We start from the raw sequence: 72,089 nt of genomic DNA, 5'->3' as shown, positions 1-72,089 counted from the left end.
CAGACACCACAGGTGGCATCACGAACTTACTATAAATCCCCTATATATATCCCCCTTTTAATGACCGCCCTGGGTCACGGACCGGGTCACCGCCACTGTGACATCACCCCCAGCATCTACCGGCCCGGCACCGGGTACCCCATGGCCCAGGGGGCGCGTCACTTGAATTCCAAGGAAACAAAGCAGATGCTAACTTCTATCATCATCATCATGCTCCTCACCTTGGCACTCTCAACTCCCCTGATGGAGAAGCCAGGTCCCACCGGAGGAGTCTGGTTCTCTGGTGGGCTCGTCCAATGCTGCCCTAAAGCAGGCCGGGCTAAGAAAAGTGTGTGGGGGGATGTGGACACCCGGCCGCGGGGCGGCTGGGGACCGAGTATGAACACCCGGCCACCCCCTGGCGGCTGGGGACCGAGCGTGGACACCCGGCCACCGGGCGGCTGGGGACTGAGTATGGATACCTCACTGCCGAAGCAGCCATGAGGTGGTGGCCAGCTTCGGCCTCCTCCTAACTAAAAGGCCCCATTTCAAGTTCAAGCAAGCTAGCAGTATGGTATTGCAGCCTGGGGGTGGGTGGGTGGGTGGCAGGCTGCATACTTGCGCTTGCATTGCAAGGAATGGGGAAGGTACATTTGAACACTGCCCTGGGACAAGGACTTGCACGGGGATAGTTGCAAGTCTGCATCTTCTGATGCGGCAAGGATCACTTCTGATGGGAACACTTTTAGGCAGTGACCTGGGTGTCAGAGATGCATCCAGGGGTATTCCACATGCTGTTCCCATGTCTTTTCAGCACTGTATGTATGTGTCACACAGCACATGGCCAGATAAGATTGTAAAATGTTAAAATAACATTTCCCGGTGAATGCATTTGTCACGGTTGAAAGCAATACAAAAGTGCAAAAACGCATAAAAAATGCTACTTGTGAACATAGCCCAAGGTGTGGAGGAGTATTTTTGTTTGTAATTATTTATTTTACCTTATACACAAGTCTTTACCCTGGAAAGGAAGTTCCTTAACATATTTCACAGGAAAACCGTTTCAGTTTCGTTTTTGAACGTTTTATTATGAGCCCGTTAAAGTGGCTTAATACCTCTGACCACGTTGTTGACAGCAGTGACCTGGGGGTCAGAAATGCTTCCTGGGGCGATGCCCATGCTGTCCCCATGTCTTCAGAGTAGTGTTGAGCGATACCTTCCGATATCGGGAAATATCGGATCGGATTGGATCGGACCGATACCCAAAAATGATTGGATATCGCCGATTCCGATACCAGAAACCAATGCAAGTCAATGGGACACAAATATCGGAATGAAAATAAACCCTTTCTTTCCTTGTACAGTGCCTACAAGTAGTATTCAACCCCCTGCAGATTTAGCTGGTTTGATAAGATGCAAATAAGTTAGAGCCTTCAAACTGCAAACGAGAGTAGGTTTTATGAACAGAAGCATAAATCTTACAAACCAAAAAGTTATGTTGCTCAGTTGAATTTTATTAAATTTTAAACATAAAAGTGTGGGTCAATGATTATTCAACCCCTATGTTTAATATTTTGTGGAATAACCCTTGTTTGCAATTACAGCTAATAATCGTCTTTTATAAGACCTGATCAGGCCGGCACAGGTCTGTGGAGTTATCTTGGCCCACTCCTCCATGCAGATCTTCTCCAAGTTATCTAGGTTCTTTGGGTGTCTCATGTGGACTTTATTCTTGAGCTCCTTCCACAAGTTTTCAATTGGGTTAAGGTCAGGAGACTGACTAGGCCACTCCAACACCTTGACTTTTTCCCTCTTGAACCAGGCCTTGGTTTTCTTGGCTGTGTGCTTTGGGTCATTGTCTTGTTGGAAGATGAAATTACGACCCATCTTAAGATCCTTGATGGAGGAGCGGAGGTTCTTGGCCAAAATCTCCAGGTAGGCCGTGCTATCCATCTTCCCATGGATGCGGACCAGATGGCCAGGCCCCTTGGCTGAGAAACAGCCCCACAGCATGATGCTGCCACCACCATGCTTGACTGTAGGGATGGTATTCTTGGGGTCGTATGCAGTGCCATCCAGTCTCCAAACGTCACGTGTGTGGTTGGCACCAAAGATCTCGATCTTGGTCTCATCAGACCATAGAACCTTGAACCAGTCTGTCTCAGAGTCCTCCAAGTGATCATGAGCAAACTGTAGACGAGCCTTGACATGACGCTTTGAAAGTAAAGGTACCTTACGGGCTCGTCTGGAACGGAGACCATTGCGGTGGAGTACGTTACTTATGGTATTGACTGAAACCAATGTCCCCACTGCCATGAGATCTTCCCGGAGCTCCTTCCTTGTTGTCCTTGGGTTAGCCTTGACTCTTCGGAGCCTGGCCTCGGCACGGGAGGACACTTTCAAAGGCTGTCCAGGCCGTGGAAGGCTAACAGTAGTTCCATAAGCCTTCCACTTACGGATGATGCTCCTAACAGTGGAGACAGGTAGGCCCAACTCCTTGGAAAGGGTTTTGTACCCCTTGCCGGCCTTGTGACCCTCCACGATCTTGTCTCTGATGGCCTTGGAATGCTCCTTTGTCTTTCCCATGTTGACCATGTCTGAGTGCTGTTCACAAGTTTGGGGAGGGTCTTAAATAGTCAGAAAAGGCTGGCAAAAGAGATCTTTAATCCACACATGTGAAGCTCATTATTCTTGGTGCCTGAACTACTTCTTAATACTTTAGGGGGACCAAACAGAATTCTTGTAGTTTGAGGGGTTGAATAATAAATGACACTCTGAATTAACTTTTAACGTTTTTAAAAAAAAAACAAACAAAAAAAAAAAAAAAGTTGCTGCAGTGCATTTCCCACTTCCAGGCTGATCTACAGTACAAATGTCACAATGCCAAGTTAATTCCGCATGTGTCAACCAGCAAAATCTGCAGGGGGTTGAATACTACTTGTAGGCACTGTAGGTTAATTCTACATGAAGGAAAACAACTAAGAATAATGTAGAATGTATTACATGAAAATCCGGCAATTCAGCAGCGGCATACATCAGTACTCGACAATTTGGAACAGAAAGAATAGAGCATCACACATAGATTAGATAGATAGAAACATGTCAGTCACATATATAAGAAGTACAGTGACAGTGTTGCTTACTGTACTTGTCATTTAGTGTTAAAGGATTTATTAAAAAAAATAATAGTGTTTTCATGCACAGTCTCTTTAAAAAAGCCAGCCGGCAATTCAGCATCGGTACCGGACAATTTAGAACAGAAAGAATAGAGCATCACACATAGATTAGATACATAGAAACATGTCAGTCACATATATAAGAAGTACAGTGATAGTGTTGATTACTGTACTTGTCATTTAGTGTTAAAATAAAGGATTTATTAAAAAAAAATTGGTGTGGGGTTCCCCGTAATTTTAGTCTCTAGCGAGGTTAAGCAGACGGCTGGGGCAGATATTTGAAGCCTGGGAAGGGGGTAATACCCACGGATCTTCCCAGGCTACTAATATCAGCCCCCAGCTGAATACCTAGCCTTTACTAGCTATTAAAATGGGGGACCCCAAAAAAAATGATGTGGGGTCCCCCCTATTTTAATAGCTAGCAAAGGCTAGGCAGACAGCTGGAGGCTGATATTAATAGCCCAGGAAGGGTGCCATGAATATTGGCCCCCTCCCAGGCTAGAAACACTAGCCGTCAGCCGCCCCAGAAATGGCGCATCCATAGGATGCGCCAATTCTGGCAATTAGCCTCGCTCTTCCCACTGCCCTGTAGCGGTGGCAGTGGGGTAATAGGGCTGGGGTTGATGTCAGCTTATAATAAACCAACATCATCCTTACCTTTCCATGGTTCCCAGGACGGCTCCAGCTCTGCTACATTCACATAACAGGCTGGATCGCAGCCGAAAGCTGCCATCCAGCTTGCCATGCCGCAGACACTGAGAAGCGCAGGCATGCTTGCGCTCCTCAGTGTCTGGCTGTGACGGCATAAAGATGAGCGGAGGTCATGTCCAATGGACTCAGCTCACCTCATGCACGTCACTGACAGCGTGGGAAAATTCTCCTGCGCTTGCCGTGAGCGCAGGAGAATTCTCTCACGCTGGGATGGCATTCTGATGACAGGCTGGATCGCACCTGAGCGCTGCCATCCAGCTTGTCATCCTTCAGAGACACTGCAGAGCGCAGGCATTATGGGAACTTCTGATTCCGGTATTCGATTTTCTAAAAGTATCGGAACTCAGTATCAGAACTCCGATACCGCGAATATCGGTCGATACCCGATATTTCAGTATCGGAATGCTCAACACTACTTCTGAGCACTGTCACTATCATTTTGGGCACTTTTAGGCTTTCTACAGACTGCCGGGGGTGCCGCCGCAAAAATGCTCGGGTCTCCCATAGACTAACATTGGGCTCGTTGCTTGGGTCAAGCACCCGAGTCTCACGACAAGCTCGGCTCGAGCTTCAAGCACCCTAGCATTTTAGTGCTCGCTCAACACTAGTAATTATTATTTCTTTACTACTCAATGGTATAAAATTCTGTGACACAACTGTGGTGTCAATATCCACACTGCATCTCTAGATTTATTCACTGAGGGGTGCAGTTTGTAAAATTGGGTCACTTATAGAGAGCTCTGCTGTTCCGGCACCTCGAGGGCTCTTCCAATGTGACATGGAACCTACAAACCATTCCAGGAAAATCTGCATTTCAATATGGCGCTCTTTCCCTTCTGAGCTTTGCACTGTGCCTGAATAATCGTTTCCGACAACATATTGAGGACCGGCATACTTAGTTGAATCTGTGAATCAAATTATGAGGTCTATTTTTTAATATTTCCCTTTACGAAAATTAAAAACTTGGGACTAAAACAACATTTTTCTGGTAAAAATGTAATTATTTTTTCTTCACCGCCCAATAGTATAAAATTTTGTGACATACTTGTAGTGTCAATATGCCTACTGCACACCTAAGTGAATTAATTAAATTGAGTAGTTTGTAAAATGGGGTCTCTTATGGGGAGTTTCTGCTGTTCTGACACCTCAGGGGCTCTGCCAATGTGACATGACACCCGGAAATTGTTGCAGCTAAATTTGTACTCCGATACGACACTACTGCCCTTTTGAGTTCAGCATTGTCCCTGAAGTAAAATAAACAGCACAGCCAAAGCAATATAAACAGCACAGCCAAACAGTAAAATAAACAGCACAGCCAAAGCAATAAAATGAACTTTAAAGATTCCCAAAATAATTCAATTAGAAACATAGCAAAAAGGCAATGGTATTTACCAGCCAAGGTCTCAAGGAAAATGCACAAACAGGATGCAGCAGACCCTTTGCAACCCACGTCAAGGGTCTTCACTGTCTTGCAATTCCCTACGCTACAGTAAAATAAACATCACAGCCAAAGCATTAAAAGGAACTTGAAAAATTCCCAAATAATTTCATTAATAACATAGCAAAAAGGCAATGGTATTTACCAGCCAATGTTTCAAGGAAAATTCACAATCGAATAGTAGGGTAATAGGCTGCTGGCTAGGCACTCTGCTACATGTGTGTGACTTGCGCCCTATTGCAAGATTCATCTGTGTGCAGTTCTAATGCTAGGAAATCACCCCCTCCATGGATTGAGAGGTTGAGAGTGGTTGTTCATCAGAATTCTGCACCTGTGTTTCCTCCTTTTAATAAGGGGGTCTGCTGCATTCTTTCTGCTTGTGCATTTTCCTTGAGACCTTGGCTGGTAAATACCATTGCCTTTTTGCTATGTTTCTAGTTTATGACCACATATAGGATATTGGCTTACTCAGGACAAATTGTGTAATAAATTATGTGGTCCATTTTCTCCTAATAGCATTTTTGAAAATTAAAAACTTGGAGCTGAAACAACATTTTAGTGAAAAAAGAAATAAATGTTACATTTCCATGTTACACAATTCTGTGAATCATCTGTGGGTTTAAAATGCTCACTACACCCCTAGATTAATTCCTTGAGAGGTGTAGTTTCCAAACTGGGGTAATGTGTGTGGGGTTTCTGCTGTTTTGGCACCATAGCAGCTTTTCAAATCTGACATGGTGCCAGCAATCTATTCCTGTCAAATCTGCACTCGAAAAGTCAAATAGTGAACCTTCCCTTCTGAGCCTTGCCATGTGCCCAAACAGTTGTTTTCCCCCTCATATTGGGCATCAGGATACTCAGCAGAAATTGCACAACAAATTGGGTTGGTTACTCTCTCCGCACCATTTTTGAGGAAAAAACTTTTCATTTCTATGTTTTAAAGTTCTGTGAAATCCCTGTCAGTTCTAAATGTTCACCAAACATCTAGATAAATTCCTTGATGGGTGTAGTTTCCAAAATGTAGTGAATTGTGGGAAGCTTCTTCTGCTTTGGTACCTTGAGGGCTTTTCAAAAGTGACATGGCATATGCAGTTAATTCCGCCCAAATCTTCACCTGAGAAGTCAAATAGCACTCCTTCTCTGCTGAGCACTGCAGTGTGCCCAAACTGTAGTTCTGACCACATATTGGGAATCACTGTGTTCAGGAGAAACTGGACAACAAATTGTGCAGTCCATTTTTTCCTGTTGCCCCTTTGAAAATGAATCATTTGGGGCTAAAATAATATTTTTGTGGAAAATACTTAATTTTTAAGTTGTACAGTCCACTAAAATTCTGGAAAGATCTTGTGGGTTCAATATGGTCACCACATACCTAGATTAATTCCTTAAGGGATGTTGTTTCCAAAATGGGGTCAATTGTGGAGTTTTCTGCTGTTTTGGCACCATAGCAGCTCTTTAAGTGACACATGGCATCCACAGTCTTTTACAGCCATATCTGCGCTCGAAAAGTCAAATAGTGCTCCTTCCCTCCTGAGCCCTGCCGTGTCCACAAACAGTAGTTTTCCCCCACATATGTGACATCAGCATCCTCACGAGAAAATGCACCACACAACTTGTTGTGCAATTTCTCCTATTCACATCGTAAAACTTAAAAATATGGGCACTAAATTAATATTTTTGTGGAAAAAACAACATTTTTCATTTTTACAGTCCAATGTTTTAAAATTCTGGGAAGCCTCTCTGAGTTCAAGATAGTCAACACACACCTAGATAAATTACTTGAGGGCTGTAGTTTCCAAAATGGGGAACAGTCTATTCCACCCTCTGCGCTCGAAAAGTCAAAGCATTCCTTCCCTTCCAAGCCCACCCGTGTGCCCAAACTGTAGTTTTCCACCACATATTGAGTATCAGGCTGCATGCCCACTATGCGTTTTTCAAGCGTTTTAGCCGCAGAATTTCCGCAGTGAAAACGCTTAAAAAACGCTTGGAAATATGTGCCCCATGGTCCCCAATGATAATCCGCATGTGCTGTGCACATGCTGCGGAAATTTCCGCTGCGGATTATCATTGCGGAAAAATACACAGCATGTCCATTAATTTTGCAGACACGCAGCGTAATTGCCGCCATTAACTTGCATTGAATCGCTTAATATCCGCATCACTACATGTGCACATGCGGATATTAAGCGATTCAATGTGCGGATGGTACCCGGGTCTGGAGAAGAGGAGACTCTCCTCTAGACCAGGTACCATAGAACCTGTTAAAAAAATAATTTAAAATAAAAAATAAACATATACTCACCTTCCGATGTCCCCCGGTCTTTTCTCCGCTGCGTCCGGTCTCTTGTACGGCTCGCGGTGGTGTGAAAGGACCTTTCATGATGTCATTTAGTCATGTGACAGGTCACGCAACCGCTGACGTCGGGGGTGGCGTGACCTGTCACATGTCTAAATGATGACATGAAAGGTCCTTTCACACCACCGTGAGCCGTACAAGAGACCAGACGCAGCGGAGAAAAGACCGGGGGCCATCGGAAAGTGAGTATAATGGTTTTTTTTTATTTTTTTCCATTTTTATTCTTTTTTTCAACTATTAACTTGGTGACGCTATATAAATCCATGCCGGTTGCATAGATTTATATAGTGTGACCAAGTTGTCAAGCACTTTTCCAAGTGATGCTAAAATCGCTTGGAAAAGCGCTTGATAACCCGCATGCAGAAATGCATGCAAAAACGCTTGACAAACGCTTCTCCCTGGCAGGAAAAACACATGTAAAATCTGCATGCGTTTTTCCTGCCAGGGAGATGCGGAAAAAATATGCAGCATTTCTGCATCGTGGGCACATAGCCTCAATGGACTCAGGACAAATTTCACAACAAATTGGATGGTCAATATTCTCCTGTTACCCTTGTGAAAATGAAAATTTTGAAGCTAAAGCAACATTTTAGGGAAAACCCATAATTTTTCATTATTTTCTTCCACTATGTTATTATCCCTGTTAAAAACCTGAAGGGTTAACAACCTTCCTTAATGTTTTTTTAAATACAGTTAGGGGTGCAATTTTTTTTACAATGTGTTCTTCTTTAGGAGTTTTCAGACATTAAAGTCACTTCAAAAGTGAAATGGTTCCTAAAAAAATAGGATTTGGAAATTTCATTGGAATAATGAGAAACTACTTCTAATTTTTAACCCTTCTTACTTCCTAACAAAAAAAAAAGTTTAAAAAATGATGCTGAGATAAAGTAGACATGTGGTAAATGGCATTTATGATTTTGTGCGGTATGACTATTTGTTTTTAAGACATAAAAAAGTTCAAAAATTGTGCATTTTTCAACATTATTTTTCAAGTGTTCGATATTTTCATAAAAAATGCAACATCATATCGACTAAAATGTACTGCTATCATGAAGTACAATGTGTTACGAAAAAACAATCTTAGAATCACAAGGATATATAGAAGCATTCCAGAGTTATTACCTCCTAAAGTGACACTGGTCAGAATTAAAAAATTTGGCCTGGTCAGGAAGGTGAAAACAAGCTGTGGCGTGAAGGGGTTAATGTATCAATGTGTTTTAAACGATAAAATTCCGCAATTAAAAAAAAATGTGCATTAGAGATTTATTAAACCAAATAATTGTGTATGCAGCTTTGCGCAGGGGTGACCATCTCAACAGGGACTGCACAGTATACAGTTATATGGAAAGGTTTGGGCACCCCTATTAATCTTAAGCTTAATGTTTTATAAAAATTGGTGTTTTTGCAACAGCTATTTCAGTTTGATATATGTAATAACTGTTGGACACAGTAATGTTTCTGCCTTGAAATGAGGTTTATTGTACTAACAGAAAATGTGCAATCTGCATTCAAACAAAATTTGACAGGTGCATAAGTATGGGCACCCTTATTATTTTCTTGTTTTAAATACTCCTACCTACTTTTTACTGACTTACTAAAGCACTTTTTTTGGTTTTCATTGAGCTTTGAACTTCATAGCCAGGTGTATGCAATCATGAGAAAAGCTACTTAAAGTGGCCACTTGCAAGTTGTTCTCCTCTTTGAATCTCCTCTGAAGAGTGGCATCATGGGCTCCTCAAAACAACTGTCAAATGATCTGAAAACAAAGATTATTCAACATAGTTGTTCCGGGGAAGGATACAAAAAGCTGTCGCAGCGATTTAACCTGTCAGTTTCCACTGTGAGGAACATAGTAAGGAAATGGAAGAACACAGGGACAGTTCTTGTTAAGGTCAGAAGTGGCAGGCCAAGAAAAACATCAGAAAGGCAGAGAAGAAGAATGGTGAGATCAGTCAAGGACAATCCTCAGATCACCTCCAGAGAGCTGCAGCATCAACTTGCTGCAGATGGTGTCACTGTGCATCGGTCAACTATACAACACACTTTGCACAAGGAGAAGCTGTATGGGAGAGTGATGCGAAAGAAGCCGTTTCTGCAAGCACGTCACAAACAGAGTCGGCTGACGTACGCAAAAGCATATTTGGAGAAGCCAATTTCTTTTTGGAAGAAGGTCCTGTGGACTGATGAAACCAAGATTGAGTTGTTTGGTCATACAAAAAGGCGTTATGCATGGCGGCAAAAAATAACAGCATTCCAAGAAAAACACTTGCTACCCACAGTAAAATTTGGTGGAGGTTCCATCATGCTTTGGGGCTGTGTGGCCAATGCCGGCACCGGGAATCTTGTTAAAGTTGAGGGACGCATGGATTCCACTCAGTATCAGCAGATTCTTGACAATAATGTTCAAGAATCAGTGACAAAGTTGAAGTTACGCAGGGGATGGATCTTTCAGCAAGACAATGATCCAAAACACCGCTCCAAATCAGAGGAACAATTACAATGTTCTGGAATGGCCATCCCAGTCCCCAGACCTGAATATCATTGAACATCTGTGGGATCATTTGAAGAGGGCTGTCCATGCTCGGCGACCATCAAACTTAACTGAACTGGAATTGTTTTGTAAAGAGGAATGGTCAAAAACACCTTCATCCGGGATCCAGGAAATCATTAAAAGCTACAGGAAGCGACTAAAGACTGTTATTTTTGCATAAGGAGGATCTACTAAATATTAATGTCATTTTTCTGGTGAGGTGCCCATACTTATGCACCTGTCAAATTTTGTTTGAATACAGATTGCACATTTTCTGTTAGTACAATAAACCTCATTTCAAGGCAGAAACATTACTGTGTCCAACAGTTATTACATATATCACACTGAAATAGCTGTTGCAAAAACACCAATTTTTATAAAACATTAAGCTTAAGATTAATAGGGGTGCCCAAACTTTTTCATATAACTGTATTTATACCTTTCTCACTTCACTTTTCATTTGGGGGGAGGGTGGTGTATCATTTTGTTCTGTTCTCCGACATGGACATATTAAATCTCCACTAGCTATATTCAGTAAGTAACACAGTGTATACCGTAATTTATTCAGTAATGTAGAAAAAATATTTCAGCTCACCTGGGTCAGCCTGCTCGGTCCACTTTCTCATGAGGCACGGTGCTCGGATTGTAAAGATCCCCGTCTGGGAGACATTAGGCAGTGATGAAAGGGTAGTTATCCGGCAACTCGTGAAACTGACTTAAAAAATAGCCTTTATTTTGAAAAAATTCAAAACATGAGACCATAGTGCAAATAAAAGCGTACAGAGGCTTACGCGTTTTGGATACGTAGATCCTTACTCATAGCATGTAATTGAGTATTTAGAGGTTACAGATAATGGGATGAATTATAGAATCACATTCAACAATGAAAAATTGTTGAATCTGGGCAAAATAACAAAAATCCAATATTTGAATACATTTATAATCTCCAATACAATTTTGTAGAGATTGATGATGTATTGTTTGGCAGGAAACTTTGTAATTAGAAATGACAGCAGTGTAGTGTATTGGGCACTACTGTTTCTCTATATCCCTCTAGGTTCTTACAGTACACATAGAGGAAATTTTTGCCAAAAGCTAAATATAGAAAAAAATAATACCAAGACCTATTGAATGCTGTATGACAAAGATGCAAAGATTTCAACCAACAACTCTTGGGATCAGAACAAAATGCAAATACTTTTATGAAGGGCATGGTTTGCATAAAAGACTCCCAACTTAATTTAGACCCCAGACCAGAATTTTTCTTATCCTACAAGCTCCCACCTCATCCATTTAACCCATAGGCATCTATCTCATTGTGATAGACGTAATGTGACTTTATAACTCTCATCTATTAGAGTGCGGTACAAGGAAATGGGAGTCATACCGTTAGGCCACGTTCACACATTCAGTATTTGGTCAGTATTTTACATTAGTATTTGTAAGCCAAAACCAGGAGTGGGTGATAAATATAGAAGTGGTGACGTGTTTCTATTATACTTTTCCTGATTGTTCCACTCCTGACTTTGGCTTATAAATACTACGGTAAAATACTGACCAAATACTGAATGTGTGAACGTGGCCTTAATGTGGGTCTGTAATTTGCTACCAGGCCTCTCAGACAGAAAACTACAAACCTGTTCTGTGGCTATGAAGGTTCCTCCCTGCACTGTCATTATTATATTTACTATTTTTAACGGGGGTCCTGCAGCCCTTTCCTGAAAACAGAGTGGTAGCACTAGCAACATCCCATAGAATAACCGGATGAGAAAACTGAAAAAAGGGTGAGTCTTTGTAAAATCATGTACAGAAAAAAGGGTTTTGCTTCTATCGCTGTGTTTGATAACTTCCAGGCTGCAAACTCAAGATCACCTTTGCCTAAGTGCAGACTAGTGAAACCAGTAAAAATTCAATGTAAAAAGTTAGAGATGCGCTAAGAAGTGAATCCAAAACCAAAATGTAGAAATAATATCAGTATGTCATATGAATATAAACCATTTGGATATCTAGGTAAAGGTTCCAGAAAACAGTGTTTCCTACCTTTTGATATGATGATCCTTTTGTTCGCTCCAAATGAACTGTCCAGCAGAGCATTGCACTTTGCTCAATAGAGATCCTGGCAACGCTCTGCAGGACATTTGCCAAGATCTCTATTGAGCATAGTGCAATGCTCTGCAGGACATTTGCCAGGATCTCTATTGAGCATAGTGCAATGCTCTGCAGGACATTTGCCAGGATCTCCATTGAGCAAAGTGCAACGCTCTGCAGGACAGTTCATTTGGAGCGAACAAAAGGATCATCATATCAAAAGGTAGGAAACACCGTTTTACTGGAACCTTTACCTAGATATCCAAATGGTTTATATTCATATGACATACTGATATTATTTCTACATTTTAGTTTTGGATTTACTTCTTAGCCCATCTTTAACTTTTTACATTGGATTCTTTGTAAAATCAGGTGACTTGAGATGTCTGAAGGTGTATCCTTGGGGCATTTTTTCTAAAAACACCTTTAAGAGTGCTTTTTGGGTCGTAATATGTGTGCTTGAGAGTTGATGCCCTCCTTATTCTGGGTGCCCCCTAAACATTCTAGAAAATATGGATACAGAAAACAAAGTGACACAAAAAAAAAATGCAGTGCAATTCCACATATAGAAAAAAAATTACTTTATTATGTTACAAATCATAAAGAAAACATCTAAAAGACAGATAATCGTTTTTGGGGAAGATATAATGATCCAATGTAAACTCAGCAACAACTTGTGTCCATATTAAAGAAAGAAAGAAAAAGAGCAAGTATAAATAAATGCAGTCATGTATGATGATGAAATACGTAATATCAGACGGTCAGACATAAGAATGTAGAGAAAAGGATATTTAAAGCATCCAATCAATCCCTGCACATAGACAAAGAATCCTGTCATGTAGAATAAGAAATCCAAGTGTGATATACTCAGTGTAAAGAATGTAGAAAAAATCCAGAATGCTTCCTTATTCAGACATTAAATCTGACATCCAATTGTAGGATACTTAGTGCCACGGAGCGGGGAGTAATAGAAATCAGTACGGTTGTTGCTGTTTTTCTCTGTATTGTTGTTTTTTCTTGTATTTGTGAAGTAATAATGTGTTTAGAAACGTTTTCTCTATGTGGTTGTGCACTACATTTTTTGCGTAGCTTTTTTCTCTATCATTAACATGTCTGCTTCCTACACATTAGTGCACTCTTCTCATCTTGCTGTGCCCACTTATTGTCCCAGACATTCCCCTAGAGTCTCACAGAGGAAGAGAAATAACACAAACTTGATAAATACAGAAGGATCCACAGACAAGAGAAGTTATTAGCCTTAAAGAGGTTGTCCACTACTTTTACATTGATGGACTATCCTTAGGATAGGTCATCAATGTCTGATCAGCCGGGGTCCGACACCCGGCACCCCTGCTGATCAGTTGTTGCCAGTGTTGATTTGAATAGGAGATGGATGTGCAGTTCCAAGCGCGGGCCACTACAAGTAGCCAGAGCAGCTCAGTAAGTGTTTACTTCCGGCCAGCGGCTGCCGACACCGATAACAGCTGATCGGCGGGGGTGCTGGGTGACGGACCCCAGCCAATCAGACATTGATGTCCTATCCTAAGGACAGGTCATCAATATAAAAGTAGTGGACAACCTCTTTAAGGCCGGCTACAGAGGACCATATAAAAATTGGACTGCATTCATCCATCGGATTTTCATACATGTGCTATCCTTTTGACATCCATACATGTGTCTGTTTTTAGCATCTGTGTGTCATCCATCTGACGGTCATGTTTGATCCATTTTCATACTTCTACATTAAAAAATGTAGATGATCACATACCGTTTATTAGTTTTAGAATAGAAAGGTATCCATAAAAATTGGATGCCACTTGGATGTTCTGCATGGGATACAAATTTTTCACACAGCCATAGACTTGAATGGGTGAGTCTCATCCAAGAGTAGTATTTTTTTTCTCATGCACGGTCAGAACGAGAGAAAATTTGTTCAGCCCTATTAAAGCACATGGGTCAGTGATCAATAAACAGACAACACACTGCAGATTTATATGCTTGTCTGCATGAGCATGAGCCCTTAGGCTGGGTGTACATTGCATTTGCGCCTACTGTCGGGTGTATACGCTCATGATATATAGGCCGATAGTGACCACCGTTTTGTGAATGTCTACGCCAGTGTACACATTGAACATACTGCATGAAAGCAATGTGTGCTTAATCTGTGTGATAAAGAGACTGTACTACATTAGCTGACATTTCCTCCAGGAGTGAGACCCTTGCTCAGCATCCAGGAGAGCCACCCTCTGTTTGTGTATTGACCTGATGTGGTAAGTAAATGCAGTGATGTCTATCCTTATGATTTTTCATTATTTTACGGAGAAATCTTTTTTATTTTTCTTAAGTACGTGTAATTGGGTTTAAAAACAATATTTGCTGTTACGGGTCCAGGTGGTGGAACCTCTGTGCTTCGGTGCAAGGAGGGACCAGAGGGGCGTGACTAAGTGCCTACTCGGCCTAACCCAGGTCACACGGCGGCTTAGTCGACTCCATGAACCAGGGAGGGACCGGGCAGGTGAACCAGGTGCCACTCTGGGACCGACCTTATGTGAGAGCAGGTGACTCCCACGTGTCAGATGACAGGAACTGACCGGTACAGCGGATGAGTGTAGCACCCTGAGGATTCGGCTGCTACAGGGGTATTGCACCTCAATCCAGAGGTGTGATATTCCACTCCCGGGTAAGGATGGAGTGTGGAACTGAGCTCAGTTAGCTGCATGCACTACACACATCCCATTTCCGAGGAACAGACCGATGGTACTCCCACTAGAGAAATGTGCAGGTACGACAGTGTCTGTTCCTGGCTGGAGTGGGAGGGGGGTGGAAGATCCCAGTAGTGTAGGGGCAGATAGGGGGAGCAGCCTGGGTAAAGCTAGGAGCTCATTGGGTGCTGGTCACCTGAGCTCACACATAGAGGGAGTATATAAGGTGGGAACCATCTTAGATCAGGGTCAGTCTGTGAGAAGTCAGTCTGTGAGAAGTCAGTCAGTCAGTAAGTCTTTGCAGAGGAGTGGAAGAGAGCAGAGGAGAAGAGCAGCTCCAAGGCCCAGAGTGAGAGAGGAGAAAGAAAGACCCAGAGGGGGAGAAAGAAGGAACTCTGAGAGCCCAAATTAAATCAAAGGGTGAAGAGTTGGCAACAGGGTACCGGATCCCAAGCTGGCAGAGGCTACAGCACACCTTAGCCAGGAACCGGAGGCCGTGGGCAGAATCTGCCACGGCCACCCACTATATCCACCCAGAAGGCAGACCACGCATAGGGTCAGGGAACCCAGAGGCAAGGGTTCGCCAACAAGAGGCCCGAGGGAGCCGGACATAGGTGGATCCCTGGTGGGGAAGGCCAGAGACGAGGACAGGACAGAAAGGGAGCTCAGAACCACGCTCCAGAACTACTTGGGGGTTGGCCGAGTCCAGGACCTGGTGGACGCAGCACGGCTCGGGTGGTCACTCAAGGCCGGAGTGACCGGTACAAGAACAGCAGTAAGTAAAGAACCCTGAACTGCACAACCCGACTCTGACTCTCATTACCATCTTCCCTGCACTTCCACAACCACCATCCTCTGCACCTGACCCCCTGAGGCTATACCCCTCCCGTTGGGGGTTATACTACCTAAGCTGCACAAACACCATCAGCCTCAGCGGACCCTGCTGCAGCGGCGGCCGTAGTGACCGCAATTCAACGGGTGGCGTAGTCGACATAAAGAACTTTAGTAACATCAGTAAGGACTGCCACACACTGAGCTTGACACCCTGGGCACGGACCGGGTCACAGCCACTCGGAGACTACAACCCCCATCTGATCCGGCTCCGGGTATCCCCAACAACACTGGCCCAGGGGGCGCGTCAACTTTGGCGTAGTCGGCAGGATCACGTGCCCGCAACAACCGGGTACTGCGTGCCTGAAGAGAAGTACACCGTTACCTCAAAAAGAAGTCTCCTGCCGGTTCCGGAGGGTCCCCGCCATCGGGCCCCATCACAGGTCGTTTCCCGCCGGTTGTCCGCCATTTGCAGCTTTTTCCCGCCATCCATGGAGTTTCCCGCCACTGGGAGACGATTCCCGCCATTTCCAAAGCTTTCCCGCCTTGGAAGAGCGGACGCCATTATGGGCGTGCCAGAGGGTGGCAAGAGGTCACCTCCCATCGTGGGCCGGGTCGAAGAATGGCGCCAAAAGCGGAAACCGCCCCCACCAACAGAGACTGTGATGCTGGAAGTGTCCATCAGCGTGAGGGAACTGCCCCTGGAACTGACAATCACTAAGTTGCCCCGGGACCACCCTCAATGTGGGCGGAGACAGAAGAAGAGAACAAAGATGGGTGTCGCCTGGAGCAGTTTGGAGAGAGCGCACCCGGAGACAAGACGTCTGGAAGAGAGTCCAGAGAGAGCCTACCCGGAGATGGAGGGAGAGCCAGGCAGCACCGACCCAGTGGTCAGGAGCCTGATGCGGGCCGCCACTCCAGAAGGCAGCACCGACCCAGTGGTCAGGAGCCTGTTGCAGGTCGCCACTCCAGAAGGCCTGCTGGAGATCCTAACACAGCTCCCCCGAGACCGGGAGTGTGCACGGACCGCGTTGGAGGGCCTCGCACGGAGGATGGCCCGGGTGCAGCGAGAGACGTTGGCGGAGTGGAGCCGAGAGATGGCCCAGCAGACCGAGACTCGTCAGCGGAGCACGCCACCCGAGACGAGGAGACAGACCGCCTCTGAGGATGGCGCAGGAGGACTGAAGGCCGGAGACGGCGCCGAGAAGGGAGCCGAACGAATGGAGGCAGGTAAAGGGGACGTCACTACCCCGAGCCGGGAAACCGCGCGCCTGCCCCAGCTCCCCGTCGCAGAGCCCGAAGTACCCCCTGCCGTGCCCGTCGCTGCAACGTCACCGCCGCAGACTAGGCCTCAAACGGAAGCCGCGACCCCTGTGACGTCACACGCCTCGACCCCGAGCGTGGCCAAGCAGGAAGTACCATCGGCCTGGTCGCAAGGCCTAGTACCCCCGGGCGACGCAATACCAACAGCGCCCCCTACCTCCGCGGAGCCCCCGGCCTGGTCGCAGGGCCAAGTAACACAGGGCGCCGCCGTTCTTACGGTGCCCTTTACTTTCAAGGTGCCCCAGGCCTGGTCGCAAGGCCTGGTTAACCCGGGCGCCGCTACCACCACTGCGCCCATAACACCTAAAGTGCCGCACCTGGGTGAAGATCTATTCGCCCAGCATACGTGCCCGGATGGGCAGCCCTTCATATGGCCCCAGGAGTACATTCAGCTGGAACTCCAGAGAGCAAGGCCCATGAGCGAGCCCCTGATTCCGGCTCCGAAGCCCGTAAAGAGGACCTCGCCCCCGCTGGAGGAGGCACAGTTCGAGTGGGACCCCACTGGAGAAGACCTCATGGGGTTCACTCAGGAGACTCGGGCGGCCGCAGCAGAGCGTGCAGAGTGCTGCCGGCAGCAGCTCGAGGTCTTCGAGAGGGAGCGGAGAGAGAGGCGGGTCCGGGAACAGCAAGCGCAGATAAGGAGCGCGGAGCAGAAGAGCCGGACCAGGAGGAATCCCCGTGCAGCACATGGTCCCCCTTCCACCGGGACTGTGATAAAATTCAACATGCAGCACGGATGGGGCTTCATTAGAGACCATCATACCCCCGGCGACGTCTTTGTGACCCGCAGAGACGTAGAGAGCCATCTGCCGGAGGGACACAGAGGTCGTGACCTGTATGTAGGGGACGAGGTCACCTTCACCCAGCACAAGTGTGCCAAAGGACCCTACGCCCTCCATGTGCATCGCCTGACGGAGGAGGAGCTGCGGTGTGAGGAGGAGCAAGAGGACCCGGACGGGTCTGAAACTGAAACTGTCCACAAAGAAAGAGCAGGAGGACGCCGTCGTTGAAGTACGGTAGTGAAGAGACTGTATAAAGTTACCCGTCAGGGTATAAGAACTGTTACTGCTGCTAGTTAAAATATAGTCCCCGTTGGGACCAGCAAGAGTGAACTGTTCCAGTGTGTCCCATTTCCCCACTGACCGAGGACTGAGAGCGGTCATCCCTTTCCTAATACCTGGCCGAGGACTGAGAGCGGCCATAATTTCCTTGTATATAGTTGCGCTTCCTAAAGCGCCCCCTACTGGTTTTATAGGAAAACCGTGTTTCTTCAAGAGACTGTCGCACTTTACCCGGTCACAAGTTGCACCGTGACCGGAGGTACCAGAAGACAAGAATGTTTTTATGAAAAGTTTATATGAAAAGTTTATGCTGCTGATAATGTTTATATGTTTTATATGTTTATGTTTATGAAAAAAAAAATTGTATGTTTTGGATGTTGTTTATATCTTACAGCCCGAGGACGTGCTGTGGTTTACCAGGGGGGAATGTAGCACCCTGAGGATTCGGCTGCTACAGGGGTATTGCACCTCAATCCAGAGGTGTGATATTCCACTCCCGGGTAAGGATGGAGTGTGGAACTGAGCTCAGTTAGCTGCATGCACTACACACATCCCATTTCCGAGGAACAGACCGATGGTACTCCCACTAGAGAAATGTGCAGGTACGACAGTGTCTGTTCCTGGCTGGAGTGGGAGGGGGGTGGAAGATCCCAGTAGTGTAGGAGCAGATAGGGGGAGCAGCCTGGGTAAAGCTAGGAGCTCATTGGGTGCTGGTCACCTGAGCTCACACATAGAGGGAGTATATAAGGTGGGAACCATCTTAGATCAGGGTCAGTCTGTGAGAAGTCAGTCTGTGAGAAGTCAGTCAGTCAGTAAGTCTTTGCAGAGGAGTGGAAGAGAGCAGAGGAGAAGAGCAGCTCCAAGGCCCAGAGTGAGAGAGGAGAAAGAAAGACCCAGATGGGGAGAAAGAAGGAACTCTGAGAGCCCAAATTAAATCAAAGGGTGAAGAGTTGGCAACAGGGTACCGGATCCCAAGCTGGCAGAGGCTACAGCACACCTTAGCCAGGAACCGGAGGCCGTGGGCAGAATCTGCCACGGCCACCCACTATATCCACCCGGAAGGCAGACCACGCATAGGGTCAGGGAACCCAGAGGCAAGGGTTCGCCAACAAGAGGCCCGAGGGAGCCGGACATAGGTGGATCCCTGGTGGGGAAGGCCAGAGACGAGGACAGGACAGAAAGGGAGCTCAGAACCACGCTCCAGAACTACTTGGGGGTTGGCCGAGTCCAGGACCTGGTGGACGCAGCACGGCTCGGGTGGTCACTCAAGGCCGGAGTGACCGGTACAAGAACAGCAGTAAGTAAAGAACCCTGAACTGCACAACCCGACTCTGACTCTCATTACCATCTTCCCTGCACTTCCACAACCACCATCCTCTGCACCTGACCCCCTGAGGCTATACCCCTCCCGTTGGGGGTTATACTACTTAAGCTGCACAAACACCATCAGCCTCAGCGGACCCTGCTGCAGCGGCGGCCGTAGTGACCGCAATTCAACGGGTGGCGTAGTCGACATAAAGAACTTTAGTAACATCAGTAAGGACTGCCACACACTGAGCTTGACACCCTGGGCACGGACCGGGTCACAGCCACTCGGAGACTACAACCCCCATCTGATCCGGCTCCGGGTATCCCCAACAACACTGGCCCAGGGGGCGCGTCATGAGCACGGCAGGAAGGCAGATGGGTGGTCCGGGTAGATCAGCAGGCAGGTGCCGCAGATAGCCAGACAGGTGCTCCGGGTAGGCAAGCTGGTGGGCACGACAGGTAACTGGTAAGTGCTCCAGGTAGACAGGCTGGCGGGCACGGCAGGTAACTGGCAGGTGCTCCAGGTAGACAGGCTGACGGGCACGGCAGGTAACTGGCAGGTGCTCCAGGTAGACAGGGTAGACAGTGTCCGGGAAGCTGCGCGCAGTGCGCCACAGCAGCAGGAGAGCAGGAAGATGCTGGACCAGGGCCGCGGCGGTTAGGGGAATGGCATCTCTGCCCGGCAGGAAGCAGAGACGCCGATGCTACATTTGCAATTGCATTTCATTGAAATTTTTGAACCGTTGACAACCCCCTACAAGCTGCGTATACACAAATTTATTTTTGGTCTGCATGCTGTCCTTGTGGAGAATGTACTAGACACAGACCCAATGTTAGCCATTGGTCTATTGCACATAAGTTATATTCAGTTCTGGTCTGATTTAAGGATCAGAGTATAGTGATAGGCGAGCACTAAAATGCTAGGGTGCTCGATGCTCGGGTCGAACGCATTGGAATACTCGGGTACTCGACCCGAGCCACGAGCCCAATGTAAGTCTATGGGAAACTCGAGCATTTTTCAGTCGGCTCCCCCCGGCAGTCTGCAGAGGGCCTAAAAATTGCCCAAGTCATTGGGAACAGTGCTCAAATGACATGGGAACAGCATGGGGAAGACCCCTGGAAGCATTTTTGACTCCCAGGTCATTTCTGTCAACAATGTTGTCAGAGGTATTACGCCACTTTTACAGACTCACAAAAAAACATACAAAAACGGATCCAAAATGGATTTTCCTGGGAAATATGTTAAGGAACATCCTTTCCTGGGTAATGACTTGTATATAAAGCAAAATAAATAACCAAAAACAAAAATGCTCCTCCACATCTTGGGCTATGTTCACACGTAGCATTTTTGATGCGTTTTTGCACTTTTGCATTGCTTTCAACCGTGACAAATGCATTCACTGGGAAATGTAATTTTAACATTTTACAACCTTACCTGGCCATGTGGTGTGTGACACATCATCAGACACACCCTGCTTCATTTATGATGGAGGGACTCTGAAAGTCACAAAGCCTATTTTTATAGGGCCATTAGGTGACCTTTACTATTCTTAAAGGGCAAGCAGTCGGCCCTCACTATTCTTAGAGAGCTATCAGCCGGCTATCTTCCCAAACTTTGCACTCCTTGTGAGAGTACCCCGCGCCTCAGGGCTTGTGCAATGGGAGGGGCTGATAAAATTCTCCCAGAACTTTTACAGTGTTCCCCTGCCTCTGCTGGATTGAAGTTGTGTCTCTCTCTTCTGTACTCCTTGGTTGTCCAACGAACTGTGACCTCTGCTGCCAGCATTTTCAGATGAGAATTTTTTTAACAGTTCCGCAACAAGGGCCTTCTAGTACTGCCCCATTTTTGTAGACCTGTCCACCTCAGGAATGAGAGATATAAAGTTCTCCTTGTAGCGTGGGTCTAGAAGTGTCACAAACCAGTAATGACTGTCACCCAAAATTTTGAGAACGCGAGGGTCATGGGAAAGGCAAAGTAACATAAACTCAGCCATGCGTGCCAGACTGCTAACAGGCAAGACTTCCATGTCCTCACCAAGAGGATGACAGAGCATGCTCTCCTCCTCCTCTCTGTCCTCTGGCCATTCACGCTGAACAGACGGTATGACAGTTGTGCAGGTATTACCATCTATAGCGCATGAAACTAGCTCCTGTTTTTTATCCTCCTCCTCCTCTTCCTCATTGTTACCCAATCCACGTTGGGATGAGATGAGGATGGGCTGTGTGTAATCACCCTATATGGTTCCTTACTCCATCTCATCATGCTCCGCCTGCTATTCATCCTCTTTGATTGTGAGCAGAGAGCGTTTCGAAGACAGATGGGAAGTGGGATGGTGACGCTAATTATGGCGTCATCGCCGCTCACCATCTTGGTGGAGTCCTCAAAGTTTTGGAGGATGGTACATATGCTTGACATCCATGTCCACTCCTGAGGTTTTATGTGTGGAGTCTGAACTGAATACCGATGGCCTTGTTGATGCTGGTACTCAACAACTGCCCTCTTCTGCTCACAAATCCTTCCCAACATCTGCAGTGTAGAGTTCCAATGCCTGGGGACATCACACACCAGTCAGTGAGCCGGAAGCTGCAAACACTGCTGAAACACGGCAAGGGCGGCGGAAGCTGTAGGTGACTTTCTAAAATGCGCACACGGGCGACGTACTTTAACAAGCAGATCCGGCAGCTCCGGGTAGGATTTGAGAAACCGCTGAACCACGAGGTTAAGCACATGGGCCAGGCATGGTACATGTGTGAGCTCACCTCACCTCAGAGCCACCACCAGGTTCTGGCTATTGTCACACACGACCATGCCTGGCTATAGGTTAAGCGGTGTGAGCCACAGATCTGCCTGCTCTTTCACAGCTGTCCACAACTCTTCAGCATTGTGCAGTTTGTCACCTAAGCATATTACCTTCAGCACAGCCTGTTGTCGCTTGGCCAAGCAGTGCTGCAGTGCTTTCAGCTTGTGACTGATGTGGTCATTTCGGAGATGGAGGCTGAAGAGGAGAAGGAGGCTGAGGAGGATGAGGTGCCGGAGCTGTAGATTGTGGGGGCAACCCTGATTGACCTAGGGCCCGCAATCCTTGGTGTCGGTAGGATGTGTTCCGTCCCAAGGTCCGACTGTGTCCCGGCTTCCACTATATTAACCCAGTGTGCCGTCAGCGAGATGTACCGTCCCTGCCCACAAGCACTTGTCCACGTGTCCCTGTTTAGGTGGACTTTCCCGATAACTGCGTTGTTGAGGGCACGGCTAATGTTTTGGGACACGTGCTTGTGTAATACAGGGACGGCACACCGGGAGACATAGTGGCGGCTGGAGACCGAGTACCAGGGGACGGCCGCCGCCATCAGGTTGCGGAATGTTTGCATCTCCATGAGCCTAAAAGGCAACATTTCGAGCGCAAGCAGTCATGAAATGTGGGAATTTAGTAGTGTGGCCTGTGGGGCGTTGGCTGCATATTTGTGCTTGCATTCCAAGGACTGGGGTATGGACAACTGAATGCTGCGCTGGGACAAGGACGTGGACGTGCTTCCTGATGCTGCTACTTGAGAGTGTGCAATGACAGGTGCAGGGCAGGAGGCATCTTCGCATGCACCATGGACAGGGGATTGGCTTGCATGCACAACAGTGGAAGAAGCAATGGTGCCACCCGCAGACACTGTTCCTGGACCCTGGGGTTTGACCCACATAGTCGAGTGCATTGCTGCCAGTGCCTGATCATGTTGGTGGTTGTCAGGCTGCTAGTTTTGCCACCCCTGCTGATGCTGGCCTGGCAGGTGGTGCAAATGGCCTTTTTGGTGTTATCGGCAGAGTCTTTAAAAAACAACCAGACTCGGGAAGACCTAATAGTTGTACTGGCAACTTCCTTCAAGTTGGTGTTACGGGGAACGGTTGCCTGCCTTCTGTCTGTGGCTACCACACTGCTTCTTCCTGCCTGTTGGGGTGCTCTGCCTCCCTTCCCCCGTGTGCTGCTGTCCCTGCTCTGCATGTCCTCCTGCCAGGTTGGGTCAGTTACTATATCATCCACCACCTCGTCTTCCACTTCCGCACCCTGGTCCTCCTCCTGACTTTCTGGCAATTGTGTCTCATCATCGTCCACCTCTTGTGACACTTTCCCACCGTCGCCTTCGTGTGACCATTGCTGCTTAAATATTTGGGCATCGCTACATGCGATCTCCTCTTGCCCCACTTCAAGTGGACCGGGCAAGAGGCCCGAATCTATAAATGGAAAAGTGAATAGATCTTCAGAGTGTCCAAGTATGGGATCATTTGTCTCCGGGCACTCGGCATGGTGGGAGGAAGGAGGATCAGGGTGAAGAATATGCAGTCCAGACTCACGGCTACTGAGACTTGACCGTGTGGAAGACAGGGTGGTGGTGGTGGCAAAGTTACTGGAAGCATTATCCGCTATCAAACCAACAACCTTTTGACACTGCTCTGGGTTCAATAGTGGTGTGCTGCGGTCCCCTAAGAATTGGGACAGGAAGGTCGAGCGAGTAGATGTGGATGTTGTTGTGGTACGATTTCAGCTTGCCCATGGCCTCTGCATGCACCATCACCATCACGTCCAGTTCCCCATGCCTTGCCACGCGCCTTGTCCATTTTAAATGGAGGACAATATCTTCCACGCTCACTACAAATGGCTGAATTTAGAGCAAAGTTATATGTAATCAGTATGATGGAGAAACCACAGTTTTAAATAGCTGGCCTGTAGGTAACTATTTTGAATAGCAAACTGGTGCCAAAACTTTGCTGACACACTGAAAAAAAATTAGAATGGAGGCCAGACATGGCAGAATTTTCAGAAAACATATATGTGATCCGTATGATGGACAAACCACAGTTTGAAATAACTGGCCTGTAGGTAACTATTTTGAACAGCAAATCGGTGTCAAAAACTTTGCTGACACACTGAAAAAAAATTGATTGGAGGCCAAAAATGTCAGTATTTTCAGCGCAATTATATGTGATCCATGTGACGGACAAACCACAGTTTTAAATAGCTGGATTTTTAGCGTTGTAATATGGAAAGGACCTGGCTGTATTCTGCAGTGCCAACAAGCAAATGGTGCAGAAAAACGGTGTTCTCTTGATTGCTTTTTAAGCAAATAATAAGGATTAAGATGCAAAAAAAATTATTCCTGGCCCCTGAGACCTGGGCCTTTGTCTAGAAATATCTAAAAGCAGCAGAAGGCAGAACTGGAATGAAGCCTCTTGTGCTATATGCACTGCAGTCTGCTATATACACTGCCTGCCTGCCTATATACACTGCCTGCCTGATATCTCTGCAGATGGATTAGTCTTCAGAAGGACTGTTTGTTGAGATGGATATGTGTAATGTACTTCTTTTCTCCCTACACTACCTAATACACAACCAAATCCTTCCCTAGCTCAGCAGCACCTCTCCCTACACTGCCTGATTGCAGAGTAGACTGACAAGCACAGCCGCGCCAGGTCTGAAATAGACCTCATGACGCTGTGCGGCCAGCCAATCACTGTAATGCCACAACCAACATGGCTGCGGCATTACAGTGAGTGGCAGGCAATCCCTGCATGTTGATTGGCACTCTAAAGAGCGCCAAACATGCAGGGAGGGGACCCCAGCATCCGCCCGAGCATCTCGAAAGTACTCAGCGAGCTCTGAGCATCTCGAGTACTGAGATGCTCGGGCGAGTACTGAGTACTAGCGAGTATGCTCGCTCATTACTATCACAGTAGTGTATATAAGTGTAGACAGCTCCTGCACCTATCCTATATAATGCCGAGCGCTCAGACCTGCACACAGAGGCAGTTAAATTTGTATAAGAGAATCGTCTGATAAATTCAGCAGTCAGTGTGAACATACAGTGGCATGTAAAAGTTTGGGCACCCCTGGTCAAAATTACGGTTATTGTGAACAGTTAAGCAAGTTGAGGATGAAATGATCTCTAAAAAGCCTAAAGTTAAAGATGACAAATTTCCTTTGTATTTTATGCAAAATATCTATATATATATTGTCATTTTTTTATTTTAAAATTTACAAAAAGGCAAATTGTCCAATGCAAAACTTTGGGCACTCTTGTAGATTTGTGTGCTCAGTTAACTTTGACCAAGGCTTCAGACCTCAATTAGCTTGCTAGGGTTATGGCTTGTTCACTATCATCGTTAGGATAGGTGAAGCAAATTTCCCAGCTTTATAAAAACCCAGCCTCCTTTAACCCTGTGCCAAAAAACAGCAGCCATGGGTTCTTCTAAGCAGCTGCCTAGTACTCTGAAAATGAAAATTGTGGAGGCTCACAAAGCAGGAGAAGGCTATAAGAAAATAGAAAAGTGTTTTCAAGTTGCCCGTTCCTCAGTTCAAAATGTAATTAAGAAATGGCAGTTAACAACAGATAACAGGAACAGTGGAGGTCAAGATAAGGTCTGGAAGACCAAGCAAAATTTCAGTGAGAGCTGCTTGCAGGATTGCTACAGACGCAAATCAGAACTCCCACTTGACTGTAAAAGACCTTCAGAAAGATTTGGCAGACTCTGGAGTTGTGGTACATTGTTGTACTGTTTAGAGTAGTGTTGAGCGAATTTGTTCAGCATTTCAAATTTGTGTTCGTGTTCGGGGTTCCGACTTCGGGGTTCAGATGACATCTGCGTGACAGCGTGGTCAATCAGGGATGTTCATGAGCAGAGCCGATTTTTGGGCGAGAACAAGTCAAAACCTCAAACACGAACACGAATTTGAAATGCCGAACAAATTCGCTCAACACTAGCTAAGACACCTGCACAAATATGGCCTTCATGGAACAGTCATCAGAAGAAAACCTCTCCTGCATCCTCACCATAAAATTCAGTGTCAGAAGTATGCAAAAGAACATCTAATCAAGCCTGATGCATTTTGGAAACAAGTCCTGTAGATCGATGAGGTTACAATAGAACACTTTGGCCACAATGCTCAAAGGTATGTGCGGAGAAAAAAGGGCTCAGAATTACAGGAAAAGAACATCTTGCCTACCATTATGCATGGTGGTGGATCAATCATGCTTTGGGGTTGTGTTGCAGTCAATGGCAGGGGAACAGGGGTTGAGGGTAGAATGGATTCAATGAAATTTCAACAAATTCTTGATCCAAACAAAAAAAGCTGAAGTCGAAAAGAGGATGGCTTCTACAAATGGATTATGATCCTAAACACAAAATCCACAATAGATGACCTCAAAAGGTGAAAGTTAAAGGTTTCACAATGGCCCTCACAGTCCCCTGATCTGAACATCTGAAAATCTGTGGCTAGACCTCAAAATAGCAGTGCATGCAAGACGACCCAGGAATTTCACAGAACTAGAAGAATTTTCAAAGGAAGAATGGATGAAAATCCCTCATACAAGAATTGATAGACTCTTGTCTGGCTACAAAAAGCATTTACAAGCTGTGATAGTTTCAAAAGGGGGTGCTACTAGGTACTAACTATGCAGGGTACCCAAACTTTCGCATGGGCCCATTTTCCTTATTGTAAATTTTAAAATTTACAAGATGAAAATTTTTTTTTTGCCTAAAATACAAAAGAAATGTGTCATCTTTAACTTTAGGCCTTTTAGAGATCATCTTATATTCAACTTCAGCTTAACTGTTCAGAATAACAGTCATTTTGACCAGAGGTGCCCAAACTTTTACATGCCACTGTAGCCTTAGCCATAGCCATAGAATTCAGTGACCGAATTTTGCGTCATACTTTAATGGGCGATAGGTAATAATACGTTGTATGCCGGTGTATAATATCAATTATTATCATTATTACTATTATTATTATTTTTATTTATTTATTTATTTATTTTTAATTATTGATTATTTTCTTCCATTTATTACACAGACTACAGAGAAGAAACCTCTTGCAATGTAAAGTCAGAATTGATGAACAGTACACTTCTTAGGACATAAGATTTGCCCACTTACCCTTTTCATTTTTTGATTATATGTTAATCGACAACTTATATCATTTCTAGATGTAATTTCATCATCATCATATAACATTATTTAGCTCAGATTCTTTGATGGGACACTGATATTAAACTATAATTCTAATAATTTTAGTACAAATAGCATTTCCATATGCTTTAAATTAGGAGCAACATTTTACTTGACTTGTCTACACTTTTTTACAAGCCTCTTCTGTTCTTCTGTCTGTATCTGTCTGCAGCAGATCTACTTGTCTGTTAGTGGATAAGAAGTTATCTAATTATTCCATATTGTGGTGAGTAACAATCTCCAGTTTTCTAAAATGAATAATTCTAGAAATTCAAGGTGTCATCTATAATAATAAATATATAATAATAATAATTTTAATTTTGATAGCGCTAACATATTCTGCAGCACTTTACAATTTTAGGGGGGTATTGTACAGACAAAAAGATGTTACAGAATAAGCATAACTCAGATATTAAAAGGAGTGAGGGCTCTACTCGCAAGCTTACAGTCTATGAGGAAATAGGGGAAATGCAAAGGTAAAATGTACTTATAATGTATAATGCAGCCAAAATATACTATAGATTACAGCTACAGAGATTCCATCATATAATTCTGATATACCTGATAATATGCATTTTGCAAATAAGGCTGAAAACATACATTATTAAAATGAAATTCTGAACAGAAATGCCAAAAGTTCATGGACAGAGTATTAGTAGAGAGACATCAAGGTGGTTTTAAATCTATATAACAAGATGGATCCATATGCCACATGGGTGGCAACTACTATAGATGCTGTATTCACTACCATAAGTAATTGTCACCCATCTTCTGCTGTTATGGAAGTAATCAGATGTCTCTCTCTTCTGTACAGAGTAAGCTCTTATGGTCAGCGGTGTTCTCCGTGGCATACATAGAAATCATGGGGCCCCATAGCAAAAGTCCAAATTGGGGCCCCCCATAAAAAAAGAAAAAATTCTGCAGCGTAAGTGGGATCGCAATATATAGGCGCTTTCACAAAAGGGCATATCTCTCAACTTTTGAAGACAGGGAAACGGACATGTCTTTTTGCATGTACATAGTGAATGTGCCCATACTGAAGGCCTTTAGTGTTATCACCCCTTTTTATCACCCTATAGATTTAAATACCCCAAAACATGCATCCAACACACTGTATTATACCCCCACTACAGTAAATTCCCCTGCTGTAACCCCCACACACACAGTATGATGACCCCATAGTTCCCCCAGCAAAGTATGATGCCCTCACAAACACCCCCACAGTATGATGGCCTCCCAGCAATGCCCCTCCCTCACACAGTATTATGGTTCCCAAAATCTATGATGATCCCCACAGACCCACATTGTAAGATGGCCCTCACAGCCGCCTACACTGTATGATGACCCCACAGGTCCTCTCCTGTATCATGGTCTCCACAGGTCCTCCATACAATATGATGAAGGTACCCACAGTATAATGGCCTGCACGGATCCCCCCCACAGTAGTCCTCACCACAATTAGATGGTCGCCACAAGCCCCCCACACAAATCCCCTCCTCAGTATAAGGCCCCACAGCCCCCTACAAGTCCTGACTGATAAAAGATGTATAAAAATGAATCACCTAGCCCTGTTTCCCCAATGATCTGCTCTATGCACCTTGTGAACGGAAGTGATGCACAGCAGACGTGATATAGTGACAGCTAGCTTGGTGAGCTGAGACACAGACTCATGGCTGAATGGTACAGCAGGGAGCCTTTAAGCATCTGGTCTCCTAAAGAGCTCAAAAGTGGCCACATGATCTATTATCTATTAGTGGTATGCCACTGGTACTATAGTAAGAGCAATTTTACACAGTGAAATTTTTATGTACATACATACAGGTGTTTCTCACAAAATTAGAATATCACCAAAAAGCCATAATCATCAACATTAACAAAAATAAACACTTGAAATAGATCACTCTGTTTGTAATGACTCTATAGAATATAGGAGTTTCACTTTTTGTATTGAAGAACTGAAATAAATTAATAAATTTGATGATGTTCTAATTTTGTGAGATGCACCTGTATATAGTGAAGTCCATATTACGTATAGAGTTTCACTCATAAAGACAATCTTTGTCCATTTGGCCAAATATCAACATTGTGGATGAAATCCCCTGATCAGAAACTGGGCTAGCTTTAGGCTATGTTCACACGTGTTTTTGCAACGTTTTTTATGCAAAATTTTCAGCTGCGTTTTACAGTACCAGCAAAATCTATGAGATTTTCAGAACTCTCATCCTCAGACATTGTTTTTTTCCTAACTGTTTTGCAAAGAGCTGTGTTTTTGCAAACTGCAACATGTCACAAATTGGAACCATGTTGCGTTTGGAGAGCCCCTGTGTGTCTAAACATTGGAGCTCCCCCACAAGTGACCCCATTTTGGAAACTAGAACCCCCAAGACATCTATCTAGATGCATAGTGAGCCCTTGGAACCCCCAGGTGCTTCACAAACTGATTTTTAAAAATGAAAAAGTATTTTTTTTCCACTTTTTCATTTTTACGAATCAATTTGTGAAGCACGTGGGGGTTCCAAGTGCTCACTATGCATCTAGATAGGTGCCTTGGGGGGTCTAGTTTCCAAAATGGGGTCACTTGTGGGGGAGCTCCAATGTTTAGGCACACAGGGGCTCTCCAAACGCAACATGGTGTCCGCTAACAATTTGAGCCGATTTTCCATTCAATTTGTTAGCGGACACCATTTCGCGTTTGGAGAGCCCCTGTGTGCCTGAACAGTGAAAACCCCCCACAAGTGACCCCATTTTGGAAACTAGACCCCTCAAGGATTTTATCAAGGGGTATAGTGAACATTTTGAACCCAGAGGTATGACACAGAATTTGATAACATTAGGTCATCGTATTGAATAAGTTGTCATTAGTCTTGAGCGCAAGTGCTTGCTACTTGAGATTGCATCGGGTACTCAGGTATGCACCATGTACTGCGTGTGCTCGAGTGACATGATCGAGTCCGTGCCCCGCATGTTTCACGGTTATTAGACACCCAAAAAAAAAGTTTTTTTGGCCGCGAAGCATATGGGGCGGAGACTCGAGCATGTCACTCAAATACCCTTAATACTCAATGCATGCCAGAGCACCCGATGCAAACTCAAGTAGCGAGCACTTGCGCTCAACACTAGTCGCCATATCATCATCTTTTTTTCTTACTTTTGAAAAAAATCCCAACCCCATCACAACTCTAACCCCAACCCTAACCCCAACCCCAGCCCTAACCCTAGCCCAACCCTAACCCTAGCACAACCCTAACCCTAGCACAACCCTAACCCGAGAGTTTATTTTTTACGCCGTTCCTCGTGCGGTATAAGTGATTAGACGACTTTATTCTTCGGGTCGGTGCGATTACAGCGATACCAGAATCATATGGGGTTTTTATGATTGACAGCTGTCACACACTAAAAGACGCATTTTTTGTAAAATCTAGTTTTTGCATTGCCATATTTTGAGAGCTATAATTTTTCCAGATTTTGGCAGACAGAGTCATGTCATGGCTTATTTTTTGCGGGACAAGTTGACATTTTTATTGGTGCCATTTTCAGGCACGTGACATTTTTTGATCGCTTTCTATTCCGATTTTTGGGAGGCAGAATAAACAAAAAACACCAATTCAGGAATTGTTTTTTTGTTTTTTTTTTTTATTCTGCTCCGCATGTGGTAAAATTGATAAGGTAGCTTTATTCTTTGGGTCAGTACGTTTACAGCGGTACCACATTTATATCGTTTTTCTATGTTTTGCCGCTTTTACACAATAAAAGATATTTTATAGAAAAAATTATTTTTTGCATCGCTTTATTCTGAAAGCTATAACTTTTTGATTTTTCGGATGATGGAGCTGTATTGCGGCTTGTTTTTTGCGGGACAAGATGACGTTTTCAGCGGTAGCATTTTTATTTAGATTTGTCTTTTTGATTGCGTGTTATTCCATTTTTTGTTTGGCAGACAATGTTCCTGCTGCCTGGTGACCCGGAAAGCCGCGGCAGACAGCGCTGGAGGCCGGAAGAGGAGGTGAGTATTGCGATCACCTCCCCTTGCCTCCGCAATGCTGCGATCGACTTCGATCGCAGCATTGCGGGGGTTAATGTGCCGGGAGCGGTGCGGGACCACTCCCTGCACATAGTACCGGGTGTCAGCTGTGACAATCAGCTGACACCCGGCGGCGATCGCGCCCGCACAGCCTGTGTGCGCGCGCAATCTCCATGACGTACTAATACGGGTCAGGCTCTTAAGTCCAAGGGCACAGACGCGTATTAATACATCATGGGCTGTAAAGGGGTTAAAGTCTGAGCAGAATATTTTTCTTGCATGTGGAAAAATCAGAAGTGTGAATGAGGCCCAAGACTGTTTTTTATTAGTAGTGGATCCTACCTGCAATTTAAATTTGGATAGGTCCTATGAAAGAATGGTACATCTTGTCGTTGTTGTTGGGCTCCCATGAATTGGCCAATTTATGCACCAAGTACCTTCATTTTGCATATCTCTGCGCTTACAGAGGCGGCTTTAATCTTTTGTTTGTTTATTATGCAGTAACAGCAGCAGCGCCTGCTCACACTTATTTCATTCTGTCTGGGGGTGATATACAAACATACATACAGAGGAGATGAAAGTCTGCAATCGCTCTATATGACTGCGGTCATCTGAATCCTCACATCATACGCTGTCAGGATTCTCCAAAGCCAGTGGCAAGAGCAGCTGGTCACGTACAAGTATGTGTTTTGCATATATGTGGTCACGTGCCGATTAGATGTGCACGGCCTTACTTAGTCCCCTTGTATTGATCGAGGACGAGCACGTCTACAACCCCTGGCAAAAATTATGGAATCACTGGGCTCGGAGGATGTTCATTCAGTTGTTTAATGTTGTTGAAAAAAGCAGATGACAGACATGGCACATAACTAAAGTCATTTCAAATGGCAACTTTAGGGCTTTATGAAACACTAAAAGAAATCAAGAAAAAAATGTGGTACTCAGTAAGGGTAATTTTTTTTCAGACCAAGCAGAGGGAAAAAATTATGGAATCACTCAATTCTGAGGAAAAAAATATGGAATCATTAAAAACAAACACACAAAAGAACACTCCAATACATCACTAGTATTTTGTTGCACCACCTCTGGCTTTAATAACAGCTTGCAGTCTCTGAGGCATGGACTTAATGAGTGACAAACAGTACTCTTCATCAATCTGGCTCCAACTTTCTCTGATTGCTGTTGCCAGATCAGCTTTGCAGGTTGGAGCCTTGTCATGGACCATTTTCTTCAACTTCCACCAAAGATTTTCAATTGGATTGAGCTCCGGACTATTTGCAGGCCATGACATTGACCTTATGTGTCTTCTTTCAAGGAATGTTTTCACAGTTTTTGCTCTATGGCAGGATACATTATCATCTTGAAAAATGATGTCATCATCCCCAAACATCCCTTCAATTGATGGGATAAGAAAACTGTCCAAAATATCAATGTAAACTTGGGCATTTATTGAAGATGTAATGACAGCCATCTCCCCAGTGCCTTTACCTGACATGCCGCCCCATATAATCAATGACTGTGGAAATTTGCATGTTATCTTCATGCAGTCATCTTTATAAATCTCATTGGAATGTCACCAAACAAAAGTTCCAGCATCATCACCTTGCCCAATACAGATTCGCGATTCATCACTGAATATGACTTTCATCCAGTCATCCACAGTCCACGATTGCTTTTCGTTAGCCCATTGTAACCTTGTTTTTTTCTGTTTAGATGTTGATTGCTTATGTTTAGCTTTTCTGTGTAACATACCTGGTGGCGGGCTTGCATGGTGCATCTTCTCTCACTATGCAAGATCGCAAACTTGATCTTCAGTCCAGTCTGCTAGCCTGGCTTCTATTCATGCTGTCTGCTTGTCTCTGTTCTGACTGCTTAGGGCGGTGGCCCGGTTACTTCCTGTTTCTTGTAGCTGCTGTGGGCACACCCCTAATGCATCCTCAGCCTATTGCTGTCTGTCACTGGATATTTAAACCAGCTCCACCTTGACGCTGGTGCCTGAGCAATTTTACCCTCAGAGGGCTTCTTGCCTCTGAAGTGCCAGGTCCTGTTCTGTTTTTCCTGCCTTTCTGCCTTCCTGGAGGCTGTATTCCCAGGCCTGTCTGAACACGCTCCTAGCCTGTTCGTCCCGCCTTCTTGGGGCCGCATACCCAGACCTGTTATCTGTGTCTTCTAGCCTGTTTGTCCGCCATTCTGGGGGCCGCATACCCAGACCCGCTCCTTTATCTCGCTGCAGTGTCAGTTCCTGTCTAAACACTCAGTTCCTGTCTGAACACTCTCCTAGCCTGTTACCTGTTTTTCTCTATGTCTGTACCTTCCCTTTTTCTGCAGAGTCTGAACCTTCACCTAACTCCTACTCATTGTGGCTGTACTTCCGTTTGTGAGTTTAGAGTCCACTCGCTATTTCATTGCAGTCTGTTCCGTGTGAACAGAGCGCTGTTCCCTCTGCTCTGCCTTTGCTCACCGCTCCGGCGGTTTATCTCTGCTCTGCCTTACTCACCACTCCGGCGGTTCCTGCCCGCTCTGCCTTGTTCACCGCTCCGGTGGTTTCTGCCCGCTCTGCCTTGCTCACCGCTCCGGCGGTTTCTCTCTGCTCTGCCTTGCTCACTGCTCCGTTGGTTCCCACCTGCTTTGCCTTTCCCACCGCTCCAGCGGTTCCCGCCTGCTCTGCTTGTCTGCCGCATCTGCGGTTCTGTTCCTGAATCCCAGTCTGTACTTGACTCTATCCAGCCTGTGCTCCAACCTGCTAGTACCTCCCCGTCTTCTGTCTGCATACCAGCCGTGCCTGTCAGTATCCTCCTGTCTGCACTCCAGCCGTGCCTGCCAGTGCCCACCTGTCTGCATGCCAGCCATGCCTGCCAATACTCACCTGTCTGTGTGCCAGCCTAACCTGCCTGTTCCTGTATTCCCCGGTGTGGGTCAACAGCTGTGTCCGGGGTCTGGCCTGGAGTAGCACCTGGTCCCTCTGCTTGGTTCCTCCCTGGTGCACGGCGTCGTAGCCATCGTGCGACCTTGGTCAGATCGGGTGGATGCTTAGTTACGCCCCTCCAGGCACTCTCCGGTTCATGGCACAGTGGAATCACTAAATCACGCACACGCCAGTCAGCCCGGGCGTGTGCATAACATTCTGTATGTAAATCGCATTTCCTTTAGGCGGTTTCTTACAGTTCGGTCACAGACATTGACTCCAGTTTGCTCCCATTCGTTCATCATTTGTTTTGTTGTGCATTTCCTGTTTTGGAGACATATTGCGTTAAGTTTCCGGTCTTGACGCTTTGATGTCTTGCTTGGTATACCAGTATGTTTGCCTTTAACAACCTTCCCATGTTGTTGGTCCAGATTTTAGACACAGCTGACTGAACAACCAACATTTTTTGCAACATTGCCTGATGATTTACCTTCTTTTAAGAGGTTTATAATCCTCTCCTTTGTTTCAATTGACATCTCTCGTGTTGGAGCCATTATTCATGTCAGTCCACTTGGTGCAACAGCTCTCCAAGGTGTGATCACTCCTTTTTAGATGCAGACTAACGAGCAGATCTAATTTGATGCAGGTGTTAGTTTTGGAAATGAAAATTTACAGGGTGATTCCATAATTTTTTCTTCAGAATTGAGTGATTCCATAATTTTTTCCCTCTGCTTGGTCTGAAAAAAAAAATTACCCTGACCCCCTGCTCTCCTGGCAGCTGGCATCTGAGAATCCTGACAGTGTACGATGCATGTGCAGTGAGGATTCAGAAGGCTTCTGCCATATAGAGTGATTGCAGACTTTCATCTCAAGCCTGGACAACCCTCTAGAGTACGTCCCCACTTTCAGGACGCTGCAGAATTTTTGCATTTATTATGTAAATCATTTTACGTTTTTTACACATGCAGATTTTCCTCATCTAAGCAAGTCTATGAGGAAAGTCAACATGTGGACCCGCAAGAGAAATTGATTTGCTCCGGGTCTGACAGACGCGCCGCATGTCAGTTTCTGCAGGTGATCCATAGGTGCACGAAGTCGCATAGTGAACATGGGATTTCAAGAAATCCATCCACTATGCTGTAACATCTGGACACTGCAGGTTTGCTGCTGCATAAACACGCAGCGTCAAAATCGCAGCAAATCCTGAACGGGGGAACGTACCCTAAGCGTGTTTATGGAGCGTCAAACCCGCAGCGGCCAGATGTTACAGCATAGTGGATGGATTTCTAGAAATCCCATGTTCACTATACATCTTCGTGCACCTGCGGATCACCTGCGGAAATTGACATACGGCACGTCTTTTCAGACCACAGCATGTCAATTTCTCTTGCGGGTCCTCATGCTGGCTTTCCCCATAGCCCTAACCTCTATGAGGAAAGTCTGCATGTGAAAAAAAAAATGGCGCCTCTTATTTTCAAATTGAGCGGAAGCCGCTAGCAGCTATTCCGCAGCGTCTAGACCGCAGGCTGGTATGCATCGTGGACACATACAGTGCGGCTAGCTGCTGCAAATATGATAGTGGTTTGTGATGGTCTGGAGTCAGATCAGAGGTGTATCTGGGCCTTCTGGCACCCGGGGCAAGAATTCAGTTTGGCGCCCCCCCAAACACATATGCGACTTGCACACTTAGTCATGTGCCGACGAGCTGCTCTCCCTAATTCTCTCAATGTTCAGTGGAAAACAGAGAGAAGCAGGAAGAGAAGCTCGTTGTCAGGTGACCGTCAGTATGAAAATCGCATATGAGTGAAGTGGTCGTGTGATGACTGATAAATAGCAAGCAGAGCTAAAGCTTGACAGTGAGTATATTACCTCCTGTTAGGATTGGCTACAGAGCTTCATTTCACAACTTAAGTGCTCGTCCAGGTTTGAGATGAAAGTCTGCAGTCACTGTATGTGACTTCTGAATTCTCACAGTGCATGCACTGCACACTTTTAGGATTCTGCCTTGCACAAGTATGAAATTTGTATACTTCTAGCCACATTACAACTAGACGTGTCCGGCCTCGCACAATTCATTTTAATTGAGGCCACACATCTAGTCGGCACGTGACTGTGTGACTCTCAGAGCCCTCCCTGGGAAATGGGGTTACTCGGAGCCGGGTCAGTGTAGGTGTCTCGGGGTTGCAGTCGTGGCCCGGACCCGGTCCGTGCCCAGGGCGGTCACATAAAAGATTTAATGGGCTTTCAGGGTTGAGTGGTATTTTCCGATTACGCCACCTACGGTTTCCGGTGATAGACACCAGCGCTGCTTCAGTCCACTGAGGCCGGTGTTAAAGGCAGCTTAGATGGGACGGCTCCCCGCAGGCGGAGCAGGCCTCAGGGCAGTGTGATGAGGAATGGTGGGTGCAGTGCCGCGCAGGAAATAACAGGCTGAAGCAGAGTGTGAAGTCCTCCAGGGTTTTTACTCACATTCAGATGAACTTTAGCCGCAAAGCTTCCCTCTGCTTCTCGCGGCGTAGTGCGGCCACCGGGAAGGGGGTCCAGCACTTTCCAGGTAGATCAGGAGCACCTGTCGAGACCCCTCTGGTGTGTGTTCCTCTCCTTGGTGAGTTCTCCCACTAAGTCTTCTCCTGACTGTATGTGTGGTTAGAACTAGGTGTAAGGCCGGGTCCCACTGGATAAACGCAGGTAGAGAGTTACAGGTGGCGTATGCCGCTCCGTCCGTATCCCTCCTGGGATCCACTAAGCCTCCGGACTTTTCTGACTGAGACGTGAAGTAACAGAGTCAGATATCGGGGGCCGTCAGCCCTCTTGCAGCAGGAGTCCCTCTGACTAGGCCAGACTAAGAAATACAGGTGGCATATGCCGCTCTGTCCGTATCCCCCTGGGATCCTTTTGTCTGTGGAGCTTGTCTCCTCTGCTCCCCTCCAGGCCTTCTTAGGTAGGGACCTTGACCGGGTAGAGACAGCGGTTAACTCTGACCTGCTCCTCGCCTCAAGGCCAGAGAACGAGGATCGTGTATCTTCAGTCGGATGAGGCTTATTACTGATTTCTGGTGGGTGACCACAATCAGAGAAGGAGACCACAATCACTGATGAAGATCACAATCAAAGACCTTGAACCTAAGATGGCCGTAGATTAAATATGAATTAGTAAGTGTACCCTAAAAGTGTGTCCTTCACCCTCACCCACTACATTGCTCCCCCTATCTTTCGTTCCCCCATCTCCTATATCCCGGGCCGGGGCAGCACGCTGGTGCATTTAGGCCCCCTACAGGACAGGAGTGGTGTAGTGTTGAGTGGTGAAGTAGGGTCCCGAGAAGTGCTCCATCCTTACCTGGAAGAGGAGATACCACACCTCAAGCTGAGGTGCAGTACCCCTGTGGCAACTGAACCCTCAGGGGCGCCACAACTGCATGTATGCAAATCGCCATCATGAGAGAATCCTGACAGCGTGCAGTGCGCACTGTGAGAATTCAGAAGTCTGCAGTCACATAGAATGACTGCAGACTCAGCACAAACCTGGACGACCCCTTTAACGCTCCTAACAGAAATAAAAACATGAGAATTAGTCAATATCACATATAACATTTACATCGAGGTACCTGACAGATGACGTTGTCTCAGGAGACGTTCTCTTACTTTTCTTCCTCTTGTCCAGACTCCATGATTATTATTTATTTTTTATATAGCGCCATTGATTCCATGGTGCTGTACATGAGAAGGGGTTACATACAAAATAAACATATAACTTACACTAACAAATAAACAATGATAGATTGGTGCAGTGGGAACAGGACCCTGCCCTTGCGGGCTTACATTCTACAGGATGATTGGGGAAGGAGACAATAGGTGGGGGATTAGTAGCATCTCCAGTGTTGGTGAGGCGCAGGTCCGCTGTTGGTAAGGCAGTGGCTCCAGTGGTGTTGTGCAGACAGCCGGGTCATGGCAGGCTGTAGGCTTTCTTGAAGAGATGGGTTTTCATGTTCCATCTGAAGGATCCGACTGTGGTAGATAGTCGGACGTGTTGGGGCTCAGAATTACAGAGGATGGGGGATATTTAGGAGAAGTCTTGGAGGCGATTGGGTGAGGAACGAATAAGTGTGGAGGAGACAAGGAGGTATTGGGAGGACCGGAGATTACGTATGGGAATATATCAGGAGATTAGTTCAGAGATGTATGGAGGAGAGAGGTTATGGATGGCTATGTAGGTCAGTATTAGTAGTTTGAACTGGATATGCTGGGCAATTGGGAGCCAGTGAAGTGATTTACAAAGGGGGGTAGCAGAGGAGTAGCGAGGCGAGAGATGAACTAGTCACGCAGCAGAGTTAAGGATGGACTGGAAGAGTGTGAGAGTGTTAGCAGGTAGGTCACAGAGGAGGATGTTGCAGTAGTCGAGGCGGGAGATGATGAGGAAATGCACAAGCAGTTTAGTAGATTGAAGGTTGAGGAAAGAACAGATTCTGGAAATATTTTTGAGCTGGAGGTGACAGGAGGTGGCGAGAGCTTGGATGTGGGGTTTGAAGGACAGGGCAGAGTCAAGGGTTACTGCAAGACAGCGGATTGCTGGTACAGGGGAAAGTGTGATGTAATTTATTGTGATAGAAAGATCAGGTGGGGAAGATATGCAAGATGGACGAAAGATGATGATTTCAGTTTTTTCCACGTTGAGCTTGAGGAAGCGAGAGGAGAAGAAGGAGGATATGGCTGATAGACACTCTGGGACTCTGGACAGCAGAGAGGTGACGTCTGGGCCAGAGGGGTAGATCTGAGTGTCATCAGCGTATAGGTGGTACTGGAAGCCATGGGAATTTATGAGTTGTCCCTGGCTAAGTGTATAGATGGAGAAGAGTAGGGGTCCTAGGACAGAGCCTCGAGGGACTTCAACAGAGAGAGTTAACAAACAAAGTAGCACTCTGTAACGAAAAGTATGTAAATATGAAGTATGAAATATGAATAGCATTACTGCTGTAGAAAATAGAAATAAATGAGAAATCTTAGCACATAAATTGGCCAATTCATGTGTACCTGACAGCTGGGGTAAGGCGTTTCTCGATGTCAGGACCCTACCAATGCGAATACCTCTCTAAGGGACATCCGTCTGCTTATGTGTGGGAAAGTAAGATCCTACTGCAATTAAAACCACCTGCGGCATGGGGGTAAAGTGCTCAGTCAAAGCTTAAACATAGAAACGGAAAAAAACTGACTGCACTTCCAATACAAGAAATATGTATGAGCAGGTGCTTACTAGGAGAAGTTACCTCCATATACAATTAACAAGCAAAGCAGCACTCTGTAACACTAAGTATGTAAATATGAAGTATGAAATATGAATAGCATTATTACTGTAGAAAAAAGAAATAAATGAGAAATCTTAGCGCATAAATTGGCCAATTCATGTGTACCTGGTAGCCACGGTAAGGCGTTTCTCGATGTCAGGACACATGAATTGGCCAATTATAATGCTCCTGAATACAAATATTTGCCCTACACTGAGCCTCTGAATAAATAATTGCCCCTCACTATAATCCCTGCACAAAATATGACCCCTGCACTGTCCCTCTTATGGTACATGCTCTCCACACTGCCCTCTCCTTTCCACACTGGGTCCCTTCTTCACACTATGCTCTCACACTGTGTCCCCCCTATAGGACCCAGTTTCTATCTATGCTGTGCCTCCTTATCACATTCCCCCCTCCTTGGCATACTGTCACCTCCTGGCTGTGCCCTCACACTGCCCCCCCATTACACCCCCCACACTACTTAGTTGCTATTCTGTGCCCACTCACATTTTTCTCCCCATACTGTCTCCTTGCTATTCCCCTCAATAGTCTCCTCACAAGTTTCCTTTTCCCTCCTCATACATTTACCCTCTCACTTTCCATACTGCCTCCTCACACATCCCTGCACCTCCCCATTCTGTGTCCGCACCCATCCCCCCACTCACCATACTGTGTCCGCACCCATCCCTCCACTCACCATACTGTGTCCGCACCTACCACTCACCAACCTGTGTCCTCAAATTGTCCCCTCTTTACACTAAATCTCCCCCACACAGTAAATCCCCACCCAGACCCGTTACACTAAATCCCCCCACAGTAAATCTCCCCAGATTCTTTATACTAAATCTCCCACACACAGTAAATCCCCCCCGACCTGTTACACTAAATCCCCCCGAGCCTCAAACAGTAAATACCCCCACACACACAGAGTATATACCTCCCAAACAGTATAAACACCCCCACACAAACAATATATACCCCCCACAGTAAATCTCCCCGAGCCCCGTTACACTAAATTCCCCCAGCCTCTCACAGTAAATACCCCCCATACACAAACAGCGTATATACACCCCCACAGTAAATACCCCCCCACAGAGTATAGACCCCCACAGTAAATTCTCCCCTACACACACAGCATACACACCACCACAGTATATACCCCCCCCCACAGAGTATATACCTCCCACGGTAAATATCTCCCTACACACACACAGTATATACACCACCACAGTATATACCCCACCCACAGACACACACACACAGAGTATATATACCCCCACGGTAAATCCACACACACACAGTATATACCTCCCACACACAGTGTATATATATATTCTGTATGTGGGGGTATATATACTCTATGTGTGTGTGGAGGGGTATATACTGTGTATGCGTGTATTTACTGTGGGGGTGTATATATATACCCCCACAGTAAATACTCACACACAGTATATACCCCACACACACACAGAGTATAAATACCCCCACAGTAAATATATATACACACAGTATATACCCCCACAGTAAATATATACACACACAGTAAATATCTCTCCCCCCGCCCATCCATGTAATCTTCGGTGTCTTCAGCACCTGGGGGACACCTCGGACCGCCGCATTAGGCGGCCCAACTGCGCCCCCCTGCTGGCTGCTATTTCTCTTTCCTCATGTGCAGGCATTGCAGGACCTTAGGTATCCATGGTTATGTCCACTGATAAAGTCACAATTAGTTAGCTGTTAGCGGTCGTAACCATGGATACCTAAGGTCCTGCGATGGCTGCATATGAGGAAAGAGAGATAGCGAATCAAAAATACTATACTACATTTCTAGTTGGAGGCATTTGCTAATATTATTATTATTACACCTACTACATATTGGGATAGGATCTTGGAGATGAGAATACCTCTTTAAGCATATTATCTTCAGCACAGCCTTTTGCCGCTTGGCTGAGGCAGTGCTGCAGTGCTTTTAGCTAGTGACTGATGTGGTCATTTCGGAGATGGAGGCCAAAGAGGAGGAGGAGGGGGTGCAGGAACTGTACAATGCGATTGATCCTGCTGTGTTTTTATATATATTTTTTTTGTTTTTTTATGTCTCTTCAAATGCGTATTGGAGTACGTCCTAATTTTTGCCAGCCCTTCTAATTGCTGCATATATGGAATAACAGTGTAGGAGACCCACTCTTTAATAATGGGAAGGACAATTCAAATAGATTCTATATTCTAGAATATTACCTGTCTTATCTGAAATTAGTTTACGGTTGAGATATCGCAGTATGGGTAGCGTATTACACCGATCCAGCCAAGTATTATTGCCTTATACTGCGTGTTGCTGGGGTTGCTGAAAAAAAATAATAATCTATTCTATTCCCTATTGATAACACTGTTAGATGCATTTACAATAGTGACAGGTACTAGGTGGTATTATCAGCTCAAGATGAGTGTTCATTCTGGTCGCATAAATCTCTTCCACAGTCCAAACCTTTTTGATTATTATTTCTTTGGCCTTATATACAAGTCATTAGACTGGAAAGAATGTTTATTAACATTTTTTCCAGGAAAATCCATTTTAGCTTGGTTTTTGTATGTTTTATTGTCAGTCCGTAAAACTGACGTAATACTCTGACAACATTGTTCACAGATATGCTATTTGTCAGCGACCAACTGTGAATAGGTTTGAACACACAACTGCCATGCTTTAAATGCAGGGTAATATCTGACACATTCCCAAAAAATTCTGTATTATTACGGCAGTAATATGGGATCACGTCTGATGGCCACGGTTTCATTCAGTCGCCTAATAGTATGGTATTTGTCAGAAACCAACTGTAAACAGGTTTGAAAAAAACACCTGGCAGACTTTAAATGTAGTGTAATATCTGACACGTTCCCAAAAATTTCTGTATTATTACTGCAGTAATATGGAATCACGTCTGATGGCCACGGTTTCAAGCAGTCATCTAATAGTATGATATTTCTCAAAGACCAAGTGTCAATAGCTTGGAACAACATGCACCTGGCAGACTTTAAATGCAGTGATGACGTCTGATGGCCACGGTTTCAGGCAGCCGCCTAATAGTATAGTACAGAGCGGAAAAAAAGTATTTAGTCAGCCACCAATTGTGCAAGTTCTCACACTTAAAAAGATGAGAGAGGCCTGTAATTGACATCATAGGTAGACCTCAACTATGAGAGACAAAATGAGAAAACAAATCCTGAAAATCACATTGCCTGATTTGGAAAGAGATTTTTTTTACATTTTGGTGGAAAATAAGTGTTTGGTCAATTACAAAAGTTCATCTCAATACTTTGTTTTATACATATTCTTTGTTGGCAATGACAGAGGTGGTGGCTGACTAAATACTTTTTTTCCTCACTGTATTTGTCAGCAGCCAAGTGTCAATAGTTTGGAGCAACATACACCTGGCAGACTTTAAATGCAGTGTAATACCTGACATGTTCCCAAAAATTTCTGTATTATTTCGGCAGTAATATGGGATCACATCTGATGGCCACGGTTTCAGGCAGTCGTCTAATAGTGTGGTATTTGTCAGCGACCTACTGTGAATAGGTTTGAACACACAATTGCCATACTTTAAATGGAGTGTATTATTTGGCAGGCTCCACCCACAAAATGTCTGTATTATTACGGCAGTAATATGGCATCACGCCTGATCATGTAAAAGATTCCATGTTTCTGCTTCCATAATACAGTAATGTGAATATAATAAAAAAAAATCTGGCTGTATTCTGCTAACAAGCAAATGGAGCAGTAAAATGGTGTACTCTGAATTGCTTTTTAAGCAAATAATCAGGAAAAAGAGCAAAAAAAAAATTAGCCCAGATATGGATATCTGTAACAGCAGCAGCAGACAGAATGTGCAATGGACCCAATTGTGCTGTATATAGTAAAAGGAGGTGAAGCAGCTCCCCAGCCAGTAGTATAAATCTGTCCCATTAGATACTCACTCGCACGGACACCGTCCTGTGACCAGTAATCAACATAGAAGAAAAAGTTTTCCAGCGGAGTGGTATCCAATTTCCAAAATATATTATGCAGAAAATAAAATCTTCAATCTAGACAGGGAGTTGCACAGTGCCTTAAGTGTGGCTTAAGCACTGTGTAACTCCCTGTCTGGATTAAAGATTTTATTTTCTGCATAATAAATTTTGGAAATTGGATACCACTCCGCTGGAAAACTTTTTCTTCTATATTGTGCTGTATACACTGCCTCAAACCCTGCCAGCCTAACTCCTGCTATCAGGATTAATGTATGCAGCTGGATTAGTCCTCAGAAGGACTGTTAGTTCAGATGGATATATATCTTGCTGTGGAATACCTATGCCTAAGTATTACACCACCAAATCTCTCCCTAGCTTGCAGCATCTCTCCCTACTCTGCCTGTTTCCGGGTTAGACTGTGACGAGCATAGGGCCACCAGCTCTTATATAGACCCGATGATGCTATAATACAAGTATAAATATTTGACAAAACAAAATGTCTTATTTTATTTTTATTTTGTAAGCAAAATTAAAATGCTAAACATAATTTTTGTTTCCACAAATTTGATCTTACAGGACCATATGGAAAGACCAAACTATAAATCAGTGACGGAATTTATCTTTCTCTCATTTACAAAATCCACCAGATTCCCGGTCCTACTTGCCATCATTTTCCTGATCATCTATTTACTCATTATTTGTGTGAATATTTTAATGATTTTGATTATAAAATTTGACTCTCGGCTCCACACACCAATGTACTTTTTTGTTTTTACCTTGTCTTGTCTGGATATATGTCAAATTACAACCATAATTCCGCAAACTCTGTGCAATTTGTTAGGGAGAAGACCCATTATTACATTTTTTAATTGTGCCACTTAAATGTCCTGTACCATTATTTTTGGAGCAATGCAAATCCTAATAATTACAGCTATGGCTTATGACCGTTATGTGGCTATAAGTAACCCTCTACGTTATAAAATAGTAATGAGCTGGACTATACGTGCCCTGCTCCTCATCATGGCTTTCATAATTAGTATCATTTTAGCTAGTATAGTGGTTTATTCTGTCTTCAAGCTTCCTTTTTGCAGAAAACCAGAAATTGATTATTTTTACTGTGATGTAGGTCAGGTTTTGCTTCTAACTTGTATCAATGTACAAGGTCACAGGGCAGCAGAAGTCACCACATATCTATTTGGGCTAGGATTGCTTACCATCCCATTTTTATTCTTGATCACATCATATATGTACATCATTTCAGCTATTATGAAAATCCAAACCACGGAAGGTCGAACGAAGGCCTTCTCCACCTGTTCTTCCCACATTACTGTGGTTGTAGCGGAATACAGATGCCTTGGATTTATTTATTTCCGACCTAATACAGACTACTCATTGGATAAAGACAAGATATTTGTAATGACCTTTACTTATCTTTCTCCTATACTAAATCCAATAATCTACAGCATTAGAAACAAAGCAGTAAAAGAAGGATTCAAGAAATTAAAGTCCACAAACATAATATAAAAATTCAGTGATTTATAATGTTGAATTGTGCTATTATGTATCATTCACATAATAGGGAATAATTACTTGATTCATTTTTCCTTCTTCATTCAAAACAAATATAAATGATAATATAAAATTATGGACATATATTTTCTTATGTTAGAAAGAGACACGGGGGGGGGGGGATTATCATTGATTTAAGACATCTTTACCGTGGAAAGAATATTTTATATGTATTAGTGACTACCTTTAGTTAACAATCCAGTCTGAAATACCTTCATTCATTCATTCATTTATTAATTTATTCATTCCCCAGATATGCAGTTGGCAGACTGTTTCATGTTTCAGTTTTTTCACTAGTGAGAGTTTCTCTCCCAGTAATATACAGGTGCTTCTCACAAAATTAGAATATCATCAAAAAGTTAATTTATTTCAGTTCTTCAATACAAAAAGTGAAACTCATATATTATATAGCGTCATTATAAGTAGAGTGATCTATTTCAAGTGTTAATGTTGATGATTATGGCTTACAGCCAATGAAAACACAAAAGTCATTAACTCAGTAAATTAGAATAATTAAGAAAAAAAAACTGCAAAGGCTTCCTATGAGTTTAAAAAGGTCCCTTAGTCTGTTTCAGTAGGCTCCACAATCATGGGGAAGACTGCTGACTTGACAGATGTCCAGAAGGCAGTCATTGTGTAGGGGATCGGCCCTCACCAGACATTGAATACACTGTGACTATAAGGCATCATGCTCCACTCTGAGTCTTGCTGTTGGACTAGTCTTCTCCTTCTGCTGTTATTGGTATGTGCTGAGAAAGAGAGAAGAACCAGGAAGCAGAGACCTCGTGTGGAGGTGTGGGTGTCTGAAAACTTTTGTGTTTTCATTTTGTGTTTTCATTCAATAAACACTTGAAATAGATCACTCTGTGTGTAATGACTCTATATAATATATGAGTTTCACTTTCTGTATTGAACAACTGAAATAAATTAACCTTTTGATGATATTCTAATTTTGTGAGAACCACCTGTATTCTAAATGCGAGATTTGTGTTTATCAAGGGTTCTGCTGTCTTCATTAGGTCATATATCACTATAGCTATAAAACACAGTAGACAGACAAGTTCTATCCTGAAGTTATTTGCACTTCATTTGCTTTCCTCTATTTATAGCCTGTTTTCTCTGCTCTCCCTAAGACTGTAGATGCTCTTTCTCGGTTATTACTTTCTTACCCTCCCTTCTGTTATTTCCATCACTGAGAGAAGGGAGGAGGGAGACCCATCAGTATGATATGTGTTAGTTGAAAAGGCAGGCAGCAAGATAAAGGATGTATTGTGTTCACAAATCCCATCTGCATACCTTCTATAGGGACACAGATTGTTATCATTGTATCTAATACAAACTACTACTATAGGGAGCACATAAGGTCTTCAGGTTGGTTTTAATTTTATCACCCTCTGTTTTCTAATCATTGAGGCTATCATGAAGATAATTTCCTCTTCATACAATTATGTATATTCCCTATATGAATAGGGTTTATATAATTACATAAGCACAAATAGCAAGCTCAAACAATGCATCTATCTAATCAGTGACGTAACTAGAGTCTGATGGTCCCTGGTGCAAAATTTGGACCTGTCCCCTCCCCCGCATGTTGGTCAGATGCATGGGCCCATGTAGCATTCTAAATCCTATAAGAACATACGAGTTGCCTGATCTCCCCCATTATGTAGTGACGTTCCCCATCCTGGGCTCCTTACTGGTATGTATGTCCCACATCTTGGTATATATGTTCCCCATCCTGGCTCCATCCTGGTATATATGTTCCCCATCCTGGTTCCATCCTGGTATATACACTGCTCAAAAAAATAAAGGGAACACTTAAACAACAGAATATAACTCCAAGTATATCAAACTTCTGTGAAATCAAACTGTCCACTTAGGAAGCAACACTGATTGACAATCCAGGAGACGTGGAAGGGGCCGTAGGAGGCAACAACCCAGCAGCAGGACCGTTACCTCCGCCTTTGTGCAAGGAGGAACAGGATGAGCACTGCCAGAGCCCTGCAAAATGACCTCCAGCAGGCCACAAATGTGCATGTGTCTGCACAAACGGTTAGAAACCGACTGCATGAGGGTGGTATGAGGGCCCGACATCCACAGATGGGGGTTGTGCTCACAGCCCAACACCGTGTAGGACGCTTGGCATTTGCCACAGAACACCAGGATTAGCAAAGTTGCCACTGGCGCCCTGTGCTCTTCACAGATGAAAGCAGGTTCACACTGAGCACATGTGACAGACGTGACAGAGTCTGGAGACGTCGTGGAGAGTGATCTGCTGCCTGCAACATCCTTCAGCATGACCGGTTTGGCAGTGGGTCAGTAATGGTGTGGGGTGGCATTTCTTTGGAGGGCCGCACAGCCCTCCATGTGCTCGCCAGAGGTAGCCTGACTGCCATTAGGTACCGAGATGAGATTCTCAGACCCCTCGTGAGACCATATGCTGGTGCGGTTGGCCCTGGATTCCTCTTAATGCAGGACAATGCCAGACCTCATGTGGCTGGAGTGTGTCAGCAGTTCCTGCAACATGAAGGCATTGAAGCTATTCACTGGCCCGCCCGCTCCCCAGACCTGAATCCGATTGAGCACATCTGGGACCACAGACTGTCCAGGAATTGGCGGATGCTTTAGTCCAGGTCTGGGAGGAGATCCCACAGGAGACCATCCGCAACCTCATCAGGAGCATGTCCTGGCGTTGTAGGGAGGTCATACAGACACGTGGAGGCCACACACAATACTGAGCCTCATTTTGACTTGTTTTAAGGACATTACATCAAAGTTGGATCAGCCTGTAGTGTGTTTTTCCACTTTAATTTTGGGGGTAACTCCAAATCCAGGCCTCCATTGGTTAATAAATTTGATTTCCATGTGTGATTTTGCTGTCAGCACATTCAACTTTGTACAGAACAAAGTATTCAATGAGAATATTTTATTCATTCAGATATAGGATGTGTTATTTGAGTGTTCCCTTTATTTTTTTTTAGCAGTGTATGTTCCTCATTCTGTTATATTTGTTCCTTATCATGGCATATACAGTCAAGGCCGAAAGTGTTGGCACTAATGATGAGCGAACGTGCTCAGATAAGGGGTTGTCAGGCAATCTCTGTGTGTGTTGCAGCTGCGAAATAGCCGCGAATCATGTAGCTGCGGTGACATGAACATGTTTTCCGAGCACGCCGAAGATACTCGGTTAGGACTCAAGCGTGCTCGGATAACCCCTTATCCTAGCACTTTCGCGCACCCTTGAAATTGTTCCAGAAAATGAAGTATTTTCTCCCAAAAAATATTGCAATTACACATGTTTTGTTATACACATGTTTATTGTCTTTGTTTGTATTGGAACAACACAAGAAAACTGAAAGAAAGGCAAATTGAATATAATTTCACACAAAAACCCAAAAATGAGCTGGACAAAATTCCTGTCACCTTTCCAAAATTGTGGGTAAACAACTTTGGTTCAAGCATGTGATGCTCGTTTAAACTCACCGGTGGCAAGTAACCGGTATGGGCAATATGAAAATCACACCTGAAAGCAGATAAAAAGGGGAGAAGTTGACTCAATATTTGCATTGTGTGTCACACTAAGCATGGAGAACAGAAAGAGGAGAAGAGGACTTGAGATCCAAAATTGTTGAAAAAATAGCAACAATCTCAAGGTTACAAGTCCATATCTTGATGTTTCTTCGTCCACGGTGCGCAACATAATCAATAGGTTTACAACCCATTGCACTGTAGCTAATCTCCCTGGACATAGACGGCAGAGAAAAATTGATGTATGGATGCAGTGCAGGATATTCCGGATGGTGGATAAGCAGCCCCAATCAAGTTCCAAAGAAATTCAAGCTCTCCTGTAGAACTATCTGTTGAAATTTTAATTAAATGGAACGCTCTGGCAGGAGACCCAGGAGGACCCCACTGCTGACACAGAGACATAAAAAAGCTAGACTGCAGCTGGCCAAAGTGTATGTGAGTAAGCCAACATCCTTCTGGGAAAGCGTCTTGTGGACAGATGAGACCAAGATAGAGCTTTTTGGTAAAGCATATCATTCTTCTGTTTACCGAAAATGGAATGAGGCCTACAAAGAAAAGAACACAGTACCTACAGTCAAATATTGTGCAGGTTCAAAGATTTTTTGGGGTTGTTTTGCTGCCTCTGGCACTGGGTGCCTTGACTGTGTGCAAGGCAACCTGAAATCTGTAGATTACCAAAGAATTTTGGGTCGCAATGTAGTGCCAAGTGTCAAAAAGCTGGGTTTGCGTCCTAGGTCATGCATTTCCAGCAGGACAATGAACCCAAACATACCCAAGCAACCAGAAATGGGTGGAAACAATGTGCTGGAGAGTTCTGAAGTGGCCAGCAATGAGTCCAGATCTAAATCCCATTGAACACCTGTGGAGAGATCTTAAAATTGCTGTGGGGAGACGACACTGTTCCAACATGAGACTTGGAACAGTTTGCGAAAGAAAAGTGGTCCAAATTTTCTTTTGAGAGGTGTAAAAAGCTTGTTGATGATTATAGGAAGCGATTGATTGCAGTTGTTTATTCCAAAGGGAGTGCAACCAAATATTAAGTTGAGGGTGCCAACAATTTTGTCCGGGCCATTTTTGGGGTTTTGTGTGAAATCATGTCCAATTTGCCTTTTTTTCTCTGATTGTGTTGTTCTAATACACACAAAAAAAATAAACGTGTATAAGAAAAGTGTATTTGCAATAATTCTGTGGAAGAAATATTTAATTTTCTGGAACAATTTCAAGGGTGCCAACACTTTCGAACATGACTGTATGTTCCATTTCCTGGGACCATCCTGGTATATACAGTACAGACCAAAAGTTTGGACACACCTTCTCATTTAAAGATTTTTCTGTATTTTCATGACTATGAAAATTGTACATTCACACTGAAGGCATCAAAACTATGAATTAACACATGTGGAATTATATACTTAACAAAAAAGTGTGAAACTCCTTCAAGATTGTTGTAAGACCATTTCCGGTGACTACCTCCAAGAGTGTGCAAAGCAGTCATCAAAGCAAAAGGCGGCTACTTTGAAGAACCTAGAATATAAGACATATTTTCAGTTGTTTCACACTTTTTTGTTAAGTATATAATTCCACGTGTTAATTCATAGTTTTGATGCCTTCAGTGTGAATGTACAATTTTCAAAGTCATGAAAATACAGAAAAATCTTTAAATGAGAAGGTGTGTCCAAACTTTTGGTCTGTACTGTATATGTCCCACATCCTGGTATATATGTTCCCCATCCTGGTATATATGTCCCTTATCCTGGGCCCCATCCTGGTATATATATCCCCATCCTGGTATACACTGACGAGCAAAAGGGTAACAATGTTTTAATCATATGCAAAATAGTTACAATTCAAATTTATATATGAGATAGCCAAGATGATTGTCTATAAAATAATGGTAGTCTCACGTTCGAATGAGTAGTAGATGGTGAGATATGGAGCCTGAAAGTCAAAAGTTCAGAACATTGTTACCCTTTTCTTCATCAGAAGGGATGAGTGAACCCGTGGAAGTTTGGGTTCGACTGAGCTTTAGTCCAAAATTTGGTTAAGGTACCCGAACTTGACCCCAAACCCCTATATAAGTTAATGGGGACCCAAACTTTGGTGCTGTAAAATGGTGTTAGTAACGAGTAGAGATGAGCGAACCTTTCAATGTTCGGTTCGTTCCAGTTCAGAAAACTTCTCGATGTTCACCAAATAATTCGCCAAATGATTTGCCGAATGTACTGAACACCATTGGATTCAATGGGAGGCAACACCAAATGCATACACAACACCTTCAAACGGGCCCAAAAGCTGACAAAAAATCTCAAAATTGGGGGCAGACACTAGGAAAGTGGTATCAATTGACACACAATACAAATTTTATAATCGCACAGCAGCAATCAGCCATGGGCCATGCATGAGATATCAGGGCCTCGGCCAGCATTTACAGCTTTGAATTGAAGTTCAAATTAAGACGAGGTGGGTGAGGGATCAGTGTAGGTCTGCTGTGCTGGGAGCCCTGATACCACATGCAACAGCTCAACCTGGTTTAATGCTCAGCCACACTCAGATGGCAGAAAAATCAGTTTCATAGATTAGTATTGGTACAAAAATGTGAGGATAGTGTGGCGCCCCTGAGGGTTCAGTCGCCACAGGGGTACTGCACCTCAGATTGAGGTGTGGTATCTCCTCTTCCAGGTAAGGAAGGTAAGGATGGAGCATCACTCAGGACCCCACTTCACACTCAACACTACACCACTCCTGTCCTGCAGGGGGCCTAAATGCACCAGGGTGCTGCCCCAGCCTGGGATAGAGGAGTTGGGGGGGAACCAAAGATAGGGGGAACCATGCAGTGGGTGAGGGTGGAGGAAACACTTACAGGAAGCACTTATAGATTCATATATAATCTGCGGCCATCTTGAGTTCAAGGTCTTTGATTGAGGGTCTTTTGTCGGGGTCCAGCAAGAGGCTGTAGCTGGCGGAAGGTTCACAGTCCTCGTACTCTGGCCTTGAGACGAGGAGCGGATCAGAGTTAACCACTGTCTCTACCCGGTCAAGGTCCTGACCTAAGAAGGCCTGGAGGGGAGCAGAGGAGATAGGCTCCACAGGCAAAAGGATCCCAGGGGGATACGGACAGAGCGGAGTCGCCACCTGTATTCTTTATTCTGGCCTAGTTAGAGGGATTCCTGCTGCAAGACGGGTGACCGACCCCGATATCTGACTTTGTTACTTCACGTCTCAGTCGGAAAAGCCCGGAGGCTTAGTGGATCCCAAGGGGATACGGACGGAGTGGAGTCGCCACCTGTATCTCTCACACTGCGTTTATCCAGTAGGACCCGGCCTTACACCACATTCTAGCCACACACAGTCAGGAGAAGACTTAGTGGGAGAACTTACCAAGGAGAGGAACACACACCAGAGGGGTCTCGACAGGTGCTCCTGATCTACCAGGGAAGTTCTGGACCCCCTTCCCAGTGGCCGCAGTACGCTGTGTATAGCAGAGAGAAGCTTTGCGGCTGAAAGATCATCTGAAAGTGAGTAAAGACCCGGATGACCTCACACACCGCCTCAGCCTGTTATTTCCTGCGTGGCACTGCACCCACCTTCCCTTCACACACTGCCCTGAGGCCTGCTCCGCCTGTAGGGAGCCATTCCATCTTAGCTGCCCATAACACCAGCCTCAGTGGACTGTTGCAGCGTTTGTGTCCATCACCGGAAACCACAGGTGACGTAGTCGAAATACCACTCATCCTAAAAGAAGCCCAATATTTTTACTTTGACAGCCCTGGGCACGGAACGGGTCCAGGCCACGACTGCATCCCCCGCGACCCCTACACCGACCCGGCTCCGAGTATCCCCATTGCTCAGGGAGGGATAGTGCGTCACAATAGTAGTTGACTGAAAGTAAGTAGAGGCCTGCCGGGGTGGGAGACCTACTGCTACAAGCAACACACATGAAGGAGACCCAACCAGGAGTCTCCCCATTTCCAAAAATTAGGACCTGACACCACCAAAGTGGCATCAATTTCAGTAGAGTAGAAAGTGTATAAATAGGCCCGACACCTCTTCCACTTCAGCCAACCCAGCAGATGGAGACCCAACCAGGAGTAATAATATTAATAAGAATACTAATTGAGTGTTCACATTTCCAAAAATTAGGGGCTGACATCACCAAAGTGGCATCAATTTCAGAAGAGTAGAACTAGTATAATGGGGACCAACACCTCTTCCACTACAACCTCCCAGCAGGTGGAGAGCCAACCAGGAGTCTCCCCATTTCCAAAAATTAGGAGCTGACACCATCGAAGTGGCATCAATTTTAGGAGAGTAGAAAAATGCATAATGGGGACCGACATCTCTTCCACTACAGCCAATCCAGCAGATGGAGACCCAACCAAGAGTCTTCACATTTCCAAAAATTATTGTTAACATCTGCAGCAGCAGCAACAGTAGGTACAGAAGCCACACTAAAGATATCACAGACGGCAATTACGTGAGATCAATGCAACTCACTAAAAAACTACAACATCGCCTATTCTGTACAGTCTGCGATTGGGGTGCAAAAGTCCTTGGAGATCCATGACTTGTTCATCTTGATGAAAGTTAGGCGATCTACACTTTCAGGAGACAGCCAGCTGTGCTTATCCATCAAGATACCACCAGCAGCACTGAAGACACGTTCTGAGAGAACGCTGGCTGCCAATCATGATAAAACCTCCAAGGTGTGAGAGGCGAACTCAGGCCACTCTTCGATTTTTGAAGACCAAAATGTAAAAGGGTCCAAACACTCCCTGATGGTATTGATATTAAGCTCTAGATACTCCTGCACTATCCTCTCCAGTCGTTCACCACGTTTCAGACTTGTACTCTGCTGTGCTGGTGCACAAGTGTTACAACTCTCCTGTTAGGTTTTTTTTAGTTTGCTGGTCACATGACCATTTTTGCCTATTTTATCCGGCTCCGCCCTCCTGGCATTGCTGGACTTCATTGTATTTACTACTGTTGAGCTAGCTTGGTGCTCTGTTGCCGTTCTCTGTTAGTTTTGCTAGGTCTTCTGACCTCTTTACTTTTTGTTGTGTGTTTGTCTTTGACTGCTACGATTTCTGCTAGAAGGTGTCCAACTTTTCCCAGTCCCTAGTTCTTGTAGAGATTCCTCCCTCACATCTATAGGTCTTCGTACAGACTAGCCGAGGACTTTAGCAGGTCTGATCGCAGGATCAGGTTCCCCGTTACATCGTAGGGATCTAGTTTAGTTCTATTGTAGGGACAGATCTCCTGTCTTTCCTTAGTCTCTGTAGCAATTCATAACAGTAAGTCCAGCCTTAAAAAAAAAATAAAAATTTTCTCTAAGGAAAGACCTCCAGTTTTCCATCATGATCTCGGTGCAAGATTTGGCTCAACGCTTGCAGGGACTCTCTCTGGAGGTGACCAAGCTCCAACAACACGTGAGTAGCTGTTCTGGAGCGCATTTTGTGGAACCAAAGGTACGTCTGCCTGATCTATTTTTTGGCGAACAACAAGATTTTTTTTCTTTTAAAAATGCTTTTCTATTATATTTTCGTTTGAGACCCGGATCCTCTGGTGATGAATCACAGCACATAGGGTTCATAATGTCACTTTTGCGCAAAGATCCTCAGGTTTGGCCCTTCTCTCTCCAACCTAGTGATCTAGTTCAGTGGATAGTTTTTTTTCTGCTTTGGGTTTGTTGTACGATGATCCTGATCGTGTCTCGTCTGCTGAGTCTGAATTAAGACGTTTGAGGCAGGGATCGTGGAAAAATATTGTTCTCACTTCCGTCGGTGGTCTGCCCAGGTGGGGTGGAACGATTCAGCTTTGAAAAGCTTGTTTCTTGCAGGGCTAGGTGAAAGGGTTAAGGATTTACTGATTGCTTATCCCACACCTGGAAACTTGCAGGAGGCAATGCAATTAGCTATACGGGTGGACAGGAGACTGCGTGCAAGGGTTAATGAGAGCAAATCCTCTGCTATGTCAGCTTCGAGTCCTGAGAGGTTCTGTGCTGACAATGGAGAGCAGATGGAAATTGGGGCGATGACACCCCGCTCTCAGGAAAAAGACCGCCGACTTTCTGAAGGCTTGTGTTTCTATTGCGGAAATTCTGGTCATTTTATTAAGAGCTGTGTGCTTCGTATGAAGAAAGAAAAAAAAATGGTCAGTCATGCCCGTATTGCCTGTTTAAATTCTAAGGGAGTATTCCTATCTGCCACTACTGCTGCTCAGGATGAATTAATTGAATTTCGGGTATTTGTGGATTGTGGATCTACTCTGAATGTGATTGATGGGGGATTCTTGGAAAAACTTAGATTAGAACCTAAAACTTTGTCATCTCCTATTGCTGTGGTTTCTGTCGATGGCTCTCCCTTAAAGAGTGTTACTCACAAGGTCTGTGAATTTCCCCTCACTATTAATGGTATTCATCAAGAGAATTTGGATTTGGTGGTATTGGATAATTTGCCTTCTCCAGTAATATTGGGGTTACCCTGGTTAAAATTGCACAATCCTGTACTGGATTGGTCTACCAATGAAATTAAGTCCTGGAGCCCTAAGTGTTATGACAAGTGTTGTAACGGGCGCATTGCTGCTGTGGATAGAGGGGAATTGCCTGTACCTATTCAGGATTTTTGGAGAGTTTTTTCTGAGGAGGAGTCGCAGGTTTTGCCTCCCCATAGAGACTATGATTGTACCATTGAATTTGTCCCTGGAGCGACTCTTCCTAAGAGTCGTTTATTTAATCTTACTATTCCTGAGAGAAAGGCTTTGGAGGAATACATACAGACAAGTTTGGCCGCCGGTCACATTAGGCCTTCCAAGTCTCCTGTGCCTGCTGGATTTTTTTTTGTAAAAAAAAAAGATGGCGGTTTACGTCCTTGTCTGGACTTTCGTGAGATTAATAAAATTACTGTACGCAATCCTTACCCACTGCCATTGATTCCTGATTTATTTAACCAGTTAGTGGGGGCCAAGTGGTTCTCTAAAATTGATCTCCGGGGGGCATACAATTTGTTGCGCATGAAGGAGGGTGATGAATGGAAGACTGCTTTTAACACTCCTGTGGGTCATTTTGAGAATCTGGTTATGCCTTTTGGTCTCACCAATGCTCCAGCATTTTTTCAGAATCTTATTAATGATATCCTTAGACCTTTAATCGGCAAAAATGTGGTTGTGTATTTGGATGACATTTTGATTTATTCGCCGGATCTGGAGTCTCATTGGCGGAGCGTACGTGAGGTATTACAGTTATTAATGGACAATTCGCTTTTTGCTAAGCTGGAGAAATGTGAGTTCGCTGTACAGAGAATTAGTTTTTTGAGCTACATTATCTCCAGTGAAGGTTTTGAGATGGACCCGGTTAAAGTTCAAGCTGTGCAGGAATGGCCTAGGCCTATTGGTTTGAAATCGATACAGAGGTTTTTGGGTTTCGCCAATTATTACAGAAAATTCATAAAAAAAATTTCTATTATTGTCAAACCGCTGACCGATCTCACCAGGAAAGGTGCTAATGTGATTCAGTGGACTTCTGAGGCCATTGAAGCTTTTGTGTTTTTAAAGGAGAGGTTCACCTCTGCTCCCATCCTTATGCAGCCTGATGTGACTAAGCCGTTTTTGGTTGAGGTTGATGCTTCTTCGGTGGGGGTTGGTGCGGTGTTGTCTCAGGAAAACAAGGATGGAGTACATCCCTGTGCCTTTTTTTCAAAAAAATTTTCCGAGACTGAACTTAATTACGATATTGGTAATCGGGAATTGCTGGCGATTAAACTCGCATTTGAACACTGGCGTCACCTCTTGGAAGGTGCTGAATTTCCCATTCAGGTTTTCACTGATCATAAAAATCTGATCTATCTTGATGCTGCCAAGCGCTTGAATGCCCGTCAGGCTAGGTGGGCACTTTTTTCTCGCAGTTTAATTTTTCCGTTACTTACATCCCGGGTACCAAGAATGTTAAAGCGGATGCTTTGTCTCGCAGCTTTTCTCCCATGGTCGGTGTTGAGGAGGAAGAGGAGACCATTTTACAAGAAGGTGTTGTGATTGCTGCTTTGGACTCCGTTTTGGAGGATGAGATTCTTAAAGCACAGGAGAATGCCCCATCTAACACTCCCCATGGGAGGTTGTTTGTGCCTAGGACCTTTAGGAGAGATTTGTTTGTTGAGTGTCATGAGTCTCGGTTGGCAGGTCATCCAGGAATTTCTGAGACCAAGAGACTTGTGGGTCGCAGTTTTTGGTGGCCTGGATGGCAGAAGGAAGTCATTAAGTGGGTGCGCCAATGTACTGTGTGTGCAAGATCCAAGTCTTCGCATGCTCCTGCTGCGGGGTTGCTTTGCCCTCTGGAGGTTCCTAGTGCACCTTGGACACATCTGGCTATGGACTTTATTACTGACCTTCCTCCCTCTGAAGGTTTCACGGTCATCTGGGTGGTCGTGGACCGTTTTAGCAAGATGTGTCACTTGGTTCCCTTCATCAAACTGCCTTGCGCTAAGACACTCGCTAAGGCCTTTGTCAAGGAAATTGTCAGACTACATGGTGTTCCTACTGACATTGTTTCTGATAGGGGACCTCAGTTCGTGGCTTGTTTTTGGCGTGCCTTTTGTGACAGGTTGGGAGTTCATTTGTCGTTTTCATCCGGATATCATCCTGAGTCTAATGGCCAGACAGAAAGGAAGAACCAGGATGTTGAGCAGTTCTTGCGTTGTTTTGTGGCAGACAATCAAGAGGGGTGGCCTGAGTTTCTGCCACTTGCTGAATTTACTCTTAACAACCATACATCCTCTTCTGCTGGGTGTTCGCCTTTTTTTTGTTGTTCTGGGAGACATTCGTCTTTTGGGTCATTCTCCAAATTGGTTTCGGCTGTGCCTGAGGAGGAGAGTTTTTCCGGTGATTTGGAGAGAGTTTGGACGGATGTGCGTGGTAATCTTCAGGAGGCTAACAAAAAATCTAAGAGGTACTTTGATAGGAAATGGCAAGAGGTTTTGTTTGCTGTTGGTGACATGGTTTGGTTGTCCTCTAAGAATCTGCGATTGAGGATTCCTTCTAAAAAATTGGGTCCCAAGTTCGTAGGGCCCTTTAAGGTGCTTCAGATAGTTAACCAATCTGCTGTTAGGCTGGAGGTTCCTACGTCCTGGAGGATTAATCCGGTGTTTCATGTTTCTCTGTTGAAAAAAGCTGATGTGTCGGATGGTGACGCCTCTGCCACTGTTCCTCCGGTGGTGGAGGACGGGGAATATGAAATTTCCCGCATCCTAAATTCTAGACGGTATAGAGGGAGTTTGCAGTATCTCGTCGCTTGGAAGGGTTTCGGACCTGAGGATAACTCATGGGTGAGGGCGGATGATGTTTCTGCTTCCAGACTTGTCCGAGCGTTTCACAGGAGGTTTCCTGGTAAGCCTGGGCCTAGGGGATCCGGAGGATCCTCTTAGAAGAGAGGGTACTGTTACAACTCTCCTGTTAGGTTTTTTTTAGTTTGCTGGTCACATGACCATTTTTGCCTATTTTATCCGGCTCCGCCCTCCTGGCATTGCTGGACTTCATTGTATTTACTACTGTTGAGCTAGCTTGGTGCTCTGTTGCCGTTCTCTGTTAGTTTTGCTAGGTCTTCTGACCTCTTTACTTTTTGTTGTATGTTTGTCTTTGACTGCTACGATTTCTGCTAGGAGGTGTCCAACTTTTCCCAGTCCCTAGTTCTTGTAGGGATTCCTCCCTCACATCTATAGGTCTTCGTACAGACTAGCCGAGGACTTTAGCGGGTCTGATCGCAGGATCAGGTTCCCCGTTACATCGTAGGGATCTAGTTTAGTTCTATTGTAGGGACAGATCTCCTGTCTTTCCTTAGTCTCTGTAGCAGATCATAACAACAAGCTGGTCTAAAAAATGTGTGAAAGGACTCACATAAATTGCTTCTGCCACTTACACTGCTGCTGCTACTGCTGCTAATGTTTTTGCATTGACGAATTTACTTTCTGCAGGTTGGAAGTCTAGAGCTGTGATGCACACTGTGTGCCTCACTGCTCTCTTGAGGACAGCCTCTCTTAAGGTTGTATAAAAGCGTGTTTCGATACTCTAGCATTTTCAGGTCCCTTTTTTCAGGCGGGAAGCATCTGGCAAAATTTACTCTTATAATGTGGATCTAACAGAGTGGCAACCCAGTAGTCAGCACTATTTCGAATCATAACTATAAGGGGATCATGTTGCAGATAGTACAGCAAGAAGGCACTCATACACACGTGGTCAAAATTGTTGGTAATGAAAGAAAAACTCACAATAGACACAACAAAAATAATTTGAATCTGACAAAAGTAATAATAAATTAAAAATCTATGAAAATGAACAAATGAAAGTCAGACATTGCTTTTCAACCCTGCTTCCACAGAATTTTTAAAAAAATTAAACTCATGAAATAGGCCTGGACAGAAATGATGGTACTCTTAACTGAAAATTTTGTTGAACAACCTTTTGAGGCAATCACTGCAATCAAACGATTCCTGTAACTGTCAATGAGACTTCTGCACCTCTCGACAGGTATTTTGGCCCACTCCTCATGAGCAAACTGCTCCAGTTGTCTCGTGTTTAAAGGTTGCCTTTTCCAGACGGCATGTTTCAGCTCTTTCCAAAGATGCGCAATAGGATTTAGGTCAGGGCTTATAGATGGCCACTTCAGAATAGTCCAATGTTTTCCTTTTAGCCATTCTTGGGTGTTTTTAGCTGTGTGTTTTGGGTCATTATGCTGTTGCAAGACCCATGACCTGCGACTGAGACCAAGCTTTCTGACACTGGGCAGCACATTTCTCTCTAGAATCCCTTGATAGTCTTGAGATTTCATTGTACCCTGCACAGATTCAAGACACCCGGTGCCAGATGCAGCAAAGCAGCCCCAGAACATAACAGAGCCTCCTCCATGTTTCACAGTAGGGACAGTGTTCTTTTCTTGATATGCTTCATTTTTCCATCAGTGAACATAAAGCTGATGTGCCTTGCCAAAAACTTCCATTTTTTGCCTCATCTGTCCATAGGACATTCTCCCAGAAACTTTGTGGCGTGTCAACATGTAGTTTGGCAAATTCCAGTCTGGCTTTTTTATGAATTTTTTGCAACAATGGTGTTCTCCTTGGTCGTCTCCCATGAAGTCCACTTTGGATCAAACAACGACAGATAGTGTGATCTGACACTGATGTTCCTTGAGCTTGAAGTTCACCTTTAATCTCTTTAGAAGTTATCCTGTGCTCTTTTATTACCATTCGTATTATCCGTCTCTTTGATTTGTCGATTTTCCTCTTGCGGCCACATCCAGGGAGGTTGGCTACAGTCCCATGGATCTTAAATTTCTGAATAATATGTGCAATTGTCGTCACAGGAACATCAAGCTGCTTGAAGATGGTCTTATAACCTTTACCTTTAACATGCTTGTCTATACTTTTCTTTCTACTCTCCTGAGACAACCCTTTACTTTGCTTCCTCTGATCCATGTTGAGTGTTGTACACACCAAGTCACCAAACAGCACAGTGAGTATCTGTAGCCCTATATACAGGCCCACTGACTGATTACAAGATTGTAGACACCTGTGATGCTAATTAGTGGACACAACTTGATTTAACATGTCCCTTTTGTCACATTATTTTCAGGGATACCATCATTTCTGTCAGGGCTATTTCATGAGTTTAATTTTTTTTTAAATTCTGTGGAAGCAGGGTTGAAAAGCAATGTCTGACTTTCATTTGTTCATTTTCATAGATTTTTAATTTATTAGTACTTTTGTCAGATTCAAATTATTTATGTGACCATTCTGGGTTTTTCTTTCATTAAACGAGGGGTACCAACAATTTTAACCACGTGTGTATGCCCATACACACAAGGTCCAAGACCATGCTGTGTTGGTGGCTGCGTAACACTGATGCTTGTTTCCTCCGTCCCCTCCCGCCAACCACGAACAACAGAGACGGGATTATTATCCTCTTTATCGCCTAACTGTTGCTCAGTCATCACCTCTTCCTCCTCCATTTGTTCCTTGGCTCCTGCACCTTCACTAACAATTTGTCTTGTATCACCACCCCCTTTGATCGCTGTACTACACCCTCCCTTGGCATCCGCCTGTGTGATAACAGTCTGGAACTTTGATACATTGTTATCCCTTTCACATCCTCCTCTACTTCCTCCTCTTCCTCTGAGACCACCACCTCCTCCCACAGGCTATTCAAAGTCTGCTCCAGCATGTAGATTATCAGAATAGTGATGCTGATGACGACATTGTAAGCACTGACCATCTTAATAGCCATTTAGAAACTGTGCATAAGGGTGCAGAGGTCCTTAATCTGTGCCTACTCTGTAAACGTGATATGCCCCACATCCATACTGTGTTTGCCCAGGCTATACAACATGACATACTGCGTCAGGGCTCATTGCTGCTGCCACAGTCGCTGCAACATGTGCAGAGTGGAATTCCACTGTGTTGGTACATCATATATCAACCGGTTAACTGGCAGAGACAAAGACCTCTGTAACTATGCAAGTTGATGACCTGAGGAGAGCCAACGGCAGAAGTGAGCACACAGCTTTCGTGCTTTCTGCAGCAGCGCATCCAGGCCTGGATAGTGGCAGAGAAATCGCTGTACCACCAGGTTGAGGACATGAGCCATGCAAAGCACATGTGTGAGCTTGCCACGGCGTAGTGCCGCCACCAGGTTTGCACCATTGTCGGACACGGCCTTCCCTGGGTCCAGGTTCAGCAGAGACAGCCACTGCTCAAACTCAGTCTGGATAGCTGTCCACAATTCTTCAGCTGTATGACTGTGATCTCCAAGGCATATTCATTTTAACACTGCCTGATTGCGGTGAGCCCTTGCTGCATAGTACGAAGGTGGTGGGGATTCGCTTTGCACTGTTGGAACGCGTGTCTCATCAAGGCAGAAGTTGATGGGGCAGGTTGAGGCATTAAAGGAGGTGGAGGAGACAGAAGCAGTGGAGAAAGTGTGAAATACAGAGGTTTGTCCTGCAAGCCTTTGGGATTCCAAGACTTGTGGAGTAGCCCCTTCCTCGCCTGCCTCCACAGCCACCAGAGTCACCCAGTGCCCAGTCAGCGAATTGTAACGTCCTTGGCCATGCTTACTCGTCCAGGTGTCTGTGGTGAAATGTACCCTGGCAGACATAGATTTAGTCAAAAAACGGGTGATTTTATCTGCGACATGCTGGTGTAGCGCAGGCACAGCTTTCTTAGAGAAGTAATGGCGACGGGGCAACTGGTACAGGGGGAATGCGACAGCCATCAGCTTTCGGAAACCGTCTGTATCTACCATGCGGAAAGGCAGCATTTCCAAGGCCAACAGATTGGAGGTGGTGGAGTTGTTGTGTAGGAGGAAACAATCTTTTACGTGACCACAACTGCAGGACCGAGGGCGAAGTAGGGTGAACCGGACAAACTGCTGGACAGTGAGATGTTATGGTGGATTGAGAAATATGTGGTGTGCTCGTTGTCTGAGATCGGTCAAAAATAGCAGGCATGTCCTCTTCTGTTACAGCTGACGGGCTCTCACTCAGCCTGACTGGAGCGGGTAAACAACTGGAGGCTCTGCGGTTGGAGACCTGAGTGTCAAAACTTGGCACGGTAACATAGGAGGAGGAAGAAGCAGCATATGTGGTTGATGGGGTGGCCGATGGTTGGTGAGGTCCGCTGGTCTGCATTTTATCGCAGTGAGATTGCCAGAGTAACACATGTTGATTGCGAATTTGAAGGTTCATGCATGTAGTAGTCAAATGATTGAATTTTTTTTGCAAAGTTGGCAGATAACGTGAGTTGGCTCATCCTTTGCGGTGTCAAAAAGGCACATGCTAGGCAACCCTTGCCGCCCCTGCAAGCTGCAGACCCGCAACTGCAGCTGGCCACAGCCACAGTGCGGCTAAGGATGCAGTGCTCGGCGTGGTTGCATCACTCTGTGTCTGTGCCGTACGGCGCAATGTAACCTCCTCGTCTTCCTCTTCCTCCACCTCCTCAGATGACCTACTAAGCTGCATGCCTCTGGGTTCATTCCAAGTGGGATCTACAACCTCATCATCATCCTCTCTGTTCTCCCATTCCTCGCCCTGAGAGTCATCCTCCCCTGTTCCTGCCCTTACAGCACAGTACGTGTGAGCCTCAGGTATCTTCTCGCCAGGATCACCTTCCCCCGGGGTTAACGTCTGGTGACGAGGATCAGGATGCGGCTCGGACCCTACTACATCCTGCCCCAGATCCAACCTAAAAAAATTTTGGGCATCGGTGCAGATGCTTTCCTCCTCTTGAGTCTGTGAATCTTTGGAGCACACTTCTGATACACATTGCATAGAATGTGTGAACAGCTCTGCAATCTCACCAATCTGTGGTTCTCTACAGTCAGTTGAGACTTGTGACACGGGGGGGAAACAAGTGTAATTGTTGTGCCAACTCTGAGGACTGTACTGTGTGTGATGTTGAGGTGGAGGAAGAAGAGGAGTGGCCATCCACTGGAGCACAAGCTCTTTCAAGGCCCTCATCTACAAGACGTACCGTTGTGCAGCTGCCAAAGAAAGGGAGTGGAGATGACCGTCCAGTAACAGAAGTTGTCAAATGTGTTTGTAAAGGATATATCGATATTCATGCTATAGTTACTTTTATAGTTACTTCATTTTTTGATTGCTTGCTTCTAAAATCATGTTATTATTACTCCTTGCATAGCATACATTCTTTTATTCTTTTCTCCTGCTTCACATGCAATTTTCTCACAAGAACCTTTTCTCTCAAGAACATTCTATGAAATACCCTGCTCCTGTTATCTAACTAGTCTGAGCAGGGATGTATAACTTTGTAACTTTCCATCATGTGCCGAACTAACGATAATATTACCATATGTGTGTTTCCGTAATAATTGTGACTCGCCCCCTGGGCCATGGGGCACGCGGAACCGGGCAATAGGGAGACGCTGGGAGTAGTAGTGGCGGCCCGGTCCCGCGGCTCAGGGTGGTCAGACCAATGGTAGTCTGCTGCTGTACTTTAGATAATGTCCGAATACGCCACCCGTGGATTGCGGTTATTAGGAACCGCCGCTGCAAGGCAGTCCGCTGGGCTGATGATGAGTGCAGCTGAGGTGATGTGACTCCCCACGGGAAGAGTGCAGCCCCAGGGCAGTGTAGTGGATGGTGGGAGTGATGGTAGTGCGAGTCCCGGTGCTGATAGTGCTGGAGGCGCGAAGGAGCACACAGACAACAAGTTACAGTCCAGGGTCTTTACTCACAGTTCGTTTGTTCCGGGTCACTTCTGTCAGCAGTGACCGCCCGAGCCGTGCTGCGTCCACCAGGTGAGGGGCTCGGTCAACTCCCAGGCAGCTCAGGAGAATGGCATAGGACCCCCTTTAATCCTTTCTCTGGCCTGCCTCACCAGTGACCCACTTTTGTCCAGCTGCCGCGGACTTGTGCGGTTAAACGTGGGCCCCGTCCTCCGCTGTCCTATATGGTGCCTTCCTAGCAGGTTTGATGAGGTGTCGCACCAATAGATGATCACGACGACCGGTCTTTGGCTGAGGGTTGTTTCTCCTCCACCAACTTGGGATCCGGTACCCTTAATCTGCCTGACCCTGCACCCTGGATTCTCGTGGGTTCTTAGGGTCCCTTCCACCTTCTTGTTCCTGAGCCCTTCTGTTTCTCTGTCTCTCCTTCTTTGCAGTTCCTGTTCTGTTCCTTTCTGTTCCTTTCTCTTGGAGCTGAGATGAGCCAGAATCTCAGCTCCCCTTCACCTCCTCCTCGGCCTCTCACTAGGCCCTCCTGGAGTAGAGCTCCTACAGAGCCTCTACTCCCTGTCTTCTCCTCTGGCTGAACTGACCTAGATCTAAGATGGTGCCCACCTTTTATACCTTCCTCTAGCCATGAGCCCAGGTGACCAGCAACCAATGGGCTCCTACCTACGCTCAGAAACCGCCCCCTATCTGCCCCTACAGCACTGGGTGTTCCACCCCTCCCTCCCCACTCCAGCAGGGACATGGTCGGTCGTGCCTGCACTTCTGTCTAGTGGGAGCACCGTTGAGCTGTCCCTCGGAAATGGGGTGTGTGTGCTGCATGCAGCTAACTGAGCCCTGGTCCATACTCCATCCTTACCTGGGAGTGGAATACCACACCTCTGGCAGAGGTGCAATACCCCTGGAGCAGCCGAGCCCTCGGGGCGCTACATTCCCCCCTGGTAAAGCACAGCACGTCCTCGGGCTGGAAAAGAGCAAAAACTGTTAATTACAGGACATGCAAAACTTTTTCAATAACTTTTCACATCAGAAAACAGGCAACATGGTTCAATTCCCTTTATGGGAAACACTCCTCTTCTCTTGCCACTACCACAAAACACTTTGCTAATGCCTCTGGAACTCTTTTGTCACTTATCATATAAAACGGTCTCAAAATTATGTAAAACATTTTCTAGCAGCATATAAAACTTTCTCATGTAACACATTTTTAAGTAAAGCACATTCTTGGATTCTTGGCTGCGGTGCAACTTGCAACCAGGTAAAGGTGCAACAGTCCAGTAAATCTTGAGGTAGACGTTGCGGTTTCTGTATAAAACCAGTAGGGGGCGCTTTAGGAAGCGCAACTATATACAAGGGGTTGACCGCTCTCAGTCCTCGGCCAGTTTTGGGAAGGGAATGGCTGCTCACAGTCCTCAGCCTGGTAGGGGATGAGGGGCACACAGGTAACAGTTCAATATTTGCCCCAACGGGGACCACACTTTCAAGACGGGAACAGTCCCAAAAACAGTTCTGATACCCTGACGGGTAACTATGTACACGGGTACTTTGCTACTTACTAGTAGCGGTGTCCTCCATATGCTCCTTCTTCCTCCTCATATGGTTCTTCAGACCCGTCCGGGTCCTCTTGGCTCTCCTCATAGCCGCGGTATTGTAGCTCCTCCTCGGTGAGCCGTCCACACCCAGTCGTGGTATGGTAGAGGGACTTGATCGGGGGGCAGCGCCCGGGGGCACTCGGTCGGCCTTGCGACCAGGCCAGGGGTCTCTCGGTCGCGCTAGGTGGCAGTCCCGTCCGGGACAGGGGCGCAGGCTTAGCGATGACGCCCGGGTCATCCAGGCCTTGCGACCGGGCCGATGACGCTTTTCGCTTTACGGCGCCCGGGGTCAAGGGGCGTGGCGACGGGCGGGGCATGGCCGCGGCGTTCACCGCTTGAGGCCTAGCTGGAAGTAGTGGCGGCGCGGCAACAGGCGCGGTGAGTGGGGCTTCGGGTGCCGCGACTGGGGGCTGGGGCAGGCTTGCGGTTGCTGGGCTTGGGGTGGTGACGTCCCCTTCACTTGCCTCAGTCCTCGTGGCTCCCTCCGCGGCGTCGCCTCCGGTCCTCTCTCCTCTTGTGCCGTCCTCCGAGGCAAGCAAACCACGGGGTGCGGCTGAAGCCTGTCGCTGGTGGGTCTCGGCCTGCCAGGCCAGTTCCTCTCTCCACTCAGTGAGTGCACTCTGTTGCGCCCGGACCATCCTCCGCTCCAGGTCCTCCAGTGCAGCTTGCGCACGCTCCGGATCTCTGGGGAGCTGCGCCAGGACTTCTGCTAGGCTGCAGAGCGGTTCGGCCTGCAGCAGGCTTCGGGCCAGGAGGCTGGTGCTGCTCAGGGCGTCCATTCCCGGGTGCGGTCTGTCTGGACTGATCCAGACCACCCCCTGCCCCGCAGTTTTCTTTCCTATCCGCCCCCATGGGGGGTGGTCCTGGGGCATTCTGCTGACAATCACTCTCAGGGGCAGCCCCCCCCACGTTGACGGACATTTCCACAGCAGTGCTCATCGTTGTTGGGGGCGGGCTTCCTCTTTGGCGCCATTCTGGGACCCGGCTCACGATGGGAGGCGGCCTCCTGTGGTCTTTTGGCGCGCACATTATGGCGCTCGTTCTTCTGGGGCGGGCGCCATCTTTAGTACCGTGAAACAGTCTCTTTTCAGGCGCGCAGTACCCGTGGTTAGCGGGCACGAAATCCTGCCGACTACGCCAAAGCTGACTCGCCCCCTGGGCCGTGGGGCACGCGGAACCGGGCAATAGGGAGACGCTGGGAGTAGTAGTGGCGGCCCGGTCCCGCGGCTCAGGGTGGTCAGACCAATGGTAGTCTGCTGCTGTACTTTAGATAATGTCCGACTACGCCACCCGTGGATTGCGGTTATTAGGAACCGCCGCTGCAAGGCAGTCCGCTGGGGCTGATGATGAGTGCAGCTGAGGTGATGTGACTCCCCACGGGAAGAGTGCAGCCCCAGGGCAGTGTAGTGGATGGTGGGAGTGATGGTAGTGCGAGTCCCGGTGCTGATAGTGCTGGAGGCGCGAAGGAGCACACAGACAACAAGTTACAGTCCAGGGTCTTTACTCACAGTTCGTTTGTTCCGGGTCACTTCTGTCAGCAGTGACCGCCCGAGCCGTGCTGCGTCCACCAGGTGAGGGGCTCGGTCAACTCCCAGGCAGCTCAGGAGCATGGCACAGGACTCCCTTTAATCCTTTCTCTGGCCTGCCTCACCAGTGACCCACTTTTGTCCAGCTGCCGCGGACTTGTGCGGTTAAACGTGGGCCCCGTCCTCCGCTGTCCTATATGGTGCCTTCCTAGCAGGTTTGATGAGGTGTCGCACCAATAGATGATCACGACGACCGGTCTTTGGCTGAGGGTTGTTTCTCCTCCACCAACTTGGGATCCGGTACCCTTAATCTGCCTGACCCTGCACCCTGGATTCTCGTGGGTTCTTAGGGTCCCTTCCACCTTCTTGTTCCTGAGCCCTTCTGTTTCTCTGTCTCTCCTTCTTTGCAGTTCCTGTTCTGTTCCTTTCTGTTCCTTTCTCTTGGAGCTGAGATGAGCCAGAATCTCAGCTCCCCTTCACCTCCTCCTCGGCCTCTCACTAGGCCCTCCTGGAGTAGAGCTCCTACAGAGCCTTTACTCCCTGTCTTCTCCTCTGGCTGAACTGACCTAGATCTAAGATGGTGCCCACCTTTTATACCTTCCTCTAGCCATGAGCCTGGGTGACCAGCAACCAATGGGCTCCTACCTACGCTCAGAAACCGCCCCCTATCTGCCCCTACAGCACTGGGTGTTCCACCCCTCCCTCCCCACTCCAGCAGGGACATGGTCGGTCGTGCCTGCACTTCTGTCTAGTGGGAGCACCGTTGAGCTGTCCCTCGGAAATGGGGTGTGTGTGCTGCATGCAGCTAACTGAGCCCTGGTCCATACTCCATCCTTACCTGGGAGTGGAATACCACACCTCTGGCAGAGGTGCAATACCCCTGTAGCGGCCGAGCCCTCGGGGCGCTACAATTGTACTAACATTGGTTTAAGCCTGTAGTATGGCTGTTGGTGATTGGCTATTGATATACTCAAAACAATATATAATGCTAAGTAAAATAAACGGGATTAGAGATTCTCCTAATCCTGCCATACAGAGCTCTGTCTCCGTCTGGTTCCCTGATTGCAATCAACCTTGTAACATAATAATTTAACACTCACTTTGCCAACCGTGAAGGGTCATTGCTGCCTTCCCTCAACAGGTTCACTAGTGCTTTTAATAACATTACCACCTACCCACGTATACCTTGAACACCAAGCTTATTCCCCTGCCACCACGACCTTGCTTTCTCCCACTGATGTTGCTCAGATCGTGTGGTAGGAACATGCTATTAGCAACAAAAAATTTGATTTTTTTCTGTGGATGAGGCCTGTATAACATAGAATATATATATATACTCCAAACAATTTCAAACTGAGATCTCCCCTGCTGTATCACGTTAGTAACAGAAGAATTTTTTTTTTACTGTGGATGAGACCTGTATAATATAGAATATATGCTCCAAACAATTTCAAACTGAGATCTCCCCTGATGTATCACGTTAGTAACAGAAATTTTTTTTTTACTGTGGATGAGGCCTGTATAACATAGAATATATGCACCAAACAATTTCAAAATTGAGATATGGCCTGCTGTATCATGTTCGTAAAAGAAGTATTTTTTTTTCTGTGGATGAGGCCTGTATAAAATAGAATATATGCTCCAAACAATTTCAAACTGAGATCTGGCCTGCTGTATCACCTTAGTAACAGAAAATGTTTTTTTTTAATGTGGATGAGGCCTGTATAACATAGAATAGACGCTTCAAACAATTTCAAACTGATATCTGGCGTGCTGTATTATGTTTGTAACAGAAAAAATATATTTTTTACTCTGCACGAGCTCTGCATACAGCTGAATTTCACAGCCACAAAATGACAAGCTGAAATATGGCATGCTGTATCACGTTAGTAACAGAAAAAAATTATTTTTTTACCCTGCTTGAGCCCCGCAGACAGCTGAATTTCACAACCACAAAATGACAAGCTAAGATATGGCATGCTGTATCACATCAATAAAGGGCAAAACTAGATTTTTAAAGGTGTACTCTTGCATGGAGCACAATAGAAGCAGTGCACAAAAGAGTTCTATGCTGAAATGTGCCCTTCTGTCTTTGGACCTCAATAATGGCACAAAAAAAACTGCTGGAAAGTCGATTTCACAGCCACAGAGGACCCTATCTATCTAAACTGTCTGCCTTAGAAGCAACCGCCTAGCTATCTAAAATCGCTCAGTATCCAGAAGAAGACCAGGAGTAGCCTTTCTGATCTCTTATAGTCACAAAATGGCGCTAAAACAACATGGCTGCACTTTATATACAGAGGGGCATGTGATTTCAGCAGCCAATGGCATAAGCCCTTGTGTCTGGACATTATGGATGGTTCCTGTGCCCTTATTGACTAGCCGAAATTTGCACACATTAAATTTGGGAGAAAAAAAATTAGATTACAAGCACGCTGCTCCTCTGACCTCTCCCCACCACCTCCCCTCATCAAACACGTCCCCCCCGCTCATCATACAGCACCACTGTCCTAGCCAAAGTGATAAAATTACTGTAGGGGAAATGCAATTATTTCCCACACTTTTACCGAATTTTGCTGACTTTAAGTAAAATTGTTTGTGTGTCCGATCACAAATACGAAAGTGCAATGTTCGTGCCAAATTTGAAATTGGCGAACATTTTTCAAACATGTTCGCTCATCTCTAGTAACGAGTAGGTGGCTAAAAAGGAAGCAAAATGGAGGTAAGAGCAGGACAATTTCCCTGCAAATAAATGTGGATAGGAAAATGACTTAAAATAACAAATCCCAGCAAGGACAACATCTGCAAGGATTTCGTATGTTCTCCCTGTGTTTGCGTGGGTTTCAACCTCAGCTAAAAAGCAGCCATACAGTGTCCGGGAACCTTCCCACACACTTTTCTTAGCCAGGACTGCTTCTCGGCAGGGTTGGATGGTCCCACCAAAGAATTCTCTGGTGTGCCCTGGCTTCTACCTCAGGAGAGTTATGATAGCGCTAACTTTGCAGATGCTATGGGGCTTTTGAGCTGGGGAGAAAGGTGAGCCCTCAGAATCAAATCCTCTGGTGGGCCCAATGTTTTTCAATGTGAAACAGCTTCTCAGTGGGAGTTGTATTTCACCACAGCCATATTCTTTAGCTCGGTGAAAGGACTGGCATAGAGGGAAACCGTATCTACTCCGGCTGTCATTTCTCCGTCACCAGGTTCCGCCCATTGTCACACATGACCATGCCTGGCTGTATGTTCAGCGATGAGAGCCACAGATCAGGCTGCTGTGTTACAGCTTTCAACAACCCTGCAGCGCTGGGCGGTTTTTCACCTAAGCATCAAGCATGTTATCTTCAGCACAGCCTGTTGCCGTTTGGCCAAGGCAGTGCTGCAGTGCTTTCAGCTTGTGACTGATGTGGTCATTTCGGAGGGGGTGCAGGAGCTGAACAATGTGATTACATTGAGGTTACATTGGCGACTCTGTTTTTAATACTAAAGAAAGATCCTACTGTTTTGTTTTGCTTTTTTTTACGTTATTTTTTAAGACAAATGCATTCACCGGGAAATGTCATTTCAACATTTTACAAACTTATCTCGTCATGTGGCGTGTGACACATCATCAGACACATCCTGCTTCATTTATGATGGAGGGTCACAAAGCCTATTTTTATAGGGCCATCAGGCGGCCCTTACTATTCTTAAAGGGCCAGCAGTCGGCCCTCGCTATTGTTAGAGAGCCATCAGCCGGCTATGCTTTTTTGTTCCCGTTATTAATGAGTGGGTCTCCTATGCTGTTATTGCATATGCAGTGACTGCAAGGGCTGCAAAACATTTGGACGCAACCCAATATCCCTTTGAAGAGACATAGAGGAGGGTCTCAGTAAAAAAAATGTTCCCATTATAAAGGAGCGGGTCTCCTATAGTGGTAATGCCCATGCTGTGACTGCAAGAGCTGCCAAAATTTGGGAAAAACCCCACTAACAATTTAAAGACACATAGAGCAGGGCCACAGTAATGACATGCTTCCATTACAAAGGAGCGAGTGTGCTATACAGTTATAGGGTATGCAGTGAGTCCAACGGGTGTCAAAATTTAGGAAACACCTCACTAACAATTTAAAGACACATAGAGCAGGGCCACAGTAATATGACATGTTTCCATTACAAAGGAGCGGGTATGCTATACAGTTATAGGGTATGCAGTGAGTCCAACAGCTGACAAAATTTAGGAAAAACCCCACTAACAATTTAAAGACACATAGAGCAGGGCCATAGTAATGACAAATTCCCATTAGAAAGGAGAGGGTCTCCCATACTGTTTGCCTAAGCAGTGAAGCAACGGCTGCCAAAAATTTAGAGGTACTCCAATGCCCCTCGGAAGAGACGTCGAGGTCGGAGAGCCTCCTAAAAACAATGTTCCCATTATTAGGAAGTGGGTTTCCCATAGTGTTGGCCTATGCAGTGAATGCAAGGGCTGCCAAAAATTGGGAGGCACTCCAATGTCCCTTGGAAGAGATGTGGAGGAGGGCCTCATAAAAAAATGTTCCCATTAGAAGGAGCGGGTCTCCTATACTTGTAATGCCCATGCACTAAGTGTATGGGCTGACAAACATTTACCCCTGGGGGGGTATACATGAACATACTGTATAAAAAAAATTGTTATGGGCATCATAAACACCATTTAAAAAAAATTATGTTTGTGTCCTCCTCTCTGTCCTCAGGCCGTCCACGCTGAACAGATGGTATGACAGTTGTGCAGGTAGCACGGTCTATAGCGCATGAAACTAGCTCCTGTTCTTCCTCCACCTCCTCCTCTTCCTCATTGTCACCCAATCCACGTTGGGATGAGATGAGGCAGGGCTGTGAGTAATCACCCTGTAAGGTTCCTTGCTCTATCTCATTGTGCTCCACCTGCAATGCATGATTGTGAGCAGAGAGCGTTTCAGAAGAAAGAGAAGTGGGA

At 45.5% G+C, this 72,089-nt stretch overlaps 1 long non-coding RNA gene across 1 annotated transcript; it reads left to right on the top strand.

Annotated features, from left to right (window-relative positions):
• The first annotated feature begins 12,373 nt into the window (after window positions 1–12,373).
• Window positions 12,374–45,164, top strand: LOC141258017 (uncharacterized). Its single transcript, XR_012318165.1, has 3 exons — window positions 12,374–12,501; window positions 27,666–27,719; window positions 44,279–45,164. It is a non-coding gene; the product is annotated as an uncharacterized lncRNA (long non-coding RNA).
• Window positions 45,165–72,089: the final 26,925 nt, after the last annotated feature.

This window comes from Phyllobates terribilis, unplaced genomic scaffold (assembly GCF_046119375.1).
Source record: "Phyllobates terribilis strain yellow unplaced genomic scaffold, ASM4611937v1 Scaffold_3__8_contigs__length_932513732, whole genome shotgun sequence".
In the NCBI taxonomy this organism is placed as follows: Eukaryota; Metazoa; Chordata; class Amphibia; order Anura; family Dendrobatidae; genus Phyllobates; species Phyllobates terribilis.
The sequence above is the reverse complement of the archived record's forward strand: the minus strand, read 5'-3'. Positions and strand labels throughout refer to the sequence as shown.